The sequence below is a fragment of the Apteryx mantelli genome, chromosome 1, assembly GCF_036417845.1.
Source record: "Apteryx mantelli isolate bAptMan1 chromosome 1, bAptMan1.hap1, whole genome shotgun sequence".
Taxonomy (NCBI): domain Eukaryota; kingdom Metazoa; phylum Chordata; class Aves; order Apterygiformes; family Apterygidae; genus Apteryx; species Apteryx mantelli.
Window position 1 is genome coordinate 197,150,400 of NC_089978.1, and position 58,959 is coordinate 197,209,358.

The 58,959-nt window shown below is 40.9% G+C and overlaps 1 protein-coding gene across 1 annotated transcript; it reads right to left on the reverse strand.

Annotated features, from left to right (window-relative positions):
- Positions 1-870: 870 nt before the first annotated feature.
- Positions 871-34,364, reverse strand: AASS (aminoadipate-semialdehyde synthase). The gene is made up of 23 exons (XM_013956512.2): positions 34,137-34,364; positions 32,717-32,893; positions 31,968-32,052; positions 31,166-31,233; positions 30,902-31,048; positions 29,837-29,915; positions 29,610-29,737; positions 29,289-29,437; positions 26,002-26,124; positions 25,738-25,849; positions 25,121-25,180; positions 24,965-25,032; positions 21,009-21,130; positions 16,268-16,397; positions 14,381-14,491; positions 12,951-13,059; positions 12,354-12,494; positions 10,330-10,497; positions 7,943-8,038; positions 5,228-5,343; positions 4,969-5,057; positions 4,473-4,649; positions 871-3,625 (listed from the first exon to the last, which is right to left on the reverse strand). Exons 1-23 carry the CDS (start codon positions 34,347-34,349, stop codon positions 3,507-3,509), a joined length of 2,787 nt encoding a protein of 928 aa, XP_013811966.1. The 5' UTR covers positions 34,350-34,364; the 3' UTR covers positions 871-3,506.
- Positions 34,365-58,959: the final 24,595 nt, after the last annotated feature.

The following is a 58,959-nucleotide window of genomic DNA, read 5'->3' on the forward strand; positions in this document are numbered from 1 at the left end:
TCATTTGAGATGGTCTGATTTGCCTTGATAAATTCTGCTGGACAGTCATTCTTAAACTTCTTTTTTTTCCTTCCTCCTTTTGTTAGATTTCCAGCCTAATCACCATCACTTTACCCCATACTGTCTTGATCCAGATTTTTTCCCCTTAAACAGCTGCTGTGCTACGAGCTCCTACTTTTGTCTAGCAGTCAGTTACATTTCTGTGCTCCAGTCCTTGATAAAGGATGTAATTCTTGTCTACTGGAATATCTGGGGCCTGAAGGAGAGTCAAATATCAATGCAAGGAAGACAGAGGCTGTTTGAGTTAATCATCTGGCTCATGCACCTTCTTAACTCGGAAGGAAAGAGGGATCTTATCTGTCAGAGAGAGCAGTCAGTAGAACAAATTCCCAAAAGAAGAAATAAGAGAAACACAATGACAAGCAATCTGTTCTTTGCAGCCTAATGTGAGCAAATAGTTTAAGAGCCTTTCATCCCAGGCAGTGACATCAGAAACCAAGTTGAATATTCAACTTTGCATTGGGAGAGCAAAGCCCTACAGCTGAGACAGGCAGTGACAGACAAAGCATTTATTTCTTCCTAGGGCTCAGATAGACATTATACATCTAGTGTTCTGTAGCTTCCCACTTAACAAGTTGACCTTCTACCCAAGTACAAAACGTTCACTAAAAAAAGCCTCTGCATACCTTAAGACTACAGCTGAAGAAGAAGCTGTCTAGATACAGCAATATATATAGTGTTAGATGTGTATGTTCAAACAATCCTTTAAGAGACTTCTCTTGTGAGTCTGGCAAGAAGTATGAAAAGATATTTCACGTACACAGCAAAGTCCAGTGAGTCCATTCCATGTGTAGACACCCTTTCAATATAACCATCTACATAAAACAAACAGATCTCATTCATATACATCTTATCAGGCTATAAAGATGACATGACAATGAAAACATAGGTCTTTGGATTTATTTTGCAATCAATCTTATGTATAAGATTCAATTATCTTTCCAATAATATGCAAAGAGCACTGAGAATTCTAATTTTCATACAAAAGCTGAGCAATAAATTTATTTAAGTCTAAACCTAGAAAACCAAAAGCAGCATTGCACTGGGAAACAGAAATATATTCTGATACAAAATTTTCAAAATTCGTAGCCGTGTTTCTTGAACAAAACACACTGTAGTGCTCATTGCTTTTATGCTCCAGTATCGTTACAGACTAAAAAAAAAAAAAAAAAAAGCCGATATTGTTTGCATACCATTTTTCCTGGGCAGAGAAGCAGGCAAGGTGCGTATACACAGACACAGAACTCCACAGCTGTGTGTGTATTTGTGGAGTACAAGACGGAACAGCATTCTTGAGCGAAAACCTGGTCTCACTAAGCCTCGGACTGGAAGGGACTAGTAGATCCCAGGCTAATTTTAACCCTTATATGTAGGCCTTTAATCTAGCAGAGGGAAGGAGAAGGCAGCAGGGAGTGGAACGTGCCTTCCCAACTCCATCCTTCCATAGATATGCCTACAAGCCAAGAACAGATCAACAGCCTGTAGCGTCAGTGGGAAACAGAACAACTTAGTAGAGCCAGGATTTCATTCCCTACTCAGAACAGGCATGGCCGCTGTAACAGAACCAAGATTTGACAGCACAAAAACATTCAGTTCTTTGGTGTAAAAAGCCCTCCTCTTTGACATTATACTCTGCCTTTGAGTCTTTTCCTTTCACTTCCTCTTCTTTCACCATCTTTGTTGCAGCTGCTATTTCATTACATAGTACTGCACAAAGCAAACCCAAATCCTGAGTAAGGAGACTGGAGATCAAAACTTCAGCTATTGTTATGGCTGCTTTTCCTACTGGGCAGAAGAATACCAGGAATTCCAGTCTCTCGCGACTGTGGAAATAGTAGTGTGCTCTTCAGAAGGTAAAAGGCTGTGCGCTTATCAGCAAAGCATGTTTGTGAGCAAAGTTGAAAGCAGCTTCCAGAATCAGTGATCAGCTTTAGAGAAGGGGAGCTCCAGACAGTTTGCACAGGTCAAATGCAAGAGCAACCGGTATCTGAACAAAGCACTGTGCCTTGCAGACCTACCTGGTGGAAGTCTAGGTCATGCTTGCACTGCAAAGTAGGGTAGAAATCCCTGAGCTAAAGCCAGAGAAGCCGTACTAAACTGGAAGGAAGCAACTGCTGTTTTGTCAGAGGGGTACAGCACTCAGGCTAATCAGCTCTGCCAAGTTCAACACTGGCCTGATGCAGCAAAACTGCTGCTAGACTCAGGCTGGTGCAGCTGTGCAGCACAGCACTTTGCCAGCATCCCAGCTCATTTGATGCTAACTCCCATCAGTCTAGAGTGGTATTGCATTGAGCAGGATATATAGGCTCCCAAATCAACAATTCAAAAGCATGACAGAAAAAGGACAGAAGCTAACTCAAAAAGCAATGATTTAAGCCTCTCAGCCTATTGCATTTCAAAGCTGTTTATACTACACAGTCTATTCCCTTTGTACCAGTACTTGACCTGGACTAGGCAAACAGTGTAAGTTGAAAGAGTAAACATTATTTGGAGGGGCTTCTAAGCATATTAACTACGTTGTATTCAAGAATGCCCTTCCTAGCTGCAGAGTTAAATGCTAATGTGCTCTCTAACAGCAAAGAACAACATGTAATAGTAGTTATTTCAAGATATTGCAACCAGCTTTCACTATGTAATGTGAAGGGTATTTATGTTTTTTGTTGTTGTTTTAAACTTCTTCCCTCCTCCAATTATTTTTAAGTTTACATTCATAAGAGATGTATTCCACAAATATTAAGATCTAGGTTTCAAATATTAACAACTGAACATTTTAAAGATTTAACAGGTTCTTATTTGCTAGTTGTGCAGAATTTCTAAATTATTTCTTGCATATTGGGAAGATATTCACAAGTTCACAGATACTGTCCACAAATACTGTTAAAGTGAATGGGACAACAAGATTTAAATTAGCACTTTTGTCTCTATTTTTTTAACAAATTCTGTATGCCACATGAACAATCAAACTTAATCAATGGAATTCATTAATCAGGCTTTTCCCTCACAACAGAATTCACTGTTTTTCCCTTTCAGCTGAATTTTGTCTTGACAATAACCCTATATGCTTAGAGGATAAGCTCTATCAATTAAAAAATCCTCCCAAGATATGTTCTTATCAGGAAAGATCAGATTGATATTAAAACACGTACATGACAGTATGACAGTCAAAGGCTTTAGGGACAGCAAAAGTCTTTGGCCACTGTCTGATAGGTCCAAAATCAGCAGTGCCAGCCAGCTGAAATAATCGAAGTCCCAGTTTTGAAGGGAAAATACCACCATTTATGTGTTATTTATTAGTTACTATATTAAAGTCAGGCAATTGGTTTTATAGAAGGCATCATTTGTGTCTGAAACAGCAGATGCTGTCTTTAACTGTTCAAACTGAGATTCTTGAAAGGGGGCAAAAAAAGCAAACAAAACCAAAAGCAAATTCAATCCATTGCTTCCAGTTATTGCTTGATAATGCTATGAGTACTATATACAATGCCTTCTGCCCTAACACGTTCAAGTATTGGTCCATAAATATTCTTCGTCAAGGGTATAACCATGCCCTTGGCACTTATTTCACCTGAAATAAAGATAGAAAAAAAAAAACAGTATTAAGTGCAAATACCAATTTGCAGTTATAGTGTAATATGCAGTTTTAGTGACTCAGGTTTTATATTTGCTTTCACATAGCGTCAGTACTATATCACAAAAATAAGGAAAAAAGTTTGACATACATAATCTCATATATAGTTTGAATCTGATTCATAGATCTGTGAAATTCCATGGTTTGATGAAGAGCATGAGAACTTAAAAAGTTATTTTTAAACAAAATAGCAAGTACAGAAAAATCAAAATACAGTTTTTGCTCATTTCAATTAGCTAGGAGAGGAATGAAGATTCAAAGGTTAAGACCAAGAGAAGGGAAACCACACTATTGTCCTTAAACTTGGTGATGACCAGGCAGAGTGTGCTTCTTTATATATACACAACATGATCAGGTAGTATGCCCCAAGCATAACCAATCTGGAAAGTAGCAGTGGAAACGGCTAGCTTATTCAGCACTGGTATATTTTAGCTTGCTTCACTGTGAGTTTGACCTCCTGAGAGAAACAGAAGTGTAACTTACCATGCCAAAGGTCCTCTGTATACCACTGAAACACTTAAGTCTAACTGAATAGAAATCTCTATAGATTAAGAAGTAAATTAAGAAGAGTGACTGAAATATTCATACCCAAACATGGAGATTAAACACTTCTGTAAAGGAGACAGGAAAAGTTTGATAAATTTGAAAAAAAATTCCAAACACTTTAGGAACACTAGACATCCACTTTCTCACTTTCTACAGGCAGGTAGATACAGAAGGGATTAAATACTGTTACTGAGGTAAAGATATGACTATATTAACTGAAGGCTGAACAGTCACTTACCATCTAGAACCATCTTAGCAGCAATAGCAGTGGGGTATCCTACTGTTTTAGCCATCGCAGAGTATCCATTGTTATCACCATAGACAACCAGATTGATGAATTTGTCTTCCAGATGACCAGAAGGATGCCTGAGACCTATTTCATTTCTCATAACAATCATATCTCTCTCTCCAGTGCCTAAAAGAAAAGGACATATTCATTACTTGTATTCTAATCATACCAAGAAGAGGTTTCTGATGAGCAAGGCACTATGCATATACATCACATACATCAGGGAACTGACTTACAGTGGAGATAAAGGCTATAAAGATGTATAAAATATGAAGGTGAAACAAAAATTGTAACAGGGAAATTAAAGGATAAATAAGGGGAATGGAGAACATAATCATAAGGCTTTAAGAAACATAATGTGCACACACTAACAAAATTAAGGTTGGTAGGATATACTGGTTTATTCCAGTCAAAATTATGAAATGGAGCAGAATTTCTCACATACCAAATGGCAGCCTCATCTCCATGTGCTTTGCAAGTGACCCCACAATGGAATCTGCTGCTGGAACTGGTTCATCTCCCAGTAATCCTAACCTGGCAGAAGAAATGAGACAGACTGGTACCAATGTGTATCAACAGCTTAGTCTTCAGCTCTGTATTTTCCCTAGGTTGCTCAGCGTAATAGTTTAACAGTTTTAACATGGACCAAACTAAGTAAGACTGCAAACTTTTTTTTTACTTTAAAAAACAGTGACACATCATACCATTCCACCACCTCCAGCTGACTTTTGTCCTTTCCCAGTTTGCTAAATACTGCTTCTTTAAGAGTACTGTACTCAGCAGAAGGCTTGACTCCAACCAGTTTGCACATGAGCTCTTTCTGTATTAAAAGAAAAAAAAAAGTTTGAAGAGCTGGTTATAGCTGAAGGCTTGATATCTCTTCCCACTCCTTTTCAGTCAAGGTTTCCAGAACCCACTGCTCCACTAAGCTCAGTTAATTTCCAGGATTTCTGAGAAGACAGCCTACATGTATGGGGAAAATGAGCTTGACTGGGATATTTAATCACAGCAAAGGAGAATGGGGGTGATCTTTTCCTAAAGCACTTTGTTCCCACCCCTCAGCTGCTTCCTCCTACTTTTTAGTTGTATTCCTTTTTCTCTAAGAGAAAAAGGGACATAGAAATCTGCATAAACAGGGAACACTGGGAGGAAGTTAGGGTGAAAGAGAAGCCACTTGGAGACAGCCAGTGAGTCAAGAACCTAAGATTATCTATCAGTCTAGAAGTGGAGGAAGCCCATTTCAATAGGAAGGAAACAGACAGATGAGATGAACAAGGCTGTGGCAATCCTGAGAGTATTACCAAAATGCTTTCTGAAGATTTTTGTGCATATCTGAAGGGCATTGTATGCTAAGAAAATGCTAATTATTGCTTGCTTCGTTCACATCAAGACAAGTAATAAAAGGAGGTATTAACAAGAAATGAAGCAAACAAGAACTGCAGAGCCAGTTCAGAAGCTCAGGTCCTCAGGCTAGGTGACTTACAGGAAAACTAAAAATAAAAGGCAAAGGAAATAAAAGTAAAGTACCATGATGTAACAACATTGCTGAAACAAGCTTTTCAGTGAAACTAATGAGTTCAGAGTTATTTCCACAGATTATGTTACACTATATCCTTGTTTAGTGTGGCTAGAATGACAGGAAATTCTAATCATCTTTGCAAAGAAAACTTGAAGATACCAAACCTAAAACTGAAAGTGGACAAAAAGCTCAAAAAAAGAAAAAGAGTTGTCATTCCTAACCTATTCTATGATGTGGGTGACCTGTTTTGCAGTTACTGAAACAGACACATTGCTGAAATGTCAGCCCAAACATCAACCCAAAAGCTCCCTGGAGTTTGGGAAGATAAGCAGCCCTCTCAGTTAGTCAGAGACAAGCAAGACTGGGCCTCTTCGCCTTGCGTAGTCTCTGGTTTTGAGAATACTCAAGATATTCTTTACTTGAAATAATGGCATCATCAGAAAAATACTATGTTCCCTTCAGACCATCACACAGCATAAACCTGGTATCTTTTTCCAGATAAATGCTGGTAAAGGCACAAAGAAGGAAATAGAAGACCGATTTCAATTTTGTGCATTTGCCTGAGTAGTAAACAAAGTCAGTCTCTCAAGGGCTTGCAAAATGCAAGAAGAATTTCTCACAAGAAAGAGGAAAACAGAGACCTGACAAGTAATAAGTTCTTTGTAAATGCAGATCTCTACCTCATACTGTAAAATGAAGTTTCCTGCTCTGCCTATAGAGACAACAGCGATGTTGATTGTCAAATGCTGCAGCAGCACGTTATAGGAGTCATAGCTTGGCTGCCTCAAGTTATCACTCTTTTCTAATAACTATGCTCTCTGGTGAAATTAAATTATTTGTGAAGCCCACACATATCATAAACAAAGCTCTAGGAGTATTTAGCTTTGACAAAACAAAGGCAAAGGAAATCCAAAATTAAAATTTTTCATGGAGAGCATGAGCTTCCCCAACAATGGAAAGTGATTAAAACCCCTATTTACTCCTTCTAAATGTCTTTTTAAAAGAAAAAGAAAAGAAAGTGACTAATGTCAGGATTGCGAAAGAGTTAAAAGTCAGTTTTATTCTCTAACTGCACTTAGAAGATCACTGTGACTGTCTCCATCATTCTTTCACAAAGCATCACTCACAGGTAACCCAAAACATAAGGGAAGAACACACTTTGGACTACTTCCCTAGCTGACACATCTGACATTTCATAAAAATGACACAATTTGCCTGAACCTGTTAGTGTGCCCAGATGAACACTTGCAAAGTCAGTGGAAACTATCTCTGAAAAAGCAACCTAAGAGACAACAAAGATTTTGTGGAACTAATGGGATTAAGATGAAGTGAGACATCTGTAAGCAAGACAGCAGAGCAGGATAACAGAAGACAAGAAAATGTTTGCACGGAGTTTTAATAGAAAAAAAGATTTTCATGCACTCATTGAGGCATGATTTCTTACTTCTTGATGCTCTAACAAATACTTTTACAGTGAAGGTCATGGGCCAATACCAATATGGATGCTGCAAACTCACAGCACCAAGGTCTAGATTCTGACTAGCAGAAAATTTAAGACAATTCATAAAAATGTTGGAAGGGACCTCTGAAGTTCATCTACCCCACGCCCTGCTTGAAGCAGGACTGTTGCCAGCACTCAGTCAAGACAGACATAGCTTCATCTAGCTGAGTCCTGAAAGCCTCCACTGATTCCACAGTTGCTCTGGGTAATCTGTTCCTGACTACACTACCTCCCTAGTGAAGAAGTTTTTCCTAATGTCCAATTCAGCTTCTTTAGGCAAGAAAAGCAGAGAAGCCCAGGATGCAGTACAATTCCATCGCTTAGCACACCCAAGCCTAGCAATATGAAAAAATACTAAAATACAGAAAAGCAGATGATCAAAATAAATCTTATACTCACCCAGGTTAGAGGTGGTGTGGTTGAGCTTAACAAAGGATAAGGATCTGGGTTAATTAATCCTAGTTTTACAAAGCCTCCCATAGTTTTAGAATATCCCTGAAATAAAAGCATAACATGGTTAAAAAACATAGTTACTTGAAACTGAGGTAGATCTTTCTCCTTGGTTTGAGTGTGGTGGTGGACACAACCATGGTAGTGTTAACTGTTATTCTCATGGGAAGACAGCCACAATAACATGATGCCAACAGGGTTATTGCCTCAGATTGGTACCTTCTCCAGCCCCTCCACCACCCCATACTTTTTTTCCAATACCATGTTTAATGATTTATTATTATTCTGCCATCAATACTTCCACTGCAAGCATCACTGGTTGACAAGATCAAAGGGCCAAGCTGACCAGCGCTAGTCCAGGCTAAAGCACGTCATTACAGACAGGGTTGTATCAGCCAGCTGGCCCATAAACAAACTACTGAAGCCTGAGGGCCCAAGTCTGGACTCAGCTCACCCCAGTTTTACATCAGCATAACTGTACTGACGTCAGAAAAACTAATTGCAAGATCAGAATTCCTAGAATCACATGTGTTGGTATCTTTTTCTTCGGGAATAGCAGAGACACAACCATGATAGAAGTGAAACACTATTTAAGAAGCACTGACAGGGACAATAGGCTGCACGATAAAAGTCTCAGCTGGTTTCTGTTCATTTTTGTTTGTTTCTCATTAGCAGCAACAAGGGCACTCCCACAAGGCTGCTGTATACCTGAAAACACTCACATGCAAGTGACTAGAAACACAGTAAAGAATAGGATGGTGGAAATAAAGGACACTTGGAGAGGGCCAATTATACCTAGAAGCCACCTCCACCAGCACTGGGTTATTAGCTCAGATGGATATGCAGTCACATCCTTCTGTGACACCTCTTTTTAAATTGACTCCATTAGCTGTATGAACTCAGTCTATAAAAGGCACTCGGGAGAGATGGGAGCACCCACACTGAATGGACTGCTCTCTGCTCAGCAACAGAGCCATGTGTGCAGAGGGTCGACGTTGACTTCTGCCCTGCTCGGCACCACATTCAGCCTGCACGTACCACACAGGTAGCGGCATGGCGAGCTCATCCGCACAACCTTGCCGACATCAGGCCAACCCCAAGTGGCGGACCTGCTTTTTGGGTTAAGAAAACAGCGGTATCCACAGAAACATCTCTCTTGCAGCACAGCTGGTAACACCTTTTCATGCCACTCTGCCATTTTTTTTTCCTCCTGCTAACACTTATACAAAAGAAGAAAATTTTACCAGGCACCAAATAGAAGAGTAGATACTGTCATATTAAGACTTCATGACGAGATAGATCCCTTCCACATATTTTTTAGAGCTTCTGAACAAGAGATTGTATCTAGACTGACAAAAAGAGAGCTATTGCAATTTGTAACCCTTATTCCCCCACATCTGCCTTCCATCTTCTTTTGTTAAGCAAGCCTCCCTTCCTCCCCCCACCAGAAAAGGAAAAATCCTGTTGCATTGCAACAGAGCAATTAAGGGGGAAAAGACAAATACATCTTTCCTCATGTCATGTACAAAACAACAATAACTTAACAACAATACAATAACAACAACAATAACTTAAACCTTAACATAAACATTTAACAGACATATCAAGACATCCATAAAAGCTGTTTCAAGTTTTCAATATGTTTTTAGAAGACTTATTCCCTGTTAGTGTATACTGACCAGCAAAATAACAATAAAAAAGAAGTCCAAAAGGGAAAACAGAAACGAAAATACAATTTTGATTTTGTTTTATGCGGCTAACAAATGGAAGGCAAAAAGCCTATCTGCTATAAGGAAAACACATTCACCTTAACATTTTACTTGACTGACCAAAATTTTAAAGCTGCTGAAATTCAAGATTTCCAGTTACTTAATGAAAAGCTCTTTCAGTTTCATGGAAAAACACAATTTTCTGTTAGATTTTTACATTATGCTTTCTGTAAGAACATAAGTAATGAATTATAAATTCAATTTTGTATCAACTTTAAGAGACTGGATCAATTCTTAAAAATACCTACTATCAAAACTTATTGCCTCACACAAACCTGTCAAATTTTTGTCTTCTATTGATCTGTCACCAAACACAGAGCCAGAGGGGAAAAAAGACTCTGCAAGCTAACTGATCAGCTTACCTAAACTGCCAAAATTATTCTTTCTGCTTTGCAATAACAGCTGTTAAATACACAAAGTAAAGCTACATCACAATTCTCTCTCAACTGAGACAGTGGAGAGAGCTCCTAAATAGCAAATACAAAGCCATAAAAGGCTGAATTTTAAATGCACGTTTTTAGAGCAATGACAATACTCATTTCTTGAGGAAAATAAAAATAAACTTACTTTGTATCTTAAGGTGCCTCTTAACAAAGTGTGAGCTGTCTGAATACCATATGGCTCAGCATATTTTGTACTGTCTCTATTAGGAAAACCTTCCAGATTTAATCCTGGGAAAAAATCCATTGAAGTAACAGAATCAAGTAACGCTCCTCCAGCTGGAATTTTGACAATCTGAATTTTGTGAAAGAACACAAATATTATTTCAATGCGCTGTAATTTAATTTACTTCTACAATAGCAAATACAAAGTGTGCTTCTGGGGCAAGCAAAGGACTAACCTAAATAAAGCAGTTGTACAAGCATTTAAGCATATCGTGTGATGAAGGAGCATGAACCATGTCAACCATTTACTAACCAAAGGGCTAAAACAAACCACTTCCTTCTCATACACCGTATTCATTCCTGCTGCACTCATATGAAGGCTGCAGGCTCCCATTTCACTTATATTAGTGTAATTTTGGAGTGACTCTCCAAACTACACCAGTTTGAGGGGATATTCCGCCCATAGGCTCCTTGCTTTTATGAGCAATTTTTTTTCTTCTTTTTTGGAGGAGGAGACAAATGTAAAGAGAATTTTCCCTTTTTGTAAGATTAAAATAAATCAATTGATATCACACCAGTACAAAATTGCTGCCCATCTATATCTTTACTTGCAGTTACAAAGCATGGAAAGAATACTGTTGACAGGAAACAAAAATAAGGTTGACTAGTTCTATTATCACTACTGACTAAAGCCTTGAACCCTGCTTCCTTCAAGCAGCTGATGCATAGTTCTGCCATGCAGCATCAACATAAACTCATTTTGTGGCTTCTGAGCAAAGGGACAAGGTTTCCTTCTAGAAGGCAGACTAAAGCAACCATGCAGCAATGCTGTACGATCTTACTGTGCTTGTCAGGCAAGACACAAGTGTGGAAGAATCCTGCACAACAATCAAAGACAAGTAAGGATTTAGGCGCGGGGAGAAAAAGCTCCACCATTTATTGACAAGCTCACATAGTGTTCTCATAATGAGTCATTCACATGTATGATCTAATTCTTCCCAGCAATGGGTGATCCAGGTCAGAATTAAATAAGAAACATTCCCATATTCTCCTAAGAGACCTTTTCATCTGAAACTTATAGTGATGTGTTTTTTTTTTAAATAAAGATCTAATTCACAGTCCCTGAACCTCTCCTCCTTTCTCAGTGAAGCAAGAACACTACAGCACCAGAATGTCATGATAAAGCATCTTTCAAAAGATTTCTCAGTTTTGCAAATCAAAAGGTTTAGATAATCAACCAAACTTTAGGGTGGTTAAACAAGGCAGTCTCCTTGACATTTGAAGAGCCCCTCCTCAGTAACTACTCTGAGCAAGTGGGAGTGATCAAACAGATAGGACTGGAAAGCAGAAATTTGATAATGGCTTGCAATAGCTTTACACAAATCACAGTTTAAATCTTTCCATAAAATGGATGTAATGACATTTGCTGGGTTAAATCTATTCTAAAGACTCCTGCAAGAACAGCAAAGCAGAACTTATATAAACCACCTTTCAAAGCCTACTTAGTGACATCTATTAACTTATTATTGGTATTAGAGATTGTACCAAAGTAAAAGGAAATTAGGAATTCTGCTAAACACTGTGCAAGTACAGAATGATGCAATTTGGTTTACAAATCTGACTAGACAGAAAAGCAAGCAGAAGGATGCACTCTCACCCTTGTTTACCTGACACAAAGACAGAGTGAATAAGTGGCAAAAGCAATATATGACAGGGATGGAAACCCAACCCAGAACACAAATCTCAGTCCAATGCCTTAGTGTATAGGCACATGCTCCCTACTTGACATCACATTCCATATAGGAAGAATTAACCCGGCAGCAGTCAGGCACCATAACACTCCAAACATGGGAATAAGTGATGTATGCAACTCACTTAGGCAATTGATTGTCACTGGCTTAAAAGTAAACACATTACCTTATACCTCCTTAGCCCAGCACCACCTTCTTTGCCTGTCTTTAAATAGAAATGTTAGGAGTACTTCACCTCTCCATTTTTTAAATATGTGGCAGACTGGACTGTATTCAGCAACACTCCTTGTGGGCTCCAGCTGAACTTGTATCTCAGAGGATTGTCAGAGTGCTCCGGAGCTGGCAGACCACCACAGAAAGAAGTGTAGGATACAATCTGCAAGTGTTCAAAAGCCAAGTCAGATTTGTCCACAGAAAAGAAACAAGGAACAGAAGGCAGCCACAGGATGGAAGCAGTACAGAGTCACCCTGCAGGGCTCCCCTTAGTTTTTAAATTTTTTGTTGATATTATTCCCCTAAGGGCCAAATCAGACAGAAGATCTGCAGGTGGACAGGGGAACCCAAAAGAACTTCACTGAGCAATGGTGTCAATCTGACAGATTTCAGGGACTGTACATAAAGGAGAAGAAACCAAAACTTACATTGGGGCAAAGTCATGTTATTTGATGGGCTCTTACCAACTGGATTAGTTGGCACACAATTCCAAACATCAGAAAACACAAGGTGTCCAGAATCCAAAACACCTCTGACATGTCCATGAACAGGTTGCTGTTAAAGGAACAACTTTACTACAAAAATCTTGGCAGAACTACTTACCAGCTGTCAGCCTTACCGTAGCACCAACTTCTTTTGCCTTGTCAATACATTCCATCGCCAACATATGGTCAAGACCAGGATCCAAACCCATTTCGCTGATAACTGTAATACCAGCATCTTCTACACTAAAAATAACAAAAATGAAGAACTGTCAGAATATTCAAAATTACAGGCCTTTTGTTCATTAAATCTGTCCAGGAAAGACCCATTGAACCTTCCTCACCAGGGAAAATCTTGGGCTCCATCTGCAGCTTATGGAAAAAACAGAAGCAGATGTTGAAATTTGAGCAGTTCCAATTGTCCTAAGAGTCCGTGTAGCCTTGGTTTCTCCCAGTTTGCTGTAACATCTAGGGACTGATGGAGAAGATCTGCCAGCTACTCTGTATCCCAGATTCTCCTGGATGGTACCATAACGCATGAAGGTAGTTATACAGAGGACAGAACAGGGCTAGTCATAATAGCCCTAAACAGCCCTAGGAAGGGAGACACAGATCAAAAAGACTTCTTTCCCAAATGGCAAGCATTTGGGTTTTCTTCTTTTTAATAGTTCCCTAAGTTCCCAAAGCAGATCACTTATTATCACAAACTGAGGTGATTTATTTTAAAAATCGCTTTGTACTGTATTTTTATAAATGAAAATTGTAATTTTTTTTAGAAAATCCCTTGGCATCACAGCAAAAAGGAGAGGAGATGCCCCTGAAGCTCCCTCATTGTCTGCATTATTGGGTCTCTACCTGTCTAATTTTCTTTGTTTTATTATTTGCAGACACACAGCTCTGTCACTCAAAGTAATTCCAAAGATTTCAGTACTGTGACTCAGAGGAACGTCAATGACAATTCAGACAAATTTCCTCTTGTATTTATCAAAACACATTACCATTAATCATTAATAAAGCCATGGGAGAAGGATAAGCAATTTTCAAGCACATACAATAAGCAGGACAACAGAAATATTATTAGTTAGAATTGTCACCAATTGAGATTATTTGGTAGGCCTGTCCAAAAGAAGGTGGTATGAGGGAGGATGTCATCATGGATACAATAAGTCAAGAATAAGTTTTCATGAGGGGAATATGAAGGAAGACAGACAAGCTTGCTGTCATTGGTACAACAGGACAGCCCAGCTGCTCCTCCAAATAGTACAACAGGGCTGGGGGAAGAGGGAAAGGTACACTGACATGCAATAAGATGGAGAATGCAGAACAGTATGTTCCAGTGTTTAGAGCACTATTCTGACCAGACTGGAGCATGCACTCACTTCTCTGCTTTGCCACAGTCTCCACGCGCAATTTTCCCTGAAATTACTTAGTCTTCCTTTATAGGAAGGGAGAGAAAGTGCAGACAACAGTAACTCATGAGGTGTTGCAAGTTTAACAGACTGCAAGATATTTAGATAATGCACCTAAGAAGGAAGGAAAACCAGGGAGATGCTACTCTCATACCTACCTTTCCTGGAGTTCTTTCATAGCTGGTGTTAAGTAGCTGGCTGTTACCAAGTTCACTTTGTGGTTAATACATTTCTTAGTAACCAAAGGATGTGCTGAATAAGGCAGCAAGCTACAAGTGAAAGAGAATTACGCAACATCAAAATCCAACCAGTTACTTATGCTTTCACTGGAAAGATACTCACAAATGTTTTTTTGTATGCCTGTAAAAGAGGGCCGGTAAACACCATAGACTGCTATACCTGCCTTGCCCTGAGTAGTTTCACACCTGCACAAGTGAAATGCTACCCTGTCAGAAGAACATTGTTGTCTGCACTCAAAACAGAGTGCAAGGCAACAGGGGAGCCTTTCTTTAGATAGCATTTTCACCACATTTCTCCTTGTAAAAAACAAAACACTGACCTCTTCTCAAGGCCGCCTTCTAAACAGGCATGCTAGAGGTTTAGAAGATGCAAAATGAAAACCACCCTTGAAAAAGCTTGCATTACAATGATCTTGCTGAAGCACTTTGTGAAAGCATGCTCTACTTGGAAAGGAAACAACACTCATGACATCTGTGGCAATAGGGACAAAATGGCAAGGAATATAAAGTCATTTCCTCCCATATTTCAGTACTTGGAAACAGATCTTTTTCATCAGGAAATTTAGGAGAAATGGCCAAATTGTCAGAATTTTGCCTCCTCTTGATGCATACAAATTCAATCATGAGCACACATATGCTGGTGAAGGCAACTGGCCCATCACACTAAGAAGGCTGTGCAGGTAACCTGTAAACACTTCCAAAGAGACACTGCAGTCAAAGTCCCTTTGAAAGTCTATCCCTGATGTCCCTGTAAATGACAAGGCAGTGGCCAGTTACAACTATTACAGAAACAAACACGGCTCCAGTTCTTGAGCATTATGAATCTGTGGATTAGGGCCACATAGGTGTGGGAACAAGAGAGAATTCAAGGAGAAAGATAAGGGGGCATAAGGGAAAAACAGCACGTGGCAGCCAAAGCACACCACCCTTTTGCAACATGAGTAATGAACTAGCTGGTGAAGGCCAGACAGTTTGTTCCAGCTGCACGGCGGAGGAGGGAGCGATATGGAGATATCACAGTCCGCCCCGACCACAAATGGTTGCATCCCAAAAAATAATTGCTGCTCACAGACTGTTGACCTATAGTGCCCCCAGCCTCATTATCCCTGCTTACCATATTAAAAATCATGCCCTTTGCTGCATAATGATATGTAAATAAGGGGGGGCATACCCCCAACAATCGCGCAAATGGCAATCTGGCCAATGAAGTATGACTGCCGCACTTCCACATCCCACCTTCAGCAACTATAAAAGAGAGGACAGCTCACTAAAGTTTTTGGAAGGGAAGAAAGTTGAACCGCTGACCTGCTCACTGGAGATTGCTAACGAGCGAGCCTCCTTCTCCCTCCCCCAAACAGGGACGCCTCTTTGGTAAGACTTGTGCCTCCGACAAACGTTGGACGTTACCCAGGAAAATATATTATTATTGAAAGCGCTTAATTGTTAGTTTGAGCTCATAGAAAGAACATTTGTAGCAGCAAGTGCATTTATCAATGGCAATTCCGAACCCGTTTTATCTGTCGCTTTAATAAAATCTTATTCTTTTTACTTTGCAAAACTGTCTCAGGGAAAGTCCTCAAACAGGGGGGCTCTGGAAGGCAAACGTAAATTATAAAGATAAGGAAGGGCCTTCCGTCCCTCCCTTTCACACGACAATAGGCTCCACCTAAAACTCTTGCAAAGTGAGGGTGTTTACTTAAAGGTCCTCCTTTACACAGTTAACATGTTGATTTGTGTCAGTGAACTAGGTGAAAGCAGCAGCATGGCTCAGAGTTAAGCCCACCATGTTTTACTCAAAATTCTCACCTGATAACAAGGTCGTGTTTCTTCACCAAAGAGGACAGATTTTCCTCATGCTTAATGACATCCATATGGACTGAAGTAACATTGCTATATTTTTTGGTCAGTTGTTCAAGTTGTTCCTTCATGACAGATGCTGTTTTAAAAATAAAACACATCAGTCGTTACCTAAAAATGAAGTTAATTTCAAAGCATTCCCACTGATCTGTGTGAAGGCAGACCTCAACTGTCCTATTTTAAAACATCATATTATCCAAGTTACCATGTAACAAACTCCATTCATCAGCACTTACATTGCAGGCACTCCTCTGCAAATGGATAATTGTGCTTTACATCCACCTCCTTCTTTCCAAAGAGAAGCAGTGGCATGGACACTTTCTTTTTACTAACAGTTGAAGAGACATCAGGCATAAAGTATCTTACTTTCTCTAATGTAGGTTGAATTTATTACCAATTACCAGTGTCAAGCCACAGAAGCTATAACTCAAGAATAAGGGTCTACAAAGAATATTTACTTCCAGAGATAAAGAACAACTCACTGCAAAATTGTATAACAAGAACAGAATCATAACCAGTTAGTAACATTGTAGGTGTGTTTAAAACAAATAAAAATTTTAACTGCAACCATTAACAAAGTTTTACTCCTATAAGCAGGTTAGGTCAACACAAATTATGCAAAAATAGAAGTCATCACCCTCCTTTTCCACTGTAGGTAGGTCTAGGACACATCAAAAAGGAGAACTATTAAACCTATCTTTGTGCATTAGGACACTCCAGAACCCATTGGTTCGCTTACATCACATGCACGTCCTCTAGGCATGGTTTTCTACAGCACCACTGTCTGCATTTGCCAGGAATTCTGCAACCGAGCACCCATGTGGTGGGAGTACAGATTAACTAAACAGAAAGAAGTACACACTCACATGCAAGTGTTTCTATGGAAAGGGAAAGAAGTCTGCTTAATGAATATATCTCTTTTTCAGAAATGTGTCACAAGTGTCATTAACTAGTCACAAAAAACCATCTCTTTTACTGTAGCATAAGCAGGGCTGTGTTCTACCCCTAAAGCATGCTCCCAGTTCTTTAACTCTGTACCCTCATGATAACTGCAGCAAGGCAAATTCTAAATTGTAAAAACGTGCATACAGGAGGTTCAGTCTTTAATATCTCAGATGAACATCTGCCACTCTTTGGTAAGTGTCTAAACACACTGAAAAAAACATTACAAAGTTTTCAAAGAAAAATGACCAAGCCACTGATGCAGGGGGAGAACCAGGCTCTCTCTGAATCCTTGAAATGCACCCCATTTTGGATCTAAAAGCAGATCAATAAAGAAAGTATTTGAGGGTGAAGAATGCAAGTAACAGTCACACAAGTGGGGCATTAAGATGTGTACTAACTATCAGGCTGGAGAAAAATCTTGGTCAAAGATCACAAGATGGTGGCAAGAGCTATAGTAGAAACTAATACTGATATAGGAGAAGGCAGCTCATCTGGACTAAAACAATCCCCCACACAAGGTCTGGTAAAAATAAAATAAAGAGCACCAGCAGAAAACTGTAAGAGCAGCTCTACTATTCCCAGGTCAAATGTACCACCAGCCCATTCAGGCAGATCAGTACTTTTGGGGGGACAGAGTGTTAGTGGAAAAACTGTTGTGGGCAGGGGGTCAAAAGGATCAGGCATAGCAAAAACTTTAAAAAGGACAGAAAGAGAATGAAAGTAGGAGTAACGAAAAATCAGGAACTCTATAAAATCCCACATACAGCACTACAGAGCTATGAAACCAAGGCAGCACCTTTTCTTTTTCTTGTTTATTTGGTGGAAAATCACAGGACAGACTTGATCTTCATGCTTTGATTTGGGAGGGCCATCACCCCTCGGGTCTATTGATGCTTACTTAAATGAGTCATCCAATGGTCTACTTGACAGAACAGGGATTTGCAGGATGAGGTCAACAGCGTGTAGGAGTAAACTAGAATGCTAGAAACTCACTTCGGGGTCCCAGCTGTATTAAATTACTGTAGGCATTCATGAAGTCATCAAGTTGCTGGAGAAACAGTGTACAACTATAAAGGTCAAAAAAAAAAAGGTAATTCCCTAGCCAAAAAAGTGTCTTTCTTTGCATGTTTATGTCCTCACTGGAAACAGAAGAATCAAGTAGCATTGCAACAGGTACAGTTTTTGTTCTTTCTTTGACTTTCACACAGAAATGCAGAAACAGTATGCCTTGTGCTTCCCAATTTAATGAAATAGCTTGTTGCACTGACTCTCAAGGGAACATCACAACAGAAAAATTACATGCCCAGTTTGTTTTAAAAATACCTGGTTTGGGATTTATAATATTTTCCTGAAAAACAAGCATTTTTGGTTAGAGCAACAACTTATCTTGAGGCCTAAAGTATTTCAAATCACTAAGCAGTACATGTTTTCTGCTGTTTTTAAAAATGGTCACGTGGTTAACTTGGCCAAGTAACTCTGAGCAGAGCTGAAATATTCAATCAGTTTTTGACAGTAGCAGCCTTCTCCGCAAATGCACAAACTTTTTACTGAAAAGCAAGAAACAGACCGGAGGTCCAGGAGGAAAAAAGCCCACAGAGGAAAGATTGTTTTTCTTTTTCAGGCCATGTTAGGGTTAAGTAAGAGAGGAAAACCTTCACTAGTTCAGAAGTCTTGACCAACATGTAGATTGAACACAGCTAAATAACAGACTCATTAAAGAAACAAACAAACAAACAAACATGTGCCCAGAAAAGCTTACCCCATCCCTCATTCCATGTAGCCAGTACATTTATAGATAAATCTAGTTAAAAAAGAAAAGTCTTTCAAAACACTGCTTCAGTACCTTTTAGCAGAATTCCTATTTCTATCCAAGAATAGCTTGACAGTTTAAATTTAAAAAAAGTCATTCACCATTTTTAACATAATAAAAATATAAAAGTTAAGTTTTAATTAAGCACAATATGACTAAAAGGTCCAGTTTCAATCTAACTAGCTTCAGTATATATACATGGCTTAGTCCTATCAATCTTGCATATGCTCACGTTACCACTAAAAGGGAGAAATCCAGTCCCTGCCTTCCTCCTGCCTCCACTTACTCCTTCTTATTCTCTTGCTTGTGTTACCATTAGCACTTACATTATGAAGAAAATGGAACTGGAAAAAATGATCCAGGCTAAAACCAACCAGTATCTGCTGTATCTGACTGAAAATGAAATGGGTTCCTGTCCTGGCTCAGCATGCAGCCACAGAAACAGCAGTGCCAGGACAAGCAATGCAATGGGAACACAGCCAGGAGGAAGAAGTGGGCAAGGAAGGCAGCAGGTAGGGCACAGGCTTGCAGAGAAGTAAAAGCACCTGCCTCTAAGTTAGGGCCTTGTTTCTTTAGGCCTTTTCAAAGTCAAAGGGAAAAAAATATAGCCAAAGGGTGATTTTCTCTACCCTACCAACCAACTTGTGCTTAGGAAAAAAAGCTCAGCAAAATAGTCTACAAATTCAAAACAAAACTGAAGTTAAGTGAAGGTCTCCTCATTAAAGTTTTTAGTCAAGGGTTTCAATCACTTGAATCTGAAATGGTCTAGCCTAACTGTAGGGAAACAATGTGGCACTATGAGGTGTGTTTTATGCTTTCTTCATCCACTAAACTCCTGTCAAACATTAGACAAGTAACATCATCTTTGTGCCTTTTTCCTTCCCAGTTTTTTTTTTTTTTGCACTGTTGAAACTGCATGTTTTTAACTCACTCAGATAAGAGGCAGCTGCTATGTTTGCACAGTGCTTGTCAAAACAAATCTTACAGTTCATCTGATTTCCCTTAGTGCTACTGCATTGCAGGGGCTGGATGCAGCCACCCTGGTGATGAGGGGATGGGCACTGCACATATTGCTGTAATTCCTCCCTGTTCACCACATCAGGCATAGCTTCAGGGGTCTACTTCCTAGGAAATCTGTTCCCAGAAGTTATCAGTACCCTAGTTATCATCTCAAAGGGTAACAAAAGCAGCAAAGTGTGAAAGTAGCATGGAGGGAAAAAAATGAAACAAAACAACAAAAAACCTTCAAATCAACAGAAACACAAAGTTTCACAAGAAGACACTTCCCAGCAAAGTATCATTCAGGCAACACAGCTTGGTTTTTCATTCTGAAGTCACAGCATTAGGGTAAAGTCATCATCATGGGTAAAGAAAAGTGTTTTGGAGATGTCCAGCATGAAATATGCTACAGATAAAACCAAAATGGAGTAAAAACAGGTAGTCATGTGGGTGGATGTTCCCAAGGTCAGGGTCTGAGGAAGCTTTACTAGCACAGAACTAATTAGGTCAACAGAGGAAACTCCACTCATACAGATAGCTATAAAAACAGTTTCATCTTGTTGTGTGAGGCTGAAAACAGAACTGAGCACCAACAAAAGAGACTGACTAGCTACAAAAAGCAGTCACAGGCCCAAAGCAGGTAAGTTAGATGAAAAAATGCTTCTTTCCAACTTCCCTATCAGCAAAACATGTGAACAGTAAACTTTTCACGTGGCTATGTCATTTTCAAATTGATTATGTAAGTTAATGTTCAGAGAAGTATGCAATCTTTTTCTGCAGTGCACAGTAACAAAGATTTTCTTTATCTGTTCTCAGAACCAGTTCCACTTAATACTTATGAGAAAGATTCTAGCACATTAGTACAGGTTAAAATAAGCCCATATAATACATGAAAGACATAATTTTTCAGGCAAAAGCAAGTGAAATCTTACATACCAACTGTGATGTCAGTGTTGGAATCTCTAGTGAGGTATTCTAGTACAGGGCCAGAAACATAGCCAGATCCAAGTAACAAAACTCTCTTCTTATTATCCATGGTCAGCGACTGAGCATATTCCCTAGGAGGTGTTACCAGCAAAATTAAAAAACATACAGAAAGAGGAAACAGCAAGTTGCTAATGCTGACAAGTAAGTCTGTTTTAGTAAGTCTACAAACCAAGAGCTCTATTCAGACTAAGAGTCAAGTTTTTGGTTATCTAATCCAAGATCGGTCAATCACTGTTCCATTCTTTTTTTGCCTAACTTCTAGTTTCCTTCTTCTAATATAACCAAGATCAATTCCATTAATGTATCCACTGCTTCTCCAATTGCTACTGGCTGTTCTACACATTATTTCTCAGCTGGCATAATATTTTCCCCAGTGGCCAAATGACTATAGCCTGATCATATGAGGACCACCAAGCTGTCTGTGCCATGCTGGGCTGTCAGAAAGGTGTTCCTGTCTGCACCATGCTTCCTTTACATCACAGGTAACTGCTAAGGTACATGTAACCATGCTGGTGAAAGCACATTTTGGGTAAGTTATACTAGGTTCATATTAGCCCATCATAGGAACATACAGAGATTAAAAAAAAAAAAAAAAGACAATACCCAGTTAAGAAATCCTGTTTGCAAACAAGAACGCTCATTTGACAAACATCAGTGCGTTTCAACCAAGTTTCTATTACTTTCCTAAGCAGCTCTCCAATTGACTTTCAACATAAGTGTTCACACCAGACTTTGCATTTCTTTTTGTCAGCCAGAAGAACACTGTTCAGCAATTAGGTTTGTTCTCATAAATGCATAAATTATAATAGAAAAAGATTTTGTTTGTTTATAGATTAAGGGTTTTTTTTAACTTAAATTTGCATCAAGTTATAAAACTGGGATTGTAATACTGTTTAAACTATTTTCATGACTATGCAGATGAAAATTATTTAGCAAATACAAATATGTTTGTTAAAGCAGTTCTTTTTATTATTGAAGCAAAGGAAGCTATTTATTGTCTTACCGTTCAACATAATTAATGGAGTTTGGGTTTTGATATTTTCCCCACCTCATATCCTGAGAACAAATTTCAATAAATACTTAGGACTTTTGAAGATACAAACCTACAGGAAATTTCAGAAACGTATAGGCAAGTTCCTTAATTTCCCCTTTACCCACTGAGAGTTTACATAGGCACATACTGCACTGTATAGAGAGAACTCTGGTCTGGACTGACAAGCTCATGTCTGTGCTGCTTTGAGCTAGTGTCTTTGGAAGGGGACTAATCATATCTCTGTCAAAAACTGTTTGGCTTTGATACTTTGGGGGCTCTGTATGGCAGCCATAAGTAAATTTTTGGTTGTGTTTTTTCAGTTAAAAAACATCCAAAATAACAAACAATGACATCACAGCCTACCAGAGACCTAAAGCATGGCATGAAGTATGTAGGGATATTTAGGAAAACAAGGTCTCAAACAACTGTGTTGAAATACTGCCCTGAGTGGACCTGAGTTTAATCAATACCAAATATATCTATACTATCTGTCTGAAGCACATTCTAGCCTATTAACTGTGTCTGAGTGTTTGTGAAACTTGAATTAATCTCCAAAATTACAGATGTTCCATTCTCCCTTCCTTCACTTTCATGTTTAATTAAAATTAAAACAAAAAAAAAAAAGGTAGCTCCTTTCAGTTCTTTAAAATCTGAATAGGATTTACCAGTGTATCACCCCTCTATCTAAATTATTATTACAGGTTACTGGACATTTTGATCTTCATACAAGTTTCATAATTTTAGAGTTTATTTTTAAAAAATGCTAATTTTTTTACTTAATCCATTCACAGAAGGCCTCCTAAACACACCATATCCTTTCATGTAACAAACCCAAGGACCCCTCCAAGAGTCCTAATACCAAGTCTAATAGAAAATCTTCCTCCACAACTGCAACCCTCTTGAGCCAGGGAAGAGAAGGAACTTCTCTTCTCCCCTTACATATAGGAAGTGGCTGTGGTATGCACGTCCTCAGAGCAACAGTGTTGACAAAGAGAAAACTTCCTGCTTCTTACTTCTCACTACCCTTATTTTAAAGTTTTCCAGTGTCCAGAATTAGAGCATGCTTGGGTCAAATACAGCATGTCTGTTCTAAGACAGGCACAAACATGAGATGTCAGATGACCCATCAAGAGTGGGAACAGTATCTACATAGTCCTAGAAAGGAATATTTCAGACTATTGCCCACCCTCTCTATATAAGTTTAAATAATTTAGTTATGTCAGTCTCTGATGAACAACAGTGTTAATGGTATATGTCATTCCAGCTGTGGAAGAGGAACAGGTAGCCAGTGAAAGAGAAAAGATGCAGAAAATTTCAGTAAATCAAACTACTCCCAGTTTCTGATGGCACTCAGACAGACCAGCTCATATAACCTGGCTATGCTGTGTCTGAAATGTTCATGGATAGTCAAAGGGTATAAGCATTTAGTCTAAATAGAGCCCTCAGCTACTAAACCACACACAGTGTAATATTTTTTAGAGTAGTAACACAAGCCACATCATTCCTACAGGTTCCAAATAAGAGCCCACCTCTAACTAAATCATCACACCTTTAAGCTGCTTTTCCCTGCATTATTTCTAAACTTTGCTAAGTAAAGGGGGGGTAGTGTTAGCAGGTCTTGCTTTTTCTACAGCTAAGTGAGCAACACCAATAAACAACTAAACATCACATGCAACACACAGGTCTGCAGAAATATCAAAAATCTACCCACAGAAACTCCCTTGGGAAGGAAGTCTCCAGATTCTCAGGGCAATTCACACAAGATCATGCAAGCAGTTAAGAGGAGAGCCAAAAAAAACAGATCACAATGCTGTGCAGAGAATAAGAAAATTTGTTACTGAGACAGCCTCTTGAGGTGGTCTACCAAACAGCACTAGGCAAAAATATCTGTGAACTATAGTCTTTGAAAACCAAACAGCATGTTTCTTTCTATGGAAAAAGCACCTATAATTCATCATGATGAAGTTCATAACCAGAGACTTGCCTAAGAAGGTTCCCTAAGAAAATTTAAGAAATCTAGCATGCAAGAGTCAACACACTATGCTTTAGTATCCACTAATACACACAGTGCCTGTGGTCAGACTCATTTCAACTTTTACATGATATGTAGTAGCTGGCACTAACCAAGAACATGAAACCAGAGGCAGCCATTCATTGTAAAATTAACATTTTTCTACAATAACCATAGGTAAACTATAGGCGTTTGTTAATAACAGGGAGGGAGGGGAAAGGGAAGGTATATTCAGGTTATTTATATTTTTTGTTAGCTTAACTCAGCTTAATGCTACTCTTTCACATTACTACTGGGAGATAAATACTGAGACAAGATAAGGATGAAGCAGTAGCTAAAGCTGTAGCTACAGCAGGAGTATAATGAAAAGTCAGAGTTTCTCACAGAGGCTCCTAATACATCCAGTCACAGAACAATGAAACACATCAGTAGAGTAAAACCTTCCCTGCACTTGAGCCATACTAGAAGAAACTGGATTCAAGATATATTAGAGAGCCTTCTGCTTTCCGCCATGCCTTTCAAAGGACTGTGTGCTATATGCATTTAGAAGGAGTAAGAAAGAGTAGAAGAATACTGGCACGTGGTTATTTTCTGCCTCTGGTAAAACAGTCTTGTTAACATAAGGAAAGTGTTAACATAAGACCTTCTCAACTTCAGTATTACTTACTAACCATACATGCTAATGAGTTAGACTGCATGGAGAAAGAAGGAAATCATCAAGCTAGGAGACATTCAGACACAGTGCAATACAGCAACATTCCACTAAACCACAAGCATAAATAAATGCAAAAGCGAAGATAGAATGCAGACAAGCTTATTTAAAACCCTGAACCAGACAAAATTTAAGAAGATGTACATTACCTGGTCTCCCTCAATTTCTGGATATATTCATACTTAGCTGTCAGTGAGCCATTAGATGCAATCACTGCCTAGAAATACATGAAATAATTTTTTTTTGTACCTGTATTTTTTTTAAAGCAGAGGAAGACAAACAGACAACCAAATTGTAGAACTCACATCTCTAACAACAGATGAGTAATTCTGGCTTTCAAGAGGTTCTGAGCCTTCTGATAAAAGCTATGGAAATAAGTTATTTTAAATTAGGTCATTTTATTCCCCATACTTTTTTCGCAGCAAGTAAAATATCAAGAATTTAAGCAACATTTAAATGCATGCAACAATACCAATATCTTGTAGATCTGAAATTCTTACTGGCCCTTATCAGTATCATTTGAGTTTTATGAACATACAGGAACTCAAACAGCAGTCTAACTGAGGCTGCTGAGTGCCCCAAAAGCCCTCAGATTTAGACACCTACTGCATGGTCCAGGAACAATGAACTACCTGCCACAGCCTGGTTCCTTGTCTACAGAGAAGCCTACAGAAAGTGTTCTTGACACTGCCCTCAAACATCCAAGTCACTTATGTCTCACATTCATATGTTGCTTTTTTAAAGTATTGCCTCAATTCTTAGAAAGCTTTTTTTGTTGTGGTTTTTTTTTTTTTTTTGATACAGAGTCAGTTATGTTCTACAGCAGATTCCTTTTAAATGTACACAGGAGACCAGAAAAGCAACAACCAACCAGACCAAACTCCAAGTCTTTTACCTTCTTGTTGGATACATAAGACCTTACCATCTCTTCAATGTATGGGAAAAGCATATCGCCAAAGTATTCTGTTGCTTCTATCGGAAGTTGCGCTGGCAGGTTGTCGATGGAACACATCAGAATCCCAGAGCCTTCAACACTGAAAGAAAGAACAGGGCTCTTCTAAACCACTTCTGCTTGGTACTTGAAAGGTAATCACCTTCCGTAAGTATTTTAAATGCATGATTTTCAATATAAAGTTTCAGTATATAAATTACAGAGGAAAGCAGTACAAATTAAAGGCTCTCCCACCTGTCATGAATAATATGCTGGTCAGCATCATACATACAAAATGGACTGTCAATTGTTGTACACTCCGTCATAAATTCTATAGATCCTCCAGTGTCTGCTGAAATGTCGCATATTGCCAAAAGTCTAAAGCAATCAAAAAAAGGGAATAGAGTATTATACAAACTACAAACATAGGTATAAGAGATCATGAGTTAACAAGAAATAGAGAGACATGTGAAGACCCATCAGATTTGTAGTTTCATTCACCTTAATCAATTTAAGAGTCAACACAACACAAACAACGACCTCCAGAAATGTAATGGAAATCTGTCCCTATTGTAGTCAGCCAGTCATTTACACCAACAGGACCCAAAGGTCATCCATAACTTCTCAAAGACAACACATCATTCACTTATCCATCATTTTTTCCTAAATCTCAAAGCCAGTGAAAGCAACAGTTTTGCCATGGTTACAAAAGCTACAACCCACAACTCCTGCAAATGGTCTCACTTACTAATGCTTAAATGGCTGAATAAAAGAAGACCAGAGAGCAAGCACCAGCTACCTGATCTTCTACACTAACTCACTATTAGCACATGACCTAGCTTTGTCTTTGACCACAACAACAGCTCCCTCTGAAACAGAGCATGGGCACAGTTGTGTGGACAGCTTATTTCAATGACCATTCCCAAAAGGGAGCATGGATGAGACTACAAGAAGTTTAGCTGCCTCCACAGACCTCCAACCATATCTCCAAAGACTCTGTACCCTTACCTCCCTGCTATACACCCTCACATCACACCTTATATCACGATACACACATACCCTCAATTTCATGCTAAAAGCACACCTTTCTTGAGGGCTGCAGCATGATCCTTGTACTTTTCAAGTGTTTAAAATGGAAGGACACACAACAATGTCTTTGGACTTAGGGTCACCAGTGAGGTTCAGAAATGAAGCAATCTAAAACATGCAGAAAGGACGTGGTTGTTCTGCTTTATGGAGAGTTGGCCCTAAGTAATGCAGATATCAGTCAGGATCATCACTGGCACTCGTATTTAACATTGTACACACAGAAATTAAGTGCAGTATTAGAAAAAGTGGATCTACAGAAATTATCTAGTTATAAGATATCAGGAGATTATCACTATAATGCATGCTCACTGGGTTTACAAGAGAAGTTAGTTGGAGCTGAGGCCCTCAAATACAAAAGTATGAAACAAGCACACAAAAACCCCAAACTATGTCCAGTAACTACTGTCCATTAGCAGCATCTTAACCTGTTCACCTCCCTATTCCATATTAAATCTTTGCAAACACTTACAGTCTTTGCACAATCAAGATCCACTGGCATTACTCCAAATCCTTTAGGATATCCTCTCAACCTGCCTCAAAACATGCCTATCCTAACATGGCCACCATTTTCTTTTAGTTTTTTTCTTTTTCTTTTAGCAATCTTTTCACATAGTAAACTATGAGTTACATGTCTAGGTAGAGTCAAACCTATATTTCAGGTCTCCCTGGGAGAATTCCTGAAACAGATTTCAGGATATTCTGGGTAAAGGGACCAGAGGCACCTGCTCCCCTTTCACTGAATTTGTGCCTCTCTGTGGTCAGGAAAGCAAGATTGATGAGACCAGAAGGAGGAAAGCAAAAGGAGTCTGATTTAATATTCTGTAAATTGGGGCTTTTGTAAGAAATAATCGAGGATTGCCTCCCTTCGTTAATAACTAATGTAAAACAGAAATGGTTCTTGAAGGAAAGAGTCATAACCAGCATTGTAGCTAAGGGTGGACACAGGCATGTGCTTCTAATCCAGGCACACATTTTACACTTCTCCCCACCCAGCCTGGACCACTAACCAGATTAATTTATTCACTTCATCTACCACTGAGCTTTAACCAGGATCCTCCCATCCCATACACTAAGAAGTCAAACTGCCTGTTTTGTAATCACTCTTGCACTGCTGACTAACCTCACTGAAATTAGATAGTGAAGAGCACATCCATCCAGATCAGTTGAAATGGTGACTGGGAGGAGTGGACACAGGAGTGGAGCCCTGTGTTACACAAAGCACTCTTAACTTCTGAGACAGCTCTCTGATCTTTACAGTCAGGTCCCCTTTTCCTTTTTTGTAGCAAGTGCTCCCAGCTCTCTCACACACACACATCATACATGCATCCCCAACTCTGCAGTCTATCCCAAACCACTCAAACTGTAACAAACCACATATTATTACCGCTATTACCTCCAAAGTATGCATGCAGCTCATCTCCACCCACACTAGTTTTCCTGAAAATCCCACCCCTCTTCTCTGCCTATGCATTTGTGGGGCTGGCTAGTCAGGGACCCTCTTCCAAACTCTGTACAGCATGTACTAAGACCTCCCATTCATTACTCATCTACCAATCCCCCTGAGCTGTCACTGTGCAATCTCCTGCTAGAATAACTTCATCACCATAAATGAAAACAGAAAGAGGTAGCTGCCTCCTTGGAGCTCACTGACAGCTGGCACAGGAAGAGCATTCATTAGCCTGACTCACAGCCTCTAGCCCCACTCCATGTTAACACTTAAATTCTTCATTTGTTAGGCAAATAACTCTGGGAGAGGTGAGAGAAAGAAAGGTGTCAGGAGTGGCAGAGGACAGACAAAGGCCTGCTTCCTCACCAGGATACGTTGCCATTTTCTCCCAAAACCCATTCCTAGGTCAGTCTCCCAGAGAACTATTACACCAGGCTGTTAGAAAAAGCATGAGCCCCTACCCACTCCAAAAGGAATCTAACCCTGGATTTGCACCACACATTCCATCTTTAAAGCTATTTCAGCCTGGGAAGCATTCCAGCTAAACCTGCTGCAGAAGTCTGAGGTGGTAGGGAACAGTTATGGAACTTGTACAAGCCAAATGACATGGTAGAAAGCATTTTATCTAACAAACTACTGATGCACAGAAATTTCTAGTAAGAATGGTGCAGTAAGTACACATCCCAGGAGCAGTACACAGTTTTAATACTGCATTCTGCACAAGGATCAGTGGGAGAACTACCTTTGCAGAAAACAGCCAATACCGGTCAGTCAGTCAATCATTCATGTGGTGCTGCTTGTAAATGTGATGCAGAAACTCCAGACCATGAAAACAAGACAGCAAAGCACACAAGAAGAAAAGCAGAATCAATGGAGCATTTTAAAACATGTAACAGGAACAATGTAAGAAACACAGTCATTTGCTAGATATTGTGATAAAAGTGCATAGCATTACAGCTTAACCATGATGCTGCAGAATTGTTACTAGTGAACTGAGGTGCCTTACTTGTGTGGTAACTCGGGACAGCCCTCCGTTGCAACAGCAGCAGATTTAACTGGCACCAGCAGCTTCTGAGCATCCTGTCGACTTAACAAGCGAGGAGTATGTTGTTCCCAGTATATGCCATTAATTAAACAAGTTGTGTAGGGTGCAATCTGCAAAGAAAGTTACGGATGCCTGATGTCCTCATCTAGTACTTTGAGAAGTCGAAGGCACCTGATCTAGTGTTTTAAATAAATGCCCTCTCAATCAAATGGTATGCAAAGGAGTAGTAACTACCAACAGTCTGTGGAAAACCTTTCATAAAAGAACAGAAGGGATGCTCACATCAGTGTTAAAACGGGAAGTGTAAAGTTCTGGATGTTTATCATAGTCTACCGGATCATACATTCCATCACGCTTCCTTACAAGATGATGGTGACGACTTAATACTGTCCCATAGACTTTTCTGAGATCTGAAGTAAAAAAATAATAATAATAATTAGCTGTTACAGAACAGTACTTGGATAAAAAGAGCCCCAATGTTTTTATCACATTTATTGCCACAGTATTACCTCCAGATTTGGAAACTTCCTTTAACTCATGTGGTTCCACAAACTCACATGGGAGGGCATTAAACATTTCTTGGGCACCCTGTAGACCAGAATTAGATTCAAAATGAGTAGAGAATTTAAAGGCAGTGTAATACTGTTCATTTGGTGTGTGAAAACTGACATAAAAATGCCAAGTACAACTTGACAGTCCTGCCAGAGAATGTCTTCAGAGACATGCATATTCATTCACACATGCCCTCACTCAATCCAACTAAGCTGCCAGGGTTCTCTACTGAAGTATCAAGGAATCCATATCATTCCCCCTTACCGCAGTATGCCTAACCCACAATCCAATGTCTGTTTTGTATTTCTAATGACAAAGCTGGGAGGCAACTCAGCCACAACAGATGGTTTTGTTGCCATTCTGAGAGCGGTTTCTCTTTAGAGAATACACCCACCAGGCTGCTCTAAAGGCAAAGAACTTCAGGATGAGTTTCTCAAAGAGGTATGTTCATAGACCATGAAGGACGGGTCTTTCAGACAAGCCACCCTTCTGTTCAATAGGTACTCCTATTTACATAGGCAGTGATTTCACTCTGTAGCTGGAGCCTACCTAACAGAGCTTTGCTGCCAAAATTAGGGGAGGACTCTTTTCCCTGGGTCCTATACAATGGCTCCAAACTCCGTCATTTGTAAGCCAAGTCAATGCTATAAAAACAGCAGAAAACGGACTCAACAAGTATTAGAAAAGGTAATTCTTTTTCAATACGTTCATGAGCTGATTTAACTTACCTGGTGAGACCAAAATCAACACAGAGGAGAGAGGGGGACAAAAATCATGCAGGTGAAAAAGGAAAGAGGAGGAGTAAGACTTAATCCATTTTTTTTAATAAGAAGTTACTATTAAAGGCATTAGTTTAAGGTACTTAAAAAATTCCTACTGGCAAAGGAAAAACTGAAGTCCAAGCAAACAAAACTAACTCATTTTAGCCCATTTAATCTGATGTGTATGAAATGTCAAGTTACTGGTACAAATAAGCTCTATTAAAAATAAAAAAAATTTCAGTTTAGAGACAGAATTCTTACCTTGGAAACATTACCAGTGCCTGTAAACACAAACGTTAAGGGCCCAATAGACTTTGGCATCAATCCCAGCGAAATTTCATACCCAGCATCCCGCACAGCCTGCACAGCCTGACTGCTGTTCCTGTAGTTATGTGCCATCCCAATGTGCTGCAATCAAAGGCACAGAAACATCACGTGGTATATTTTCTATATACAAATAGTGATAATTACCAGATGTCCAAACATCATTTTGTTAAAGAAAAATATATAGGTATATGCTCTTACCATGAAGGGAGTGTGGTGTCCCAAGGCTAGAAATCGTAATCCCAATCCATGTAGGATGTTGATCATTCCTATTATTAAAAAAAAAAATTACACTGTCAGTATTAATTATGAACATGCACAGTTAGAAACTGCAGAAACCGACAGGTGTATAAAATCAACCTTAATATTTTTGCCTGTGTTTTAATATTAATATTTTACTTGTAAAGAAAATTAATATAAACCCAGGGAAAGAGAAAAAGAAATCTATATAATCTACAGGCCAGGATTTTAAGCCTCTTTTGGCCTATATTATGCATTCCAGCACTGTTTAACGTTCAAACATCCTTTTGTCAGATGCTTTCACATCACCAGATTCCAAAGAAGCAACTGATAAAAAGATATTTCTGAAGAAACAGATTTGAAGTTCAGCAGACAGGAATAAGAACCACGCTTCACAAAATCAGTGTAAATGGGTAACAGAGTGACAAACATGTTGTTCAGACCTGCAGGACTGGCAGCAGCAATTTGTTTCAAAAGCCTATTCAGTCAGCTTCTTGGCATTTCGTCTGCCTCAGATTAGGTTGAACAAACAGACAGGACTTCAAAACAACATAAAATGGTGGATTTGTAGAGAATCCATAGAACTATTTGATGTACACTCTCATCACAAAGTAGGCAGCACAAAAGATAAAGAAAAAAGTCTTTAAAAGCTACACAGCAGTTAAAAATGCATTGCAAGCCTCAACTTCCAGGGAACATATATAACCAGAAGTATTACAGGAAGTTACATGTTGCAAGCCTGCCTTCACTTTATGCACTATACCTGCTACACCAGCCCACTTTCCAAAGGCCACAACTCGCATTCCTTTATGATCAACCATTTTTTCATAGTCAATCAGTCGAATTTCCTGAAAATACACAGCAAACTGAGTATTAAAATTTTTAAGTAAATACACAGTCAGTGGCAGATTGCTTTTCCAGGAACTACCTTTTCACATGCCTCCATCACCCTTTGTGATAGAGGCCCATGGACATATACGACAAGGGCAAATAAACTGTAAAAAGATTTAAAAATAAAAAAAAAATGTACAGGTTGCACTGAGTTTGTGTTTTAAAGAGTCTCTACACTGCATGTCCACTCTTGACACGAAGCACCCCAGCTGGCCACTCCGGTTGCCACAGACCCATTCACATCCTCTGCCAAAAGGTCCCTGGCTTCTGAGTGAATTGGCTGCCTCCATCTTACATAATGACTGATTCACCCTCTGGCTTGACAACTTTCCCATAAGCCTTTGTGCTCACACAGCATGAACCTCTCTTGAGCATACCACGCTTGCAACTTATCTGTCTTATGCATATAAATGCATTAACACTGCAAGCACAAGATCCACTTGTGAGCAAGACATACACAGCTCCAGGAAAGAATGATGAAAACAGTTCTCATTAGTTATCTACAAATATACATCCTGAAAGCAACCACACTAGAGAGCAAGCTTTCCACTACACTTCAGTACTAAGTTCAGTTTCCACCCCATGCTAACAGCAACTGGTCTTCATTACAACAGCATTTACCTGCCGTAGAATCTCATCCAACAGGGGCATGTTTGCCTCCTGGGCTTTAATAGTGTGAGAGAAGAAGGCGTAGTTCTTTTTAGGGATTAATTTATCCTCTGGAGGTCTCTTCACGCCCACAATCAGAGAAGCCTCAGAAATATCTTCCTGAATAATGCCACCTGCTTTGACATAATCCTATAAAAGAGAAAAATCAAGGTAATTTTTTCTGCTTTTTCTCATGTTCAGATCTCAGCACAAAAGTAATTAAAACAGCATACAAATAATTCTACAAAGCAGAAACAAGTTCCTACATGTGATGCATTCATAGAGGTCTTTATCAAAAGGGGTATCAAATCTCAAACTGAATTTCCATGTTAATGTTCTATTACATGAGGCCAAAGTATAGCTATATATTAGTAAAGTCATTCATCTTAAAGTCACAGACTACAAAAAGAATATTTTGCTGCATTTAATGTATCTTATAGTATTGCAACAGTGAACATTTCTTTGTAAAATGTTGAAATACTTGTGAATAAGTTAACAGAGATCTGACAAACTAAACTGAAGCCTGATTAGGTATGTTTTTATAAAACTATATAAAACTAAGTCCAAGTTGAAGAGCAACTTCCTAAAAAATGTTTTTCAATATCAAAATTTATTTTTGCTCTCCTTTAACTTAAAAATATGTTCAAATTCCAGCTTTCAATAGGGTAGTTGCATATCTAACATGATTTATGCTTTGTTGAAAACCAGCACTGCACTTTAATTAAAGGGTGATATGTGCAACTGATCACTAATATTTCCCTACTTATGTTTGAAATTTTATCTGTTGGCTCAGACACCTTACAGCAGAGTATTACTAAAACTGTAGGAGCTTTCAGTCCTAGAGGTCAAAGCATTAAGGAAAAAAAAAATCTCCACTCATTCTACATAGAATGACATTAAGACTTAAAAACTAAGCAACCAATTACACCTCACTGTATTTTCATATAGTCTGCAAAAGTCTTTGGAAAAAATCACTGTTCAAACAGGGATGGGATTCACAAATGGAAGGTTCACCATTCCTCTTAATCCCTCTCTCTTTTTTATATGCTTTTTTTAGTGTTGCCTTCATACAAATGAAAGACAAAAATACCCGTGTGAAATGAGAAATTCCCAAGTCTCTACTCCAAGAACACCTAGAACTTCCTCATCTACAGACAAAAGGAAGACAAATCAACAAAAACAACTCCAAAAAATCATCAGCATGCCAACATTACACTAAAGAGCTAACCAACTACTCTTTTTTCCCTCCATTAAAACACAATGATTCCTCATTTAAAAAGGAGAGTAATAATGTTTTCTCTATTATTTATATCCTGCAGAGTATTATTTTTCCTGTGCTATAGTTAATAATTAACCTATGGTTTTGCTTTTCTAACGCAAAATGGGACCTTACCTTTTCATGGATGGCTCTCCGGTTTGACGGTTGCACCAAGACTTTGTATCCCATTTGTGTCAATTCTTTAACATGCCTTGGTGATAGAGGTGCTCTTCTCTCCCATGCATTAACATCTTCTCTCCTGATTGCCAGCACAGACTTATGATGATGCCGACACTTACAATGATGGACCACACACCTACCATTTGTATGACTAAAGGCTCGGAGCATGGTAAAGCCTGATAGCAGCAAAGACAAAGTAGTAAAATAATACATCTATATATATATACTTCAAAAATTGTTTGTGCAAAAGTTCTGGTCTCCTTTAAAATCTGCTGTAAAACACAAATCAGCTACTAAGTACTCTAGTTATAGCCTACTTTTGTGAGACATGAGTATCTTTTCATTCCTAAATATAAAATGTTTCAATAGAAAATTTTAACTGACATTAAGCTGGCATGTACTTTGTTACATCTCTCTTTGGTGGGACGACCTTACAGAAATAAGTTGCTTACACTACTGTAAAGGAAGGCTTTTAATGTGTTCAAGGTACCAAGTTTTTAATTACACAGCTTACAAAGAATGCTGGAAATGTAAAGATACCAATTGAATTGATCTGACAGTATAAACATGCAATGGCCAAGAACTTATCACAGCTTGCACCAAGAACAGTAAGAAGGCAGCGATAAATGCACAGAAAGAAGGAAAGTAGAACACAGGCTATAATGCGAGCAGTTGTTTAAAAGAGAAAGCCCAGTATGTAAGACTGATGCTAAGTATGTTTACATAACTAATTCATACACAAACTATGGATGTTAAATGACCATAACTCTGTTGCTTAGCAGTCATGGTACATGTGGCCGGGGGTGAAAGGTTTTCTTCCTGATATAATTTTACGCAAAGTGGGAAAGCTTCCTTAGCAGAGATTCCCACTGCAGAGAACTATCCCTTTATTTTCTCTCTCCTTCTCTTCACCCCTGGTAAATCTTGTTTGTCCTCATGCCTCAGTCTTGTAAAATATCTATACACCTAAGCTTTAAGAGGTCCTGTTTAACTCCAGCCTTGCTTAAAGAGGAAAACTAGTAAAACTAGCTAAGGAAGGCATGAACAGAATCACACAGTCCTCTACAGTAGCTCTCAGCGTGAGCATTCCTACCTTCTCTAAACTTGTCCACCAGCAGAAGTTACTGCACAGAAGTTGGAGTTATTTTATGATACTGCTCTATAGCATGTTAAAAGGACCCACAGAGAGCACGTCCACTGCTTCTGAAAGTAAAGCAAGTCATGTTATGCAATGTCACTCATTCGCGACACTATACTTTAAAGTATGACCATGACAGTAGGTCATATCGAGAAGCCAGTGCACTGTTCATCTCATACCCAAACCTCTTGTGAACTAAATTCCTTCACACAGACAAGACCTACAAGAAGAAAAATGCTGCTTCCAAAGGGGAGCAAGCTGCCTCGCAGTTAGCGCATGACAGGCACTCCACATCCTACAAGGGAAATCAGAGCCGTAAGTAAACACTTGTGTGACCTCGGACAGGCCAAAAGTTAGTACGCATGCCTCCCTGTGTATGCTCAGACTTAGCCAGCGAGATACTGATATCCCATCGTAAAGGTGAAAGTAACTTCAGAATTCAAAGCCCACAGACGTCGTAAATCCTCTCTTGCGCTCCTCAGTGTGCTCCCTGTCAAAGCCAGCAAATCTTGGCTGTCTGCTGCAGGCCCATTTTTACAAGGAGATTATGCAATACATAACTCTTTCCTCCCTCCCGCCCCCCCAACCCACTGCCAAGTTCTGGAACAGGGCAGCACACTTGACACTTAGTCTATTACAAAAAAATAGTTAAATTAGATTTGGCATGAAATCCTGCTTTCACGAACAGCGAAGCCACGGAGAGTCTTGCTGACCCCCCCTTTCTGTGCAAGCCAGTGCCCTAAGCAAGCACCCCCAAAGTCCCAGCCCAGTCAGACCACCACACGCACCTGGCCGGGGAGCTGAGCGGCAGTGACCGTCCCTCGTCTGCACTGTGGCTACTGAGTACCACAAATTACACAATTTTGAGTTTTATCAAGATAAAATACCATTGAGCAATATACTGGGGGCAACACAATAACAGCAACGTATTTGACTACAGCATGTGATTTTAATATGATCCTATTTCCAGAGTGGGGAAGTTTGGGCAATTTTACTAGTGCACCGATAAGGAAGAAAAGCAAGAAAAAAAAGAAGAGCAGGAAAAGCAAGGAAGAAAAGCAATTACTACTTAAAACTTATCTAAAATAAACTGCCGGGCACCAAAAGCGCGCTATCGGCTCCCTGGCGACCCTCCTGCAGCTTGCAGCACAGGGTCGCTCCCAGCCTCCCCGGAGGAAGGCCGAGGCGGAGAGGAAACGACGCCCATCGAAGGCGAGAGCGGGACAAGCAGGCAGACGGCCGGGGCAGGCGCGGCCGGGCGCGGCACGGCGGGGGCGCGGGGAGCCGCCGGGCCCGGCCGAAGAGGGGGCAGGCGGGCAGGGGGGAGGGGGCCACCGGGCCGCGCCGGCTCCCCACGGGGAGCCCCGCGGGGGGGCACCGCTGCCTCGGTGCGGCCCGGGCGCCGCGGCCGCGGCGGCGCCGCACCTACCTCGGGGGGCTGCGCGGGAGGCCCGGCCGCCTCCTCCGGGACACGTCCAGCGTTCGGCCGGCGCCGGAGGCGGCAGCCAACCGCCGGCCGCCCTCGGGATACACCCTTCGCCGCCCGCCAATGGGGACGGGCCCTGGCCCTGGCGTCACGCCGGGCGCCGCGCACGCCCCCGCCCCGCCCCCGGTGCCTGCGGGGCCCCGCGCGCCGCCGCCCCCTCGGCGGCAGCGGGCAGCGGGCAGCGGGCAGCCGCAGCCCGGGGCCTGCGGGGCTCCCTGCGCCGCGAGGAACCGCGCAGAAACCCCACGAGGCCTTGCAGACTCTCTGCGCTGGCACAACGTCCCCTACAAGCTCCCCACACCGGCACGACGTCCCCTACTGACTCCCTGCATTGGCACAATGTCCCCTATCAACTCCCGGCACCGGTATAATGTCCCCTAAAACTCCCCACTCTGGTGCAACATCCCCTACAGACTCCCTACACTGACATAGTATCCCCTAAAACTCCCCACACTGGAATAATGTCCCCTAAAACACTCTATACTGACCTAAGAGCCCCACAGGTGTTCCACACCGGCACAACATCCCCTGCAAATGCCATGCACAGTCCCCTGCAGACTCCCTATAGTGGCATAACATCTCATACAAATACCAGCCCAACATCCCCTACAAGCCCCCTATACAGGTGTTACAATCCTGTTCCTAGAGAGTACACAGCCTCCCCTACTACTGAAAGCACTGTGCAAGAAATATGAATACAGACCCAGTTGCTAATTATAGCGTAGGGCATGCTGCAGATTAACTGTGGGAGGTATCTGTGGCAGTGATGCCACAGTGTCTAGGCTCACTGTTGCACAGGGCACTGCTGTCAGTCACACTGAGTCCGGCACAGGAGCTGCTCCAGGCACCGTCGGCATGGGGTGTGCAGCACACCTCCATGTGCGTACGCTACTCCGTGCCTCTTCCACACACACTCAATGCTTGGGCCGAGCTGCATCACAGCCTTGTTTCTCTCCAACAAACTCCTGCTCCTGCATGTGCCAACTATACACTGGCTCAAATTATTTGAAATATCATCTCTGCAATTAGCAAAAGTAATTAGGACTAAAGAATCTGAGGAAGACTTTGTTCACATTCCACTTCGCAACAGCAAGATCTCACTAAAATTAGGGAGAAGTTTAAGCCTGTAGCCCAGCCTATGATTGCTCACTACTTGATCTCTTCTTAAGGGAGATTTAAATTTTGACTTACTGTCACTGTATATGTTCAGAGGTACCTGTTCATAGATTATGTTCTCCTTATATTTTTCTTACTTTTATTTCAAATATGCCTTTTTCATAATTAGACCCTGAACTTTTCCCTCTCTTCCTCTGCCTCCTTTTCTTTTTCTGATGGAAACCTGCTTCTGGAGGCAGAGTATCAGATTTAAAATGATAATCTGTTTTAGACTCAAGTTCCCCATTTGTAGATCAAAGCATTTTCCTAACTCACCAGGGTAGGGCGTAAATATGATGAATATTGTTTGTTTATGCAGTCCTTATAAATTACAATGGTGGAGAAAGTAAATACTTACATAGGCTTAATCATAGGCTTGTTTTATGTAAACCAACAGATGGGCTAATTGCCTCTCTTGCAGAAGACCAAACAAATGAAGATTAATAGAGAGTAAAGGGGTCAATAGTAGCAATTATATTCTACTTAAGAACTGGAAAATAGCATCCAAGGCTTGACCTGCACTTAAGTTTTGCTTCTGTATTATATATTATATATGAAAATAAAAAAACTCACTCCTGCCTCCTAACCTCAAACAGACTTTGTTAATGACAACTAAAATTCTAGTCTTGACAGTGATTCAGAGGTCCTGGGATTGCTACAGTTTATTTTGTGCAGAATTAATTTAAACAATGTCAAGGTATGCATGTATGTTGTCCCTCCTAAAGGAAGGGCGGCCAGTGTTCCTGTGAGATAGATAAGCCCTAAGGCATAAGCCCTAAAAGAGTATGTACTATTCATTTTATCATTCAAAGCAATTTTACTGAAGTGGGTCAAGTTTCTTTCACCCTTTGAGCTTCTTAATAATTTTAGAAAGTGCTGGTAAAGTACTGCGGATGCATTAAATACACCACAAGCTTTTGACATGTCCTGGAGCTTCCAGACTCTTGAATCATACACTTACTTTCTCTGCCCATTAAGTGATTGGACTTGGGCTCATTTCTCACAGAGATCCCTTCCAGCTGTCATGTAAGCACCTCTGATCCAGTACAGAAGGTGCCTAGTGACAAGCCATGTTAGAGAGACAACTCATTTTGGCCTTGTTTTAAAGGTGTTAAAAATAAAAACAAACAACAACTACAACAACAAAAGAAAACTCACTATAGGGTTCATTGGAGTCGCGTAGAATCAAAGCAACAACAGGAAAAATGTGAAAGACAGGTGCATGTTGAACACTTGCTACAGTTTCACTATGAGTTCAGTCACTAAAATATTTTCAATACATCCATGCTGATGCAAGAAATTGAAAATTTCTATGTTCAAAAAAATAAATATAGGAAGGGTTTTTTTTACCAAAACACAACTATTGTGACTAAGAAAGGAACACAAAAAAAAAGAAAGACAATTTTTAAGTCCTATTTTTCTACCAATTTAAAGGATATGTTATGAAGTATTACTAATATTCATTTATCCACTTTGAAGGGGATTTTTTTTGCAACTGAACCATCTATTCCCTTGCAGGAATCATGGGAACTAAAGTCACAGTCTTTGAGAACTAACATTCCTGAAGGAGTCAGGAGGATTCTGAGTGTAATGGCGTTTTAAGTGCTTGCAGTATAAGTTGCCAGCCTCAACTTTACCTTCAATCACAAACAAGTAGGTCTACTAAGATCCATATTTTAACATGCAACTGCTCATTTGTGCCACTGAGAATAAGGACTCCGGTGCCAGACTATATAGCAGTAAAGTGTTTGACCGCTGTACTTATGAACTGTCTAAATCCAGACTTTTGAGTTTATGCATTGGTAAAGTCAGTGTAGTTTGTGAGACTCAAAGTCAGGTAGATATTTTGGTATCCAGAATGAAAAAGAAACCTGGAGAAAATCTGTAGCTGACCTAATTGCCTTCTGTCACCAGCTTATTTATAAGAATGACAGCTGAATAAGGAGAACCCGAAAACATTTAACTTCACTCTATCCTACATCAGGCTATTTCCCAAACTGGTAATTTGTTATGTCTTTGGAGAAGACACTCATGACATCCAGAAAGCAGGAATTTATTTCGGCATTCTTGGGTGCTGCCTGCTCCTTTGTGAGACAGGTGCTGGGGAGCACTGCTGAGCCAGGGGAGAAGAGAGGGTGGCATTCTGGCTTTGCAGTGGCTCCCCATCTACATGCGTTTGCAAAGTGCTGCAAGCTCCTGTCTCTCACAGCTCTGGCTGCTGGGCCAGAAAAGTGGCTCTGGTACAAGGTTTGCTACAGTCGCCAGACCTGCGTGAAGGCCTCTTACAGCACCCAAATCACAACAGGGGAGTAGTTCTCAAGGGCAAACACATTTATTCAGGCCACGGCATGTTCTAAAGAAGTGTTGTGTGCCAGACACCTCCCATCTTCATTTGGAGGAGACTTTGCTTGCGCAGTCCCCGCTAGGGCTGCTGCCGTGACTGCCTCTTCCTGGACTGGGAATCGGCCTGGGGAGTGCTCGCGCTCCTCTTTCAGGGGACCCGATGGTCCCAGGCGATACCCTCCCAGCCCTGCTAGGAGCAGAGGGGCTGCCAACACCGTCTGCTGCAGAAACGCCGGCCACCGCCTCCAGCTCTTCCTCCCGGCTCTCCATCATCACAGCAGGGACAGCCGCCTGCAACAGCCTCCATCCTCCTCTGCCCTCGCAGGGGGCTTCCTCTTCAGAGCCTCCCCACGGCTGCTGGGGAGACCCTGGGGCTGCAGTGGCCTCTTGGGCATGGGTGTCCGTGGCCTGGGGGAGCTCCTCGTGCCCAGGGCCCAGAGGTCTCCTGCTCCGGGATGGGCCCTGTGCGGGGGCTGGTGACCCCTCTGCAGCTGGAGGGCTGTCTGGGCGGGAAGAGGCTGTGGGGTGTCCCTGCCTGCCTGCAGGAGCGTGGGGGTCCCTGGGCGCCTGGGGAGCGACGGCCTCCCCGGAGCTGGCACACCTGGCCTTGGTGGTGAACTTGCAGATGAACTGTTCCGTGCATCCCAGCAAGAATGGCCCCAGGTCATCTGCAAAGGCCGGGCTGCCCACGTCGTACCTCCGCATGTTCGTGGTGACGATAAACTCCACCGCGGCGGCCAGTGTCTGGCAGCACCGAAGAGGAGGCGCAGCTCCCGCTTCAGCCAAGGCAGCAGCCTCTGCAGCACAGCCGGGTGGTGTCGGAAAAAGGCCGCCGAGAGCTCTGGCAGGTGGTTGCCGTCGGACACCTCTGTCCCCTGCCCCACAGTGCGGGGCCGAGGGCGGTGGGAGCGCAGCCCCTGCTCCTGCTCCGGCGCCTGCCTCCAAGGGGTTCCCGCGGGACGCGCCATCCTCCGGGAGAGTGGGCTCCTACTTCAGCCTGGCCGCGCTGCCTCCCTCTGCCGCAGCGCAGCCAAGCCCGACGGCCCTGGCAGCCCGGTGCCGTCCTCAGGAGGGGACGGCACCCGTGGAGGGGAGGGATCTGGCCACAGCAGGGCTGCCGGGGCAAGTGTCCAGGGCAGGTTGGGGAAGAAAGCAGCTCCCCATGGCTGGAAGCTGGCGACGGAGCCGCCTGCAGGAGGCCCGACGGCGAGCTCTTGGAAGTCGTCGTCCACCGCCACCGAGTGCAGGATGGATCGGATCCCCCGTTTGCATAGAGGGCACTCGGCTTTGGTCTCACACCAGTGCTGCACACAGCCAAAGCAGAACTGGTGCATGCAGGGGTTCACAAACGCCGCGTTGTCCAGCCTGTCCAGGCAGATGGGACAAGTTGTGGCTGAAGAGGCAGTTGTGGCCATGGTGGCTGCAGTGGGCTGGGGAGAGCTGCCAAGGAGGAGCTGCTCGCCCGTGGAGGCGCCCCAGCGGCTGCTGCCACGCTCTGGGAAGGAGAGAGACACCATAGTCAGTCCTGACCCTGGGGAGACGGGAGGCTGGTGTGGTGCCGGGGCATTGCCAGGGAGCACAAGAGCTGTGGCAGGAAATGGATAAAGCAAGCTTGAAGAAGGTTAAGAAGAAGCTGCCTAAGCTGCTGCTTTCTGGTTGAGAGGAAACACCTCGGGCACTGTTGGCCTCTCCCCCAGGAGGGCTCAGCTACGCAGCTGCTTTCTCCCAAACTGATGCCATGTGTCCAGGCTTTCGTGCAGGCTTTTCCCCCTGTGCTGCCTCCCACTACCCCAGCACCCACTCCCTGCAGCTTCTCGCAGCCCGGCTCACCTCAGCTGCAAGTGACCTCGCGGAGCAGGCAGCGTGTCTCCTCTGTGCCCCCAGAGGCCCCTCCGCCCCCTCCACGCACACGGGCCACGCGGGACGCCCTGCAGCCCCGGCAGCCTGGCACAAAGGGGGCAGAGACCAAAGGCGGCTCCTGGGTTCAGCACCGAGAGAGCTGCTGCAGATCCAAAGCAAAGATGCAGACACCTGCACCTCCACAAGGTCCGACCCTCCACGCCTCGCGCTCGGTCGGCAGGATCCTGGGGCAAACCGAGCTGGGCAAGACCCTACGCACGGGTAAAAGCAGTGAGAGCCCTGAGGTCACAGAGCCTCGGGGCCACCTCACAAGGGGGCGCGCGCACCTCCCTCCCCCTCGCCCCCGGGGTCGCTGTGGCTGGAGACTGGCAACCGTTGTCCGGAGAAAAGGTGCTGTGGTCCTCAAAAGCTCCTCTCTGTTCCCCTCACTTTAGCTCCTCTCCCGGCGACTGCTAGAGATTCGCCAGCTCCATGCCCAGCGCAAAGGCTGTGTCCCTCCCGCGGCCCATGAGGCCCCCCGGGCATGGCCCATGTCTCTGGGCATGCAGAGCAGTAGCCTGATGGCATGAGTCAGGAATCTGTGCCTCCCTTTGAGGCCATGGGACAACCACAAGGGTGTCCCCTCCACCTGGCAGGAGTGCTCGACCCTAGGGCCTTCCTCAGGTTGCTGATCCTCCATCTCTCGCCCTCTTTTCCTTGAGCCCCATGATTTTCTCCTCTCCATACAGAAACAGAACCATGTTACTGTCTCCAGTGCAGCATCGATGCCTCTGCTTGCTGAAGGGGGCTGTCCTCAGCCTCCTCCTGGCGCTCAACCGTCCCTTTTCAGGCTGGTTCTCACTGCTGGGTGCCTGCAGCCCCCTTGGGCCCGAGAGAGAAGTTTCTCGAGGACCCCAGCTCCAGCGGGTGTCAACAACCCAGCTCCCCTTTCAGGGCTTAGTTGGTCCCAGTGTCTCCAGCTCAGTGTTTGAAGGGTGAGACTCAGCCAGAAGTCAGGCACACTTTCGCCACTGTCCCATTCAAGTGTCAGACACAATCTTGTCATTCTTCGGGGCTGCTTGCTTGCGTTGACAGAAAACATTTAACTTCACTCTATCCTACATCAGGCTATTTCCCAAACTGGTAATTTGGCATCTCTTTGGAGAAGATACTCATGGCATCCAGAAAGCAGGAACCCCTAAATCCCCAAGTGAGAGCCACTAACCCCCTCCCCTCCCAAGACCTCTCAGCCAAGTAGAAAAAGTCAGTTTGCAGGAAAAGAGGATAGAGGGATGTAAAGACTGAAGGGATCTGGGTTGTAAAGTTTCAGAGACCAGAAGGTCAAGATTATGGAATGAGACCTGGGAGGGATCAGTAGAGACTTTAGAGATTTCAGACCTGAACCAGGCCATTCTGATGGCAGAATCAGTGGGGTTGAGGAGTACTGAAAGTGTACAAAGTCTTTCTCTCCCCCGATTTACTCCCACTCTTCGCTGCCCCTGACCTCAAGGTACAGAACCTTCTACAGTCAGTCTCATCTTCCTGCAGGACCTTCATCCCTTTCCTTACCTGGGTGGGGTACAAAGTTACCTCCCCCAGCTAACTCCTGGACCCTTCTCTTCCCCACTCCTATGAGGTGTGAATTCTACAGCCCACCTAGCATCCAAGGCTGTCTCCCACCTACCTGCAGAAACCATCCATCCTCTTGCTCTTCTTGGTCCGATGTCCATTGCAGAGGGAAGGGGCTGGCTCCATAGGTAGGAATAAATGGTGGCGGAGAGCTAGCTAGAAGGACTGGAAGAGAACTGGGTTTGGGAATACTCCTACCTTGAGAACAAGGGCAGTAACAGCTCTGACTGAGAAAAGTGACTTCCTCATATACATAAGTCATGGCTCTGCATACTCAAATATTGGCTAACACGTTCCTAGAAGCCATCAACCCTTTAAACACTCAAGTAAGCAGCCTTCCAAGCAATTAGAAGTAGATAAGAAAGTTGTAATAAAAAACAACAAAAAGTGACTTTCTAGCTCAGAAGACAGATGTCTCTCAAGGATAGCACATGACTTCTGCATTAAAAAAAATACTGACATGCCTATTTCCAAAGGTGATTAGGAAGGAGACTGTGCTTGGAGATTCCCGACTTCTCCCCAGCTTTGTGCCAATATGCATTTTAGCAGCCCACCCATGGAAGCAGATCATAAAAACTCTTAAATACAACATGAATAAATACAGAGTTTTAGCACTTTCTTTCTAGGGAAAAAAAAAAAAAAAGGAATCTTTTGCTGGCTCATAGATAAGTCCTCTTAGCTATTATGCAGTGTACTCATCATTTCAAGGGGAGAAAAGAACATGCCTGCATAAAGCCTGGTTGGGAGGTGGTTTTCGAGTCCAGATTTGCTCACCTCAATTCATATACAGCCATGGTCTCGGACACAGACTTGGACTAACCTCTGAGCCTCCCTAGACTCTCAGTTCTGGCCTGAGATGTCATTCTAGCAGTGCTGAGTGTATTGCATCCTAGTCCATCAGCACGTATCTTGAGTTTGGCTCTTGTTAAGCACAGCGTAGATGTTCTGAAAGAGGCTGGTAAGATTTTGGTTTTGTGAGCAGTAAAATTCCTATTTATACAGATGAGGTTGGCAAGATAAAAATAGTTTGCAAATGTGTCATGGAATGCAAACTGGTTCACCTTGGCTGGGGTCAGAGAAAGAAACCATACCTCTCAGTCACCCTACAGAGATCAGCTTGGGTGGGAGCCTAAGGCTCCAAAACCAGTTTGTACATAAAACACAATTAAACATAGGTCTCAGTTTCACCTACCTAATTGTTTCCCAGAACTCTTCTGTGTTTTGCAGATAGAAATCTGAACATGGATAAATTAAGGATTAAACCCACAGCATGCTCTGTCTTGTGATGGAATTCCCAGGCCTGAGCAGGGAGCTCAGACCTGTGCCACAAGGAGATGCATGGAGAGAGATATTCACAGCAGCAGAGTGGGAGCCATCCTGTTCCCTCAGCAGAGGATGCCAGGAGAAGGCACTGACTGTGCCTGGACCTAACTTTGCACAGAAGGGAGCTATTTTTGCCAACAATTGTGAAGTGTGTTTGCAGTCAGCTGTGAAGTTCCTCCAAGAGTCAGGCACCTATGCCAGGTCTGCTTTTCTCATGGAAATGATACACAGATTCCTTCCTTGTGCCATATACTCCAGTTTAGCCACTAGCCAAATGCTTGGGGCACTGCACTGGGAAGTTGAGAGCTGTCTTCAAAGTTGCACTCTCATTCAAAACATTGACTTAAAGCTTGTATCTGTAGCAGGAGCATTAGACAGCTGGATTTTCCAAGGTGAGCTTTTCTTCAGCTTTTGCATAGAAAGTTTACTTTGTATAAAATGTTACTTATAACTGAAAACTTATATCTGAGAGTCCTACATCACCACTGAATGCTATAGGTACTATGATTGTGAGGAAAAAATTCACAAGTCCTCCACTGTCCTTTGTGTGGGCCATGATTCATGATATGGTCTAGGGATGCCTACTGGACTGGCCTCTATAGATGAGAAAGGTAGATTGGTACCTAATTTGAGAACATTGCTCGGGTGTAAGTAGGAATGAAACTCTAGTGGGCTCAGCAGGAGCAAGACCTAGACATGGAACTGGATTTAAAAAAATCAAACAACAGTGGCTAAAACCTTTTTTTTTTAACACAAAAGCTTTTCACTTTCAAAACAATTTCTGTTTGAAATAGTTTTTTATTCTGAGATTGCTTCATGTGTATATAAAATAAACTTTACTTTTAGCTTAAAATCTATATAAGACACTTCAGTCTGGAGTCAAAGTATTCTTTGTATAGCCCCAAATTATTGGTTATTTTTTACATTTTGGTTTGGTGATCTTTTCAGGATGTTATCCTAGGGAAATGAAATTCCAGGCTGAGCCAAAAGAATCAGCAAATCAATCATTCATGCTCCCCTATTCACACAGAAATCCCTGGGTGGCTCTGGCTGTATCCAGCAGCAGAACTTCAAGTGGAAGCAGAAGGAGCAGAGCAAGTAAGGACTTGAACTAGACACTCTGCCAAAATGCTTATGGGAGAGTTGGATTCTGTTACAGATTTCCTATATCTCTAAATGGAATTTGAGAATTTTCTTGGCACCTAACTTTAATCCAAGTATATAAGTTTCTTCCTGCATCTAAAATAGACCAGATGAATTGCACTGTGAAAGTGCCTATTGTGGTCCATAGAGAAAAAGGCAGACTAGGTAACCAGCGTAGACATCAACACTGTGGAGGTGTAAAGCCAGGGGAGATGAATCCCACCTAGGGATTCCCACCTAGAATCACCTGTGCTACATCGTGTTCCAGATAGGGAAGGCAGAACCACTTAAAAAGAATAAAACAAATCTGGAATTCAGGTTTTATGAAACATGCTAATATATAATTGGGGCTGTTTTCTATAATAAATACCTCCTGTTTTGAGTAGACTGCAATTCCATCTGTCTGACAATCCCTAATTATAAAGTCTAATTCTCACTCAACTGGAACACCTTTATTCAGCACTGTGGGGGAAGTGCTGGCTTCCATTACAGTAACAATAAACCACAAGAGCACCTAGAGAGAGGTGGACTTTGTAGATTTTATTCTTAAAATATCAAGGATAAATCTTGAATCCGTTGAAATCAATGAAAAACTTACACTAACTTCAGCAGGGTTAGGATTTCTCTCCAGGTCTCAAATGAACAGGGAAATTGGCATCCTGAAGAGATTTTTACAGACTATGTATCTACTTGTCAAACTCTGCTTCCCGTTTAGTTCTGATTTTATGCTGCAGAGATCAAGAAGTTCCAAGAAGCTTTCAGGCTTTCAGTCAGAATGAGGCTATTGAAAAACATGACCTTTTATTGAAAAGCCACTACCTGCAGTGGCTGTTGACTGCCACTGTGAATACTGACCTCACAGCAGAACACTAGACATTGCCAAATATTACTGAGTGTTGTATTCTCTACAATCATGTAGAGAATGTATTTAAATACCTATCGCCCAGTAGGGGATATTGCCATCTGTCAGGGCTTACAGACACCCCCAAAGAAAGACCTTCTACTTATTAGTAATACCTTAGACTCAGTGTGTATCTGGTCACATTTGTATGTACTAAAATTCACAGTATGACATATATGTACATGTTCACCTTAAAACTTAGCACTTTTGCATTCAGATGCATACTCAGACTACTACATCAGTATGAAATGCAATTTTAAGGCATTCTCTTAATTCCTAAGATCTCTTACACACACACACACACACACACACATATATATACACACATATATTTTAATTTCTGTGCAAATAAATCTAAATACAGAAAATTACAGCCTGTGAAATAAACACTAGTGAATTGTCTCATGTTGGAAGACAAGTACTAAGTCTATTGCAAGGAACCACAGCAGCTCAGTTAAAATAATCTGAAATATACTTGCATAAGAATCTTCTTCAAGGCTATTAATTAGACTTACCCTTGCTCACATTAGGGCTTTCAAGTCAGTAGCAATCTTCTGCTAAGTATGGATCCATAGTGTGAATAAAACCAAAATCTGGGCCTTCCTTTGAAAGAATCAGGGTTTAGGCTTAAAGAGTCCATTAAAGCAATTACACCATAGCTGCATTAAAAGTGAAACCTTGTTTCTGAAGCTCCTTCAGCAAATAATGATTGTCCCTGCCTTATCTCCTCCAGTAGCAGCTGGTCTCAGTCAGAAAGTGCTGACCTTCTACAGAAAAAAAACAAAAAAACCAAAAAAACCAGCTTTTTGCATTTACTTAGCACTTTCCATATTTGCACCACTAATGTCTTTATTAATTTGGCAGTATGAGAATGTGCATTATTCCCAATTTAAAGCTTGGAAAACAGACAAAAATGGTTTGGCCCAAGATTCACATTTAGATCAGTGTCAAAACAGAAGATCAGGGCTTCTTGACTAATGCTTTTTGCAAAAGTTCTGGAGTCTTTGCGGGCCTTCAAAATCAAAGATGATTTTGAAAGAAATGTCAGTAAAATCATGAGAATAGAAAGAAGCATATAACATGTATACTAACAGGTCCTGGGCTGGTACGGCTGTTTCTGTAGCTGTGTAGTAAAACAGAATTGACCTGACTAAAAAAAAATAGCTGTTTTTTTAATGAGGTTAATTTTCATTCTTCAGTACAATGCAGCAGGCAGCTGCCCAGACAACTGATGGTGTGCACAAGCATGGGAACAAAGCAGGAGAGGGTTGGGGAGGAGGGAAAGAAGAAGTCTGCTCAAGCCACCACTGCTGCTGAAAAAAATGCACTTTAGACTACAGCCTCAATATGCTAGGGTTTAGCTTCACCTAAGGGCGTGTTGAAGCAAGTCCTGAAGCACAGGGCGTAACCAAAATTTTACCTAAGAATAACAGTCGTCTCTCCCTAAACTTGGCCCCAAATGTGCTTTTTCATGTAATCAGGGTGACAGCACGCCCAGGGACCAAATGTCAGGGCATCTTTAGCCAATGTGATTTCTGAATGTCACAATAAGGCAATTCTGGAATACCTTTGGAAAAGATTAGTTGAAACATTTCTGTGAAGAAGTAGCTACTTTGGTCCAACATCACCAGAAAATATGATAAATTATCTGGACATGATCTAATGAATCTTTTGCATTCCTAATTTCTATGGTACATTAAAAAAGAATAAACAAGCACACAAATGAATGAAGATAAGCATGTGATAAATTATTATGCTTCCATTGTTTTGTATGTCTTTAAGAATAACAGCAAGGAGCTGAAAAAGCTTGGTGGTTTGATTGTACATATAAATAAGACCATTCCAATTGTCAACCTGTGTGTAGGTAGACTAGTATTGACCTCAGATCTATACAGCTAAAATGTGCAAATCCCTTCAGACAATAAGTCCGTATAAAATAAATGGATCTCACTGATTATGGTATATCATGACAATTCAGCAAAATATAAGGTTGTATCATATATAAAGGTTAAAAATGTGGCCCAGTTTTTTATGCATTTAACCAAACTGTTAAGTTGTTTGATGCCAGAAAACAGAGATCTGGATCCAGTTGCCACCAGATTTTCCTGTATTCTGATCTTTGGGACCAAAAGCAGTTAAAATTGAACCCACTGAGATTACCTGTTACTTGTAATTGAGATTGCCTTCATCTCTTCGAGGGAAGAACCCACTGCTTTGATACTTCCCCTCAGTTTTTGAGTTGCACCTTCCCTGGAAAGTGATGAGTCCAGCTGCACTCTGGCCTATATAAGAAAATTTATTTTTAACAGCTAGTGGTTATTTAAAGTGGCTGTTTATGGTAGTCTATCATTGTTTATGTTTGTTTAACGTGGCCCCAAAACTGATTCTCTAAATGGAACATGTAGTTTATTCACACAAAGGAGCATAGCAAGCAGAGATGGGTTACAAATACTCATATCTAACTAATTTTTTTTTTCTTTTTGTGTTTTACTAAGCTCTGTGTAGGAAGCTACTTACATCTCGAGCTGGGAGAACAACCTCTTATGCTGTGTTCTCTTTTTCTGGTCAAATGTCATCTCCTGCATATGCAGCCTGACACTGCAGAAAGAGATAAATATCGAGTAATGTCCTTTTGATCCTCAGTTCTGGGACATGAAGGAGGGGTGCAAAAACAAACTTGTTACACAGGATGTAGGTATGTCAATTGTCATTTCACAATTAATGATTCCATCATTAGTGCTTCTTTAAGGATTGACAGATTTGTCTTGGTGATTATTCTCTCAGCTCTCTTTGCTTCTTCTGAGGTCCCTAAGAGCTCTGGTAACTCTGTATAGTCCAGCAGAATCAAACTACTAACTAGAAGATGGTCCTAAAAGTAATGAAGTATCATCCTCATTCCCACTTCTCCCTCCTGTTTATGAAAGGAACCAAATGAAGCAGGGCAGAATGTGGTCACAGTACCTTCATCAGAGCCACCTTCACGGTAGGATTTTGGAGGACAAAAAACCTTCACCCTAGCAGCATTGCATTGCACCCTCTCATTTGCTAGAACCAGTGAGATTTAAGTGTTCAATACATGCAATAAAATTTTGCTCAAATGTAAATGCTTTCAACTTTGAAAATGTTAACAGTTTGGCTAAAATTCTTTTTGATAATAGCATTGTTTTTCTCGTTTCACCAAATCCCTGTAGCAATACTCAGTGGGATCATTCTTTCTCTTCCTTATCCCTTACTTGTCAACATCAATCAGTAGCATGGCCCATAATCTCTGCCTGAGGTAAATGCAAAAACTATAAAGAGTTTGTCAAAGCCCAAGTTCATCAGAACCAGGTCTGCTTTCTTTTGAAAGTGTCTTTCTTAGTCTCATCCATGTGGTGACAGCAAAAAGATAGAAAGACTAAGCTACACAGTGAAAATGGATAAATCTTAAATTACTCAAATTCAAATTTAGTGAACTGTGTTTACCTGTGACTACATTATCCATCCTACCTGGTTTATCGTCTTGTACATCTTCTTAAACTGTGATGTAAGTCTTAGCTATCTCAGTAGGGCAAAAAGCTACTTTTTGTTTTCTGGATAGGAAATATATTGATCCTTAACTGTCTTCACTTTACTAAATCCATTTTACTATGGCCATTTCCCATCCAAAGTTCCTCATAAGCCATCACTTGATTCTTCTCTACTGTCTCTAAATCTTGAAAGTTTTGAGCATTTTTCAGCAGGAGACACACACTTCTTCCATGACTGGATGAAAATACATGCATGGATGATGTAAATTTCTATATCCCTTCTGAGAAAGAGTCAGAGGAGCCAGCTAGAACTTCTATGGAACCACAAGATGAAACCTGGAATTCAGAAAGCCCCACAGTAGACTGGAATACTCTTTGAAGCCTACTTGCAAGTCCACCTTTGTACCTTTGTAAGAGCAGGTGTAGAAAGGTGAGCAGAATTTGCCCAGTTGCTGTCCGTCACTATCTCATCTGTTCTACCTACGGCAACTTTGGTAGCCCTGCATTTTCTGCAGATATATGGAATGTTGCAGCCCCATCTTTCCTCAGCACTGTTGCCATCACAAAATGCATCAAAGACACCTGGCATTTAATTACCCTGTGTAACAAAATATATTGAACCTACAACTGCTTGGAAAAGCAGCTGTCACCCTCCTGTTGAGTGCTGGGAATCAACCAATTTGCTTGCTCTATTTCTGTTGGCGTGTCTGTAAAAATAAAGCTTTACCTAGACAGGTGGACAACAAAACTGTTTACATTCAGCATGTCCTAAATTGCCTTCTCTAGAGTCAGTATTTCTGTTAAAAAAAAAAAAAAAGAAAGATAAGGCTAGTGGATGGAGATTTGAGTCATATGTACATAGTGGACTGGGTAATGGGTGATTTTCAGTAAGCTGAGTATTTCTCTGCCCTTGTTCAAGAATTACATTTTCAGATTAGCAGCATGAAGGCTGTCAAAGTGTTTGGCTGGTATTTGTGTCATCAGATCAACAAGGGTATCCTCTTTCTCCATCCTCCCCTTGCCACACATTGTTAGTGCCAACTACTATTGTTAATACTCCTATTCTGTATTTAGCAAAATATGCTTTCATATACCTTTTGTTCCTTGGTCTCTCAGTTCTCATTTATTGTAGTCTGCCCCAGTCATCGAGCTTCTTTCATTTCAGTTACAGCCATTGGAATGGCATATTTTTTGTCTCAAGTTTTTTTTTTTTCTTTTTGCCAGACTGGGGTATAATTTAGGGCAAACCATCAGAGACAAGGCCAACTAATTCTTTGCACCAGCATACTACTACAGTTGCCTTTCACACTTTCTTTCTCTGATACCACTAGCATGTCCCCTGTCTACTACTTCTCATCAACAAACTTTGGTCTTTGTCCAAGTCCAGTCTAATTCCCTGTTTGCTCACCTCAATACAACACAACGATCTCTTGAACCTTGTTCAGATTTTTTGAGTCTACCCTCTGTTTCCTAGCACATCTACATGGACTGTGTTTTATAATTCATCTTTTTCTTTGTCCTTTTCCTTTGCCCAGAATGATCTCCAACTCTCTTTGTTGGTTTGGGCAATACTTTGTTTTTACCGAAATTCTGTTGTCTCAGGCTCGGTGTTCCCACCCTGCAACAGCTGAAATACAAGTTCCATTTTAGATCACACACACATGCACACACACATGCACACACACACGCAGAGTCCCTCTCAAGCACAGTTTAGGGAGCAGGCTTGGCTTTCCAATTAATAGCTTCTCCATTATTCCCTAAAGGCTCTTAGTATTTTCTCTGGAGAGATCTTATCCCTGTCATTGTTTTGTTTCCTGCTTGCTCTGCCTAACAGTCTGCTTTTATTTATCAGAGCAATAATTTCATGCTGAGGTAGATACTGTCATAAATAAATATATAAATCTTACTAATTTCTTCTTTCTTCACAGTGTGAACTTTCCACCCCCAAATTTGTTAGCTGATGAAGCCTGGACTGAATTCTTTTTTTCCCTTGTTCTTTTCCAAAATATGAAGTGTTCTTAAATCATTGTTAACTGTAAACTGTGGTACATTAAGGTAAGAGCAGGAATAGTCTTGTAAACAGGACAATGCCTGCTCTGCCTTCCCAACCGTGTAGCTATGGAGATTCCTTTCGCTCCTCTGCCTAGGAAAGTGGAGTGCAGATGAAAAGCAGCTCTCCACAGAGGAAATATGAGGACCATGAACAGGACCTAGACTAGAAACCTAATGCTGTAGATTTTTGCATCTTTTCATCCTCCTATTTTGCTGGTGTGAATTTTATGACCTGGTTCCTTTTCCTTGCAGCCAATTTGGCCTGCCTAGCAGTCTGCACAAGTGCTTGGCACACGGAATGCAACTCTTGTGTTATCTTATAAAAATACTTTTGTGCACCATAACTACCTCATAAGATATTATATCATTAACTAAGACACATTAACTCTCTTGTATCTTTCTACATGATTTGCAGTATTTAGAATCAAAAATGCTATAGGAAAAATTATAAATACAGCAGTATATGGGAGTATGTGAATACATTTATATGCACAGACACACACATGCACACTCACTCTCTGTTTATGCATCTTCTTGATGAATGCATTTAAAGTACATCCAGCACAAACATTTGGAGAATAAAAAATTTACTGAAAACTACTGTGCTACATAAATTGTTCAGTAACAGTGAAAGGATTAAAAGCTTCATATTGTGTTTATGAAATCAAATCTTTGTGTCTCTGCTATGTGCATCACATATCATAAGATAATGAATAGTTCCATAGCAACAAAAATCTACCACTAAACCATTACATTGATTTCAATTCTTGGACAGAAGAAACACACAAAGCAGAAATATCATTCCTAAACTTCAGATACTAGAAATGACTAAAATAGGTTGGTTCAAATTATTTTTTAATCAGAAAACTAAAATACTTATCATTTTTCATTGAAAAGAAGGACATCAGAATGAATCAAATAATGCTGTCCTTGGATTCACAATTTAAGTGTCATTAGCCGTTATAAAGTCTTCCAGCCGCCTCATCAATTTTTTTAGTGAAGGGAAATTGCTTCAATATTGATGTAAAACTCAAATTACTATTGGCTCTACCTGTATCCAGCCAAATATAAGAAAGGGTCGAGCTATGAGGGAGACCAAGATGGAGAACAGCAGCATGTATTAACCACAGTAAAAGTAAATATTTTTACTAATAAAATAGATTCTAATAAACAATCAAATTAGGGCACACAATGCAACTCACTTTGTTACTGGCCAGTAACAAACTATGAAAAGTTCTAATTTTATTTAAAATAATTATGGAAACATTTTATCTCTCTCAAGTATTAGGAACCTCATCACATTTCCAAAGAAATAAATAACAAACTCTCCATCCCTTTTAATAAGAGTATAGTTTTTTTCTGATGTGAGTTTAATAGTTTGCATATGAGTTTCCATATGCATAAAAAACAACTACATTTTCCTCATAGCATTGTCTGTAGAGACTTCAAGAGATAAGTCATTGAAAGCAAAGACATGTAATAGCTACATACATATATACATAGCTAAACACATTACATGTGGGATTCTGAATGCATTTGGCCATCTCCTATTTACCGTTTTACCTAAAATACCCATATATGTGTTATAGTTAGTCTCTCCTCTGGATGCAATGCTTGAAAATTCTTAAGTAAATTAATATCTCAAGTACAGTCATACTATTCTCTCAAGATGCAAGTGGGCCAATTCTCAGTTATACTTATGTCCTTTTAACTACTTTTCAGTGTAGTGGGCTTCTAAAACCCTTCAGGCATGTATAAATAGCCCCTCTGAGAATAACCTTTGTGTAAGGAATTTCTTTTCCTCGTACAGAATTGGGACAGGGCTCCAGAGCATCCCACTTCCCAGAGCCTTGGCACAGAAGACAAAACAGGGATGTGGTAATGGCACAGGAGCAGGCACGAGAATATTCAAAGTTCAATGATCTAGAGCTACTCTGGGTTTTCTAGCCCTCGTGGGGGATGGTATATAAATTTACAACATCCTTAAAGATCATGAAAAAAAAAAAGTCATACTTTAGAGTGACCAAAGCATCAGTGATACTTTATTCACAAATTTGACCTTTTTCTTGTGTCCCTGAGAGGATGAAAACATGACAGCTATGCACTGGAGTTTTTCATAGCCTCCAAATTATTTCCAGGAGCAGAGTATAATGTAGTATTTTGGTTTAAATATGACTGAACATAAGAATGCTTCAGCAGAGTGTTTTGCCAGAGATGCCAAACCATAGAGAGAATTTTTTATATACACACTATATATATATACAGAGAGCTCATCTTATGAATTGAATTAAAATAATATAAATTTACCGATTTTGCTTTCCTTGGAAAAAAAATGCGGTAGTTAGTACAAATGTGTTATATGTGATAGCTGATAGTAAAAGCAGTTTGCCTGAGAATCACAGGAGTAACATTTTTTGGTGCAATAACAGTTCAGAAATTTTTAAAAACCCACTAAATTAGAAGTGACCAAAGGGAAAGCTTTTTTAAGATGTTTCAGTTAACCAGACAGTTCAAACATTTGGATCAATCAGTTCAAACTGAAGAATTTGTTCACCTAAAATGAAACTTTGTTTTATTTGAACTGTTATTAACAGTTCAAAATAAACTGAATTCAATTTAAAAATAAATATTTAACAATAATAAATATCAAAACATTCATTTTTAAAGCATTTGGGATGTCAATGGAAAAACTCAGTTAAAATAATGCAAAGTCATGAAATATTCAGACTTATTTGTATCAAAAAGTGGCTTCAAGAATAGAGGGAGAAATGTAATTTTTAAGTGGCCCAGATCTAGTTCTTATATTTATGAGGGACTCTCTCTGTAACCTGTGACTGCTGTTTCTGTCAAGGTGAAGCTTATGCTATGCAGTTCCTCCCCAATGTAAACCTGAGGGATTTGATTCACAGCAAGCAAGCAAACAGCTGAGGCAGTGTGAAGCATTACCAATCCCCAGTTAACAGTGTGCTCTGCCAATTCCAGCACGAAAGTAAGGGACCTCCAGAAAAGAGGCTAAAGACGAATGGGGCCAAGGGCTTCTTGCACCCCTGAGAGAGAGCTTGCCAGAGCTGGTTTCCCTTCTGTGTCAGGTGATTCTGAATAAAAAGAAAAAAAAAAAACTGTTTGCAGTGAGAAATTTAAAAGTGCAAAGGAATGTAACTTTTAATCTGTGCAGACTGGAACAAATTTGACACATGCTTAACTCCGGTCTGTCTCTGCAGAGGAACTCACTCAAAGAGACCCCTGTGCATGATGGTCTAATGATAGGCAATATTACTACAGGGAGCAGACTGTCAGGCTGACACCAGGGAAATCACAAAAGCAGAGAGGAATATTCTTTCTATACTGACAGCCATAAATGTGATCTGTCAAAAAAGAAAAAAAAAAGAGAGAAGATTTTGCCTTGTATAAGAGGGGAGGATGTCAGTTCCTAAAACATGTGAACAGGTAGGATTTCCCGAGACTTTTTGAACAGGATACAGTGTGCAAATTGAGAAAAGAAAACTTTTCCAGTGCAATATTTGAAAGTCCCAGTGTATCTGGTGAAATCTGTGCACTATCACTTTGGCAGCTCTGCTCAGCAATACAAAATATTTCCACTTGATGGCACCAAATTTTTTTTTTTTGAACCTCAAATCAAAACAATTATCTAACAAAAAAGATACTGAATCACAAGAAGAGGATCAGAAAAAGATAATCAAAAACACATTTGTGACATTTTCACATTTTCATGAGAACATTTCTTTTCTTAAAAATCTGGAGTTGTTTTTAAGGTATAAAGTGAGTTTGATATAGTGTCTTTGTCTCATCTATTTGACCATGACCATGTATTCATTTGAACTGCCTTTTTTTTTTGTCTTTGCTGGGAGAGTATCTCTATTCAGCAAAGTAAAGTTTGTGTTATCAGACTGTTATAAATATCAGCTCCTGAATGTGGATGAATCATGCATTTTAGGATAAATTTTAGTTCCAGTACCATGTTTGAAACTCATTGGCTTGTCTTAAAAATGAAAGGTACCATTACAGATCATAGCAAAATAAAAGGTGAATTTTTTGAGGTCTCAATATCAATTCTGAGTCTTACTCTTGATTATCTCTTGCTTATTATTAATAATTACTGACTAGTAATTCTCCAGTAGCCTTACCTAGTTTAAAAACAATTTAATTAAACCTTACTTGTTCATTCTATTCAGATATTTAAAGTGTGAACAAGTGAAAACATAGTTTTTATACTGTTGTCCAGTTCTTGGAACTTTCATGAGAGTTAGAAAATGGTTGGCATCACGTACAATGTACCAGATAATAACAGATTAGGTACTGGATAATATTAGATTACAGTAAATATCCATTTATTGTTTCTCATCTCATCTTTCAGCAATAAGCCATGTATGGCAGGGCTGAACCCTATGCCTATTGTGTACCTGCATGGGGGAAGGAGGATGACCCAGTTCATGACTAAGGCTACCAGATAGTACAGGAATACAAATGATGCACAAGAACCATTTGCTGAGGTTCTGCAACTGCAAACTACCATTTTAGCCATGTATAATGACATTTCTGACAGCAAAACAAAGGATACCATGCAGCATTAGGATTTGGAAGGCTAGGGGTGAGTCCTGGCCAGAAAAAGGTTTGGGAGGCAGGGACAAATCAGAGCCTACATATGTCCCCATCCAAAAGTGTGTACCAGTTAAGGGTTTACAAGGCAAAGGGTAATCCCAGAGGTCTTCTGCCACAGACTGCGTTTTTGTCTGGGACTTGGATGAATAGAACATGCAATGCACGTTCTGTACAGATGTTCTGCAGATGTGCAGTAAGTAATGCACATAGGATGTGCTGCATTTATTGTGCAGGTGCAAATCAGCTGCTTAATATGTGCAGATTACTGTGCTCATTACCGAGCTGCTCTGTGCATGCACGTGCACACTCATAAGTCCAGATATTGTGCGGCTTGATTGGAGCTACTGTTACTGCCATAACCAAGCTGTTAGATGTCCAAAAATCTCAGTCAAATCCCAGGAAAGAGGACTTGTTGAGACTTGTGAAAGCCTAGATATAGATCACCCTCATCCAGAAACCACCTCCATTTCTGCCACCTGCTGTTTTTTTCTTGCCCTCAGGGTCCAAACTCTTCCCAGTCCATTTCTGAGTTCACCTCTAAAGACTCATCTGGCCCCATAAATTAAAGTATTATCCCATACAACCTGTTTGCCTACCTCCAGTTCACAAGTCTATAATCAGATAGATTTCTTATCTTCTTCAGAAGTATCTTTCACCTTCAAAACTCTAATTTCTACAATTTTCTTCTGTGTGAAAGTAACGTATCTGCCCAGTCCTGGTCCTGCCCAGAAAGACTTTCACACAATCTTAGCTCTGTTTGAGACCTAGCCTTGTGCTCCAAAACCTCTCTTTGAGGATGCGAACACTCTGAGTAGCTAGGGTTCTTGGATCAGGGGCTGAACTCAGCCAGTTCATTGTCTCATAAGTTGACCTTTCTCCTTAGAAGAACAGCGTGGAAGAAAGTTCAGTCCTTCAAACATGGATTTTATGTTCCCTTCCTGTATTCTAACTACTTTCAACTGAGTTACTACATATCTTGACAACATACCTATCAATGCTCTTGTGTTTTAGCACTCATTTAAGCCTCAATCTACTGCTGTACCACACAAATTGTTCCCTTATTTTTATTACTGAAAATTATTTTGAATTAGAAATAGTCATGAAGCAAAGATAAAAGATGCATGTCAGCACCAAATAATTCTACAAGCATCCTACTCATGTATACTTCTGACTTTTTTTGTATCACCCTGGCTTTATATGTAATTATAACTGATATTATGAGGTTGTTATGAAATTGCTGTCTCTGTGCTCACGTTCCATAATTCAGAGACAAGGCCTGTAGCATTTGCCAGAGCAGGTCTGAGAAGCTAGTTCTTCCTTTTTGTCTACAGAGAAAGGGAAACGGGTAGAGAGAAACGGGTAGTTCTTCCTTTTTGTCTACAGAGAAAGGTAAACGGGTAGAGAGAAACATTATAAACAAGATAGGAGTGACAAAGTTGGTCATAGAAAGGGGTTGTCTAAAGAGCCAAAGGAAAGGCTGGCCTACCATGTCCCTGAAAGAATTAACCTGGGGTACCCAGGCTCACAGGTCTGAAGAGAAGGTGACTTTCCACCCCCATCCTGAGAGCCAAGTGATCACTCATCCTGGAGAAAATGAAGGGTCATATTTCAGTGAAGGAAAATAGAAAACTAATGCCCAG

Coding starts and splice junctions, on each gene's coding strand:
- AASS (XM_013956512.2), bottom strand. CDS start 34,349: ATGCTCCGAGCCTTTAGTCATACAAATGGTAGGTGTGTGGTCCATCAT. Junction 31,049..31,165: donor GACACCACACTCCCTTCATG/GTAAGAGCATAT, acceptor CTTTGATTGCAG/CACATTGGGATGGCACATAA. Junction 21,131..24,964: donor CAGAAATTGAGGGAGACCAG/GTAATGTACATC, acceptor AACACCTCCTAG/GGAATATGCTCAGTCGCTGA.